The sequence below is a fragment of the Myotis nattereri genome (assembly GCF_964212035.1).
Source record: "Myotis nattereri genome assembly, chromosome: 21".
NCBI lineage: Eukaryota > Metazoa > Chordata > Mammalia > Chiroptera > Vespertilionidae > Myotis > Myotis nattereri.
The window spans coordinates 16,696,572-16,767,015 of NC_138097.1; the positions used below are offsets into that span (position 1 = coordinate 16,696,572).

Here is a 70,444-nt window from a genome sequence, read left to right on the forward strand (position 1 = left end):
GACAAATGTATTAAAATACATTTTCAAAAGGGGGCTATCAGGCGATAAAGTGTGCACGCATTTTGTACACAAATAAGCATCGAACATCAGGGTGACTCCGGCCCATACAAACTGCGACAAGCAGGAGGGGAGGTGGCGTTCTCGCCCTTGAGGTCCCAACACCCCGACCTCAACGCTCGGCCGGAGCCATATGGGTCCCTGATCAATCCCGTTGGCTTTCGGGGTAAATAGAGGAGCATTTTCGGGGCGGAAAGCCCTGGCATCGAGCGAAACGAAGGCTGGCCACAGTGGCTGTGGAGCCGAGTCTAAGCCTTCGTTCCCCGCAGGCCAGGCTCCGGGGATCCCTGCTGAACCCCCTGCCTCAGAACCGGCAGAAACCGGGCCCATCTCTCTTCACCGGAGGGGGGGTTCCGATCCAGAGATGACGGAGCCAATCCTGCAACCCAAAAGCCCCCCCCCACGCCGCCCCCAGGCAAAGGGAGCCACCTGCTGGGCTGTGCAAGGCCCAGGACACGGGGGCTGAGGCCCAAGGGGGGAGACCGCGCCTGGGACACGGTCCGGCCTGTGCGGGGACAGGGGCCCGGACACACGGCCTGAGAGGGGACAGGGGCCGGACACACGGCCTGAGAGGGGACAGGGGCCCGGACACACGGCCTGAGAGGGGACAGGGGCCGGACACACGGCCTGAGAGGGGACAGGGGCCGGACACACGGCCTGAGAGGGGACAGGGGCCGGACACACGGCCTGGGAGGGGACAGGGGCCGGACACACGGCCTGGGAGGGGACAGGGGCCGGACACACGGCCTGGGAGGGGACAGGGGCCAGACACACGGCCTGTGCGGGGACAGGGGCCGGACACACGGCCTGTGGGGGGACAGGGGCCGGACACACGGCCTGAGAGGGGACAGGGGCCGGACACACGGCCTGAGAGGGGACAGGGGCCGGACACACGGCCTGAGATGGGACAGGGGCCGGACACACGGCCTGAGATGGGACAGGGGCCGGACACACGGCCTGAGAGGGGACAGGGGCCGGACACACGGCCTGAGAGGGGACAGGGGCCGGACACACGGCCTGAGAGGGGACAGGGGCCGGACACACGGCCTGAGAGGGGACAGGGGCCGGACACACGGCCTGAGAGGGGACAGGGGCCGGACACACGGCCTGAGAGGGGACAGGGGCCCGGACACGGCTACTGAGGGGACATGACCTGTGTGGGGACAGGACTGCACCTGCGGGGAAGGCCACCCCCGAGCCGCACACACACCCGGGCCGCCTGGCCTGGCGCTGCCGGGTCCGCACCGTCCCTGCCGCCCGGTCCAGCGGGCTCTGCTGCGCAGGCGCGGCAGCGGCGCCTCTGGGCGCGGTGCATGCTGGGCCGGCGCTCGAGGCCCGCGCAGGTGGCGGCCCGCGTGCACCGGAAGGGACAGTGCCCCGGAAAGACAGCGGCTTCCTGTCCGCGGCATGTGCTTGAGCTGCGCTGCTCTGCGCTGAGCCCGCGCCTTGATGAAAAGAGAGCTAAACCCGTGGAAATCTTCATAAAGGAGGTGGGGTCGTGTAGTCTGGGGACCCCTCCCCACCCCCCCAAGCCCTGAGTTTCAGACCCTAGTAACCTTGGGCTTTTTCATGGTCTTTTATTTATTTTTATTATTATTTATTTTTATTTCAGAGAGGAAGGGAGGAGAGAGAAACATCCATGATGAGAGAGGGTCATGGATCGGCTGCCTCCTGCACACCCCACATTGGGGATGGAGCCTGCAACCCAGGCATGTGCCCCGACCGGGAATCGAACCCTGACCTCCTGATCCGGAGGTTGATGCTCAACCACTGAGCCACACCGGCCGGGCCCCATGTACTTTTCTTTAGATACCACAGTGGTTTTTTGCAACAGCTCATTTACAATAGACAGGATGGACAATATAGATGCATAAGCATCCCAGTATCACCGGTGCTATGTCAGTGTTGCAAATGGCATGCTGCTGTGTGTGTGAGCGCAGCCTCCCACGGTGGGTATGTCACGGCTGACCTGCCATGAATGGAATGACACATCTTAACAGGGGCCTTGCCATCCTCTACAACAGACTATTATTAAAGAACTAAATAAGCACCACTGTTCATTTACTTTTTAAAAAATACATATTTTTATTGAGTTCAAAGAGAGAGAGGGAGAGAAACATCAATGATGAGAGATTGTCATTAATCCGAGCCTGCAACCCAGGCGTGTGCCCTGACTGGGAATGGAACCACAGCCTTCTGGTTCATAGGTCGATGCTTAACCACTGAGCCACACCAGCTGGGCTGTTCATTGACTTTTGACAGTGCTGTTAAGAGCAATGTGTCTGGTGGGATTCCAATGGCTTTTCTCTCTTCATGCTTTCTTTTCAGTGCAAGTACAGCCCGGCCAGTGTGGCTCTGTGGTTAAGCAAGGACTTATGAACCAGGAAGTCAGGGTTTCATTCCCAGTCAAGGCACAAGCCCCGGTTGCGGGTTCGATCCCCAGCAGGGGGCGTGCAGAAGGCGGCTGATCTACGATTCTCTCTCATCATTGATGTTTCTCTTTCCCTCTCCCTTCCTCTCTGAAATCAATAATATATTGAAATTATATATGTATATAGTGAGGTTTGTAATTAGGAGGGAATACACCGTATAAAGGCTTCTGTGGCTTTGCTCAGCGCTACCTTCTTCAGCATGATCAGAAGTTAGAATGGGTTTGCTAGTCTGACCTGTGGTAACAGTCAGAAAGGCATTCATCAACCACAGTGTCCGAGAGGGCATTCAAATAAAGCATCACCATCTTACATAAAGGACGAGACCAATTAAAAGGTCAGTATTTAGGTCAAGTTTCCAAACACCTTGGCAGCTCAAGCCTGGTGACTGCAGCCCCCGTGTGCTCCCAGAAGAGGTGGGAGGAGTCGGACAGGCAGAGCCTGAGGCCCGGTGACCTGGCCGACCTGGCCGTGGCCTTCAGTGATGGTGTGGTTTTCAGCCTTTCTGTCACTCAAAAATTCCCAGTATTCAGAGAACAGACAGAAGTTGAAAACCGCTGTCTTTCTGTGCTTTCCTCCTCCCCTGTGGATCCAACTAAAATTGCTCTCCCAGCCCTGGCTGGTGTGGCTCAGTGGACAGAGCACCGGCCCATGGACTGAAGGGTTCCAGGTTTAATTCCGGTTGGGGGTACATGCCTTGGTTGCAGGCTCCATCCCCGGCCCGGGCCCTGGTCAGGCGTGTGCTGGAGGCAACCAATCCATGTATCTCTCTCACATCGATGTTTCTCTCTCTCCGCTGTGTGAAAATATCCTCGGGTGAGGAGTAAAAAAAATAAATCCTTAAAGAGGGAGCCCTTCTCATTTACTCAGCATCTGTCATGTGCTCAGAGTGGGACTGACAGGAGGCTATTCACTAGGGACAATGGAAAGAGCTTGGCAAGCAGACTGTTCACGCATGACTAAAATATAATGTCGAATGATGTGTCAAATGCTACAATACAGGAAAGAGCACACAGTGAGTATGATTTAATGGTTCAAAACAGACGGGGGAGGCCACAGTCGGTTTGGCTCAGTGGATAGAGCACTGGCCCACGGACTGAAGGATCCCGGGTTCGATTCCAGCCGAGGGCATATACCTCACTCGCAGGCTCAATCTCTGGCCTTGCTCAGTGCGAGTGCAGGAGGCAACCAGTCGATGTGTGTGTGTGTGTGTGTCTCTCTCTCTCTCTCACATCGATGTTTCTCTCTCTGTCTCTCCCCCTCTCTTCCACTCTCCCTAAAAATCAACGGAAAAATATCTTCGGGTGAGAATTAACAAAATAGATGAGGGAGGCTTCCCAGACCCAACGTGGAAGATGGGGCGTGATGGAGGAATATATATGTAAGAAAATCAAGGTGATGCTGCTCAGACATGGGTGGGGGAGAACCGCGGGTGAGAGCAGCAGGTTGGGGCCCATTGCACAAGGCCCTGCGTAACCTGTTTGAGTCTGACAAACAGCCTGTTGGTCAATGTCACCATCCCAGCACACACGGAGGGCTGGCGACAATGCGGAGGGGTTTAATCGCGGAAATGCAGCGACGTGACCATTATTTAAAAAAATAATTTAGAACACGCTTCCAAATAATGTTGACGAAGCCAGACACCAAAGAATACATATGCCTGGGTTCCATTTGTAGAAAAGGCAAAACCAGGCAATGTTTATCTGCATTCTCTCCATTTAGGATAGAGCTACCTTTATGGCCAGGTACCAGAGGGAGGGAGAGGGAGAAAGCGAGAGAAACATCAATGATGAGAGAGGATCACTGATCTGCTCACTGCCTCTTGCACGCCCCCTACTGGGAAAGGAGCCTGCAAGGTGGGCATGTGCCCCGACTGGGAATGGAACCGGGACCTCTTGGTTCATATGTCCACAGGAGCAGGCTGACCTCGCTACATCTTTGTAAGTCACCAGGCTGCCTCTAATCGGCCAAAAGAAAAGCCTTCATTTAGAAAACGCTTCGGAGGTCTTCTCTTTTACTAGCACCTCATTCAGGCAAAACAAATAGTTCCTGGAAATAAAATGCCACCGTTTCACAGAGGGTTCGTGCTTTTATTACAAATTGCCTCGATCTGTTTTAACAACCTCAAAAGGGCGGTCGGGTTATAGGGGAAAAGGTTTTTCCTCTGCAAACGGGAAATGGCACCTTGCAGCTCTTGAAAGCACTTTACTGTTCGGTAAGACGTTCCCACTTCATGGACAACGTTCCTTGGGGCTTCGTCACAATCCGCAGAGAAAGGAGCATCGGATGCTTTCGGAACCGCAGGCCCGGACTGAAGCTCTGAGCTGAGTTCTTTCTTACCCCTCCCTGTCCCCACTGTGTCCTGAATTTTCTCCGTGGCGTCTTGGTGTGCAGATGTCTGCTTACTATTTGCTGAGCACAGGTCTGGGGGTTCTACTTCAGACTCATCGGAGGTGTCGTAATCTACCAGGCTCTGAGCCGCTGGCGGGGACGCCTGACCGCCAGCCTGGGGCGTGGCGTGGCTCTCCCGGGAGATCACGGCCTGGTTCGGTGGTTCAGGGGAAGCCTCCGACACCCAGGAGACACAGGCCTGCGCGCTCCTGTGACTGCCAAGGGCAGCCAGTGGCCTGGATTCTGTGTGGTTGCTGCTTGTGTCTTGGACAAGTGAGGCGATGCGACCACAAGTATTTCTGCTATCGGTACATTCGGTTACATCAAAGTACTTGCAAATGGTGAAAAACGCATCCCAGTCTTTGGGCAGTAATTTTAAGTATCGGACAAAATATTCCAGGAAGCAGGTTTCGGATGAAATCAAAAAGTCGAGAAGAACGGTAGAATCAAACCCTATATTTTTTAAAAAGAATAAAAAAATGCAGTGCGGGTTATAGCCGTTTTCGTGCGTGTGCTGGTTCCACATTTCTTTTTCTTGGGCCAAGTTTTGAGCAGCTTCATACTCTCTGAAAATACAGATAATGGAGACCCCAGATTAATGACCTTTTACAAAAATAAGATTTGGCAGATATAATTCACATGCAATAATTCACCTACCAGATTACACTGTAATCTATGCACTATTTTAAAAGAAAAAATTCAAGCCAATCTCTTTCTCCACAAACTCTGTATTAACCCGACTCAATAAAATAAACAAAACCCACTGACTTTGGTAGTTCTAGTTTTTGTCTGCCCGACGACAAGTACCGTCTTCCAACCCTTGACATCAGACTTCTTCATTCCCACCCGTAACTCCTAATCCCACATGGTAAGGTGGGTAAGGTGGAGCTGGACCCTACCCTCCTCCCTTCCTTCTACCCTCTCCTGATCCTGGTGGACATGTGACCCAGGCTGACCAATCCGCTCTCCCCTGGGACTTGTGCTAGAGTTGTTAAAGGTTATGTATAACTGGAAGGCTGCTGTAAGTCTGACATTGCTAGTGGCCCTGCCTAAGGATGATTTCAGAGGTGTGAGACAGAGAAGAGATGGAATCAACCTGCCGGTGTGGCTCAGTGGTTGAGCATCAACCCATGTACCAAGGGGTCGCTAGTTCGATTCCCAGTCAGGGCACATGCCTGGGTTGTTGGCTCGATCCCCAGTAAGGGGTGTGCAGGAGGCAGCCAATCCATGATTCTCTCTCATCATTGGTGTTTCTCTCTCTCTCTCTCTCTCTCTCCCCCTCTCTCTTCCTCTCTGAAATGAACAAAAAATATATATTTAAAAATAAATATAGCAGAAGCAGAACTAGTGGACAAGGCCATCAGTTACTAGCTTCCTAACCAATTACAGAGATGTGCCACAAGAAGGTATTTCCTCAGCCCAGCTGTTTCAATAAAGCAGAAATAGGATCAGTATACAATGTCATCAGTAACATGACTTCATAATCCATTTCACGGCGCTGCCTCAGGATGGCATCAGCCCCAGTTCAACTGGGTATAAAAATGAAAACTTTCCCAACCAATTAATAAATACTAAAAAAAGAAAGAACATGAAAACTCAGAATAGCAGCTCCTTCGATGACTTACAAGTTTCTATTCACCTTTACAAAGGCAAGCATCACCTTATAGAAGCTCCACATAGAAAAGTTAGTCTTCGAAGAGCTCTTAACCAAATCAGTGAGATTAAGATTTAGACCCAGGCAGCACAGAGATGGAGACCAAACCAGTGCTCCGTTTGCTAAGCCCAGGCTAGTTGTGCTAACCTAGGTTGCCTCGCCAACCACATCTTCTAACGAGAACTAACATGTAATCTCGTTTTCATGCAGGGCAGACTTAAAGGAAGGAACTGGCTCTCACAAGGAAACCACAAGATTGTTAGGGATTTTTTTTTTCCCTCCTAATGATGGAAAGTAAACAATAGGGCCAGCACCGTATTAAAGATGGTCTCTGCTTTCCTGGCATGGAGCGAGTGCAATGAGTTGACAATATACCGACCTGGTGAGCTTGAGGTAGATGCCCATGGATGCTTTGGCAGCCTCCAGCATGTCATCGTCTTGCTCTATGAACACCCTAGACAGCCACTCGCACGGGTTGTGCGCCTGCACGGAGGGCTGGAGGTGAGGCTGTAGGAAGGTCAGTAGCTCAGACATGTACCTCTGCAAATCACCTTCAAAACATGAACATTTCAAAGTGTGGGCAACGGTTCACAAATACATTCATAGCTTGCCTAGGTTTACACATAATGACAGTGTCTGGAGTGCTTTAAAAAGGCATTATTATGGCCCCAGGGGCATGGCTCAGCAATCCCCAGTAGGGGGCAGGAAGGAGGCAGCCAATCCATGATTCTCTCTTATCATCGATGTTTCTCTCTCTCTCCCTCTCCATGCCTCTCTGAAATCAATAAAAAAATATTTTTTTTCAAAGAAGACATTAATATATATATATATATTTACCAATAATTTACATTAGTAGATATATCACACTCAAAATGTCTGCAAGTTAGGGAATTGAGCTTCAGAGAAGAAAAGTGACTGATCAATAGAATACCGTTAAAATGGACAGTCAGACTGTTCATGAATTCTTGCTAAAAGCACATAAATGAATGCATGGGCAGCAGACAACAGAAGTCATCGAATGTCACAGCTGTTACTAGTGGCAAGAATGCAAGGAAACAAAACGAATTTTGCTTTCAAAATAACAAACTTGTCTTTGGTTCTTTGAAGCATTAAAAGACAGTACTACTATTAAGCACAAAACTCAAACGGGTTTGGGGAATTTGAAGTGCAATTTAGAACTCTGAATTACGTAACATATGCCACCTAGTGTTATATATTATAACTGCACACAATTATAACTAATATACCAGTAGAGCTGATGTCCAAAGCAATTCAGGGAAGTCACTGCTTACAAGCCAAACCTTTCACTAACACTATACGCTGCTTGTTTAGAGATGTTTGCTCTTCATTTCTCTCAAATGAAAAGGAGGACATGTCTTCCCAACACCTACACGGAACATCATACTTTACATGGCTGTCTTAGGACTCCACATCCTGGAAATTACATGCAACAATTTCTTCATCAATATAACTTTTCACAGATTAGTTTCCATTCAATTCATAATTATCAATAATCTACATGAGTAGATATGTCAGTTTTATAAAGGAGAATATGGAAATGCTACAAATACCCATGTATCAGTTAACTTACATCACTTACTTTGCACTGACTTAACACCACCTACTTTTTAAAAAACTTAGTTAGTAATTATAACAATTAGGCTTAGCCCACAAAATGTTGATGTTCCTGAAGGTAATTCTAATTTTTTAAAGAATATCTGATAAATTATTACTAGGATTACATGTAGCTTAAATTAGTAGACTTATAGTTCTGAGATTTGATAATTTTGAATAATATTACTTCAGTAATTACCCATTACTTCACATACAAAAGGAGTTAGGTGACCAGCTGGTGTGGCTCAGTGGTTGAGAGTCGACCTATGAACCAGGAGATCACAGTTCAATTCCCCGTCGGGGGACATGCCTGGATTGTGGGCCCCATTCCCAATAGGCCGCGTGAGTGCAGGAGGCAGCCGATCCATGATTCTCTCTCATCACTGATGTTTCTCTCTCTCTTCATCTCCCTTCCTCTCTGAAATCAATATATATATATATTAAAAAAAGAGTCAGAAGAATTACCTTTCATTTCCTTGGCTGAAGCACACTTTTGAATCTTGATTTCTAAGGATTTAATAACAAGCAAGCTCGCGGCTCTAAGGATCACGTGATCTGGACCAGGGGGCCGCTCACATCCAGGCTGAACCTCACCGCCTGCAAAGCAGGAAGGTTTTCCGTGGACAGACAACGTCCTCAATAAGCCCAAATCCACAGCTTGCAAAACAGCAGCCGCTAAAGCCGCCATGTCCCCCTCCAAATGCCGATCCGACGGCGCCAGGGCGGTGACAGCCCCGCGGCAGAGGTCTTCACCCGCTTTCCAGAGAAGGCACTTTTTGAGGAATATGACGAACTTCCTTTTGACGAAAGCCTGCACGGGCCAGGTGATGACGTCCAGCACACAGGATGGTTTCAAAAATAAAATCCTCTGGCCGGTGAAATGCAGGTCCCGGTGGGTTCTGGAAGCGATGAGGAGTTCAAGCAGCTCCAGGACACCCAGCAAGGTGTTTGCTAAGTGACAGGTGCCCGGGGGGCCGTCAAGATGCTGAGAAAAGAAGGAGTTGTAAAAGACTTCAAAGGGAGCGTCCAAAGGAGTCAGGAGCTGCTGCAGAAGTTCTGCAATTCCAAAAAAGGTAGCTATGAACAACGGGAAAGACAAAGCCTCCTGAAAACACACTTTCACAATTCAATTTCTAGAAATGTTATCACTTTACACGATGAACCAATGGGTTTGCTTGACCCCTACTATGAACAAACGAAGATACACAGACTAACCTTAATAACTAAGGTCAAAGTCCACTTTACAAGTAACCATCGCACCAGACTATTTTAATTTTTTAATAACAATGAAAAAGCTTTTAATTTTTTTTTTTTAAGGTATCCTTCTCTGGCCGGTGTGGCTCAGAGGTTGAGCATCGACCTATGAACCAGGAGGTCACAGTTTGATTCCCGGTCAAGACACATGCCCAAGTTACGGGCCTGATCTCCAGTAGGGGGCGTGCAGGAGGCAGCCGATCCATGATTCTCTCTCATTGACGATTCTCTCTCTCTTCCTCTCCCTTCCTATCTGAAATCAATAAAAATATTTATATTTTTAAAAAGGTACCCTCAATCAAAAAATATGGGGCGAGATTCTTTAATTTTTCATTTGTGAAAACAGATCAGATGTTGTAAAATAAGTTTTACTCTTTGTTATAAATGTAATTTTCCTTGGGAGCAAGATAATGACAGTCATTTACGGGGGAATATAATTCGTACCTGATTTTTGTGAACATGTATCTTTAAAGATTTCTTTTATTACAGCAGTAAGAGTCCAGAGGCAGTATACTACCTTATCACTTTCAGAGTAGTCAGAAAGATTTTTTTGGCAAAAAGCAATCCAGGAATTACTTAATGTTATCTACAAGACAGAAAATTTTAAAAAGCGGTAAGTTAAAATATAAGTAGAGGCCCGGTGCACGAAAATGATGCACGGGTAGGGTCCCTAGGCCTGGCGGATGAGGTCCTTTCAGCTGCCAGCCAGGGCCTCCCTTCATTCCATGCTGCCCCCTGGTGGTTAGTACGTGTCATAGCAAGAGATCGGTCTCCCAGTTGGTCTCCTGGTTGAACTTCCGCAGGGAAAATTTGCATATTGGGCTTTTATATATATTAATATTGTCCTTACAATTACAAATCACCTATTACACACAATACGACTCTATGCAACAAAGTTTTAAGAAAGTATGATAATATTTGTTAAAAATAGGACACACACACACACACACACACACACACACACACACAAAACAGGAAACAAAAATAGAACACAAATATCCTAATATTCTTTAAGCCAAAAAATTCAGTATGTCATAGGTATAAAGGATCAAAAGGGAACATGAAAATATCAGTAGTGGTTCTCTCCAGGTGGTGAAAGGTGTACATTTTATTTTGTCCTTTGTACCTTTTCTCATTTCTCAAAATTCTCTAATACAAATAAATACCTGCCTTTTTGTATTCAGGAAAAAAAAAAAAAGTCATTTTCAGAAAGGAGCAAGCATGTACAGCTGGAAGTCAGTAGGTGCTGAGGTTTGTTTGGTAACTAATTCAGAGATAAGAGAAAAATCTGATGCGTTTATTCTTGTCTTCATTTTGCTGAGACTGCCCTTAGAATTCACTTAGAGCGGCGGTTCTCAACCTTCCTCATGCCGCGACCCTTTCATACAGTTCCTCATGTTGTGGTGACCCCCAATTTCATTGTTACAAATGGAATATAATGAAAGCATAGTGATGAATCACAAAAACAATATGTAATCATATATGTGTTTTCCGATGGTCTTAGGCGACCCCTATGAAAGGGTCGTTGGACCCCCAAAGGGGTCGCGACCCACAGGTTGAGAACCGCTTAAAGCAAACCCGTGGAGGACGGTCTTTGTTGATCTCCAGCAGAGGTTTCTCACCCCTTCCTTGGAGGGCCGGAAGGAAACCCACCTTCTCCTTTGAGAATCTGAAGTCATGGACTCACTGACTCGCACCCCCCTTCAGGTTGAGTCTAATTTGTAATGAGCTACCGCAGACCGAAGACCCGAATGCTTAATGCAAGTCGGGTTATCAGGTTAGCAATCACGTGATGGATGCAACTCCTGGAAGGGGGGAACTGGGTGCCAAAGAGCGATTTTAAAGAACCTGGGAAAGAAATCATACCATGGGCTGAGGACTTACCTTTTCCCTCAGTTGGAAATACAGAAGCCACGCGAGGCATTTTGCAGCCACGTGAGACAACAACTTATCCGAGTCCTGGAACATGCAGATCTGTGGGAAAATAAATACATTTACCTACTACTGTCGAATGCTTTTAAAACTTTTTTTTTTAAATCTAGATCTCTAAAAATAGACAACAAATGGCTTACCAATTGGGAATCAAGGTCCGAAGATTTTAAAAGAACTGCAATGATCTCTCTGTACTTCTCCTTTGCTCGGAACTCGGTCTCCACGGACAGTATCCTGCTCACCATCACCTGGATCACCGTCAACCGAAGGAGCGTTAAGTCTCGGGCACTGCTCTTCCCTGGCGCAGGCGCAACAGGAACGGTGGACGGATGGACAGGGGTCGGCTGCCTCTTGCCCTGGTCACCGAGGGTGATTGCGCGCTGGGAGGAGGCGGTCCCAGAGCCGCTGTGATCTGAAAACGCTGGGCGGAGACAGCGGATGTAATCCCGGGTGTCGTTCTCCAGTGTGGCTCCCACAAGTACCTTCTTATACAACTGGTCCAAAACCTCCAAGAAATCCTTCATTTCAGCTGCTGACATCTGTCTTCCAGGCAGGAAGTTGGCTGATTCCAGATGGTAAATAGGAACCTTGGAAATGCGACGGATCTCTAAGGTGTTTCTTCCATAGAACCTACAATAGGAAAAACAAAACACTTTAAAAGTATATTCTAGTGCTACAGCCTGGCCGGTGTGGCTCAGCGGTTGAGCTTGGACCTATGTATGAACCAGGAGGTCAGGGTTCGATTCCCAGTCAGGGCACAGGCCCGGGTGGCAGGCTTGACCCCAAGTAGGGGGGGGGACATGCAGGAGGCAGCCGATTCATGATTCTCTCTCATCATTGATGTTTCTCTCTCTCTCTTTCCCCCTTCGTCTCTGAAATCAACAAAAATATTACTTAAAAAAATAAATAAATAAAATGGGTCTGGTTAGACTCTACAGAAAGTTGAGGGAGGTGGGGGAGGCCTGGGTGTCAGGGCCAAGGTTAGGGAGGCTGGTGAGGGCGGTTAAGCACTGAGAAAGCCCAGACACCCAAAGCACAGAAGTTCCCAACATCCCTGCCGATCACCGGGGCCAATCACCAGGGCCAATCACCAGGGCCCCGTCAAAGCTGGTCAACTATGGTTTCGAGAGCACCTCCCACCCTATTGTGAAAGGGAGGGAAGGGAGGGATCGCATCCCAACAGCATGCGTGGTGCTGGGTACCTTCCCTTTGCCCTGCTGGTTATACTCATCACCTTTCTCCCCACCCCAACAGGCTCCAACAGGAGATGGGGGTGGGAGGAGGGAGAGGGAGAGGGAGGGAGAAAGGAAGGCAACCCTTTCAAGTTTCTGAACTGCTCCTTCTACTTACCTTGGGGGGCCTAGAGCAGGTGCAGGTGCCGGCTGTTCCTAGCCCCAGGGGCTCATTTTCTTAAAACAATGGAGCTCAAGTTTCATGGGCCTCAGAATCCCTAGGAAGGGGGGAGGGGGGCGGGCCTTCCCCCAGGGGTTTCAGACACAGTAGTTCCGGGACGGGGCCCAATCATTTTTATTTCTAACAAGTTTCCAGGTTCCCACTGAAGCACTGAGAATATTTAATACCCGCCGCGCTTTTGTCAATTGCCCACTTATTATAAACTCTCCTCTGTAGAACTCTGCTACGGGTCATTTTTTTTTTTTTAGCCTGATAATTAAGTCATAGATAAAAGACTTCAAATGATGTGGTTAAGGCAGATCAGATTCAGTGAGTAGGGGTGGATGGGGGCGGGGTGGCAAGAACTGGACGGGGGACTAAATTTCAATGAGCATTGACCAATCTACTTGATTTTACTGGAAAGGAATCTGACCACATTAGGCTGATATTATATCATGGCAATGCTATAGTTTTGTTTTGTGTTTTAATGGAAAACGTCCAGAAAGAAGACTTTTCTACCCTTCGTTGGTAAAATAGGGTTCTACATGTTAAGTACTGCTTCAGAATGAAAGGTTTCCTCATTCATTCCCCTTTCCTGCCTCCTCCCACCCCTGCCAGCAGCACTACCCAGATTTTACTGAACTGAATTCTAAATTCTGTGCACACAATAAGATTTGATTTTTTTTAAATATTTTTTTATTGATTTTAGAGAGGAAGGGAGCGGGAGAGAGAGATAGAAACATCAACGATGAGAGAGAATCATGCATTGGCTGCCTCCGGCACGCCCCCCACTGGGGATGGAGCCCGCAACCCGGGCATGTGCCCTTGACCAGAAATCGAACCTGGACCTCCTGGCTCACAGGTTGAAGCTCAACCGCTGAGCCACACCAGTTGGGCCAAGATTTGATTTTCAATTATTGAAAAAATAAGGTTACCTACCCCACCGCAGCCAAGTACCACACGCTCAGGGATTTGAGGAACGACAGGGCCTCTACGGTGAAAACATGTATGCAGCTCAAGTAGGAGGAAGCCCATCCTCCTTTACTGAATAGTCCACGTGAAAGATTCCCTCCTGGCTCTGGCTCTTGATAACACACTGCTCCCTCTGCCTAGAAAGCTCTCCTGCCTTCCCTTTCGTTTTAAAAGCTTGAATATACATTTCTATGCAACAAACTGGACCACCTACAAGAAAATAAAATCCTGGAAACACATAACCTACCTACCAAGACTGAATCATGAAGAAATAGAAAGTCTGAACAGATTACTACTTAGAGAAGATGGAACCGGTGATCCAAAAACCTCCCAACACTACACTCGGCCTGGCCGGTTTGGCTCAGTGGGCAGAGGGCCGGCCTTCGGACCAAAGGGTCCCGGGTTCGATTCCGGCCCAGGGCTTGCACCTGGGTTACGGGCTCTATTGGCCTGGTGGTGGGGGGACGCGCATAAGGGAGGTGACCATTTGATGTGTCTCTCTCACATCCATGTCACCCTGGGGGGGGTAGGGGGGGATATCCTTGTGTGAGAACTCACAAAAAAATTAAGTGCAAACTCCAAGGGTCAAGCGAACACAACTAGGTTGTTTCACTATTGTTTCTGTAACGCCTAGGACGGTGCCCGGCCACCTGCTAAATGAATGCATGCTTGCAAACGCGTCCATCACACGTTTTCTACTCCCTTTCCCCCTTCCTTCCTGGGGAATCCGTATCCTGCGGGGGGAAAGCCCTTGAAGCATCACCATCATTACAAAGACAGGTCCCCTCTTCCGCGCAGGGCGAGGTCTGCTCAGCCTCCAGCTACCGCGATCCAAGGGATGGAGACCAGCCCAGGACCCGGCACGGGGGCGGTGGGACAAGGTGCCCCTGGGACTCCCGCCTCCCCAACCTTCAACCTTCGGGCCAGCCTCTCGGTCGGCCGCACACACGAGCTCAGTTTACCTGTCAGGGATCCTCCGCCTCCGCCATGCCAGCGCCCGCCGGCCCCCTCCGGGCCACCGTAATGCACAGACGGTCCGAGCGGGCCCCGCCTCCCGCATGCGTAGAAGTCCTAGTCGGCGTACAGCGTCTCCTAGCAACCGCTTCGAGTCCCTCCGCTAGGGGCGGGCTTTGGAAGCCACAGCGGGGAAGCCTAGAGGGGGGTGAGTGAGTGCAGCCAATCGCAGACGAGTCCCAGCTTCGATGGCCACGCCTCCTCCAACTGTCGCGAATGCGCAGTCGGCTTTACGGCAGGCGGAGGGGTGGTACCGCTAGGGATAAGGAGGAGAGGAGGAAGCGACCAGCCAATCAAGTCGCCTCCTCCCGCCAGCCCCACCTACCCCGGACTTGGTTTACGGCTCCGGGCTCTGGCTCCAGGGCGGCCGCGGATTGGCTGCTGAAGGCTTGGTCCCATCCCAGTGACCCCAAAGTGCTGGAGGGAGGGGGCGGGGGTGGCCCAGTGCAAAGTGCATCCTGAAAGCCCCCCGCCTGGTGCCTCCGCGGCTGGTACCGAGGACCCTACCCAAGCCGAGACCTCGCTGCCCCGATAGCTCCCGTGTCCTCGCCTCGGAGCTGGGAGCCTCCGGCCCGGACCGCGGCAGCCCCTCTGCTCGGAGCCTTCAGACCGGGACCCCCCCCCCCTTCCCGCCCGTCCCCGAGCTGGGACTTCCTCCCTGCACCCCTGCCCCGAGGCTGCCCCGCGGCCGGGACCGCCGCCTAGCGTCTGTGGATGCTCGCCGGGCTGGGGCCGGGAGGCTCGGAGGAGGCTCCGGAACCCCCGTGTCCGGCCCTGCCCGAGGCATTTCTTCAATGGAGAAGTTGGTGAGTGTGGAGGAGGCTGCGAGGAGGAAGCGCCGCAGCAGCTGAGGAGACAGGTAAAGTCAGTTACCTTCCCTTGAAGCCAAGGGGGCGGCTGGGAGGGAGGGAGGGGGGAAAAAATCACTGCATCTTCCTACCTGCCCTGGACCAACCTCCCTCTCTCTCTCTCTCTCTCTCTCTCTCTGCGCCCCTTCCTCCAAGCCCCCCCCCCCCACCTCCCTGCTCCTGGCCCCGGGGGCACCGCGCCTCACCTCTCTCCCTGGTTTCTGATTTCCAGGTTTGGTGTTTGGCTCCCGAGCCTGGAGAGCAAGAGGAGGCCTGCCCACCCACCTGGGAAGTAGCCGAGAGCTTCTAGCGGTAGCATCCTCCGTGCAGGTAACCAGCCAGCCCTCCCCTGCCCTCCCCCATTGTTGATCCCCCGATCCCTGGCTCATTAGGCAATGACTCTGGTTTCAGGGTGGTTCCCTGGGGTGGGGGGAGGGGGGGTGCAACTGGTTCCTGAACCCCCCTCCCCCTTTTCACCGCAAAAAAAAAAACACACACACAAAAACACACAAAAAACAACAAACCCAGAAACGCCGCTCTTTTTGCCCTGCTCCTGGGCATTTTCATAACTTTTCCACTCCCTCATCGTTTTTCCCACCCTTCGTCTCTGGCTGGTGTTTCTGTGTGTTGCATTATCTTTTGGTGATGGTACCCTTTTCCTTGCTCTGAGGTTCAGAGAGTTTTCTGTAGCCCTCCCCTCACTCTCCTAGGAATTTTCCTCGATTGCTTGTTCATTGTGAATGGCTCTACTCTTTTTTTTTTTTTTTTTTTTAATTAAACCGCAGTTTTCTGCTTCCCCCTGATTCCTTCCTATCGCCGTCCTTCTAGCAGCTCCACCAGAATAAAAATCCTTGGCGTTCCCTAACCCACCAGGGTTTGTTCAAGGAAGGTGATGGCTGGAAATGTATGAGTTTTGGAAAATAATGTGAGTTCTTCCTTAGTAAAAAAGGGGGCCGGTGTACCTTAATGGCGTAGATTGTAGGAAAGCAAAACGCGCCCCTGAAGGTCTGATGTATCGGGAATGCTTCAGGCTTTTGTGTGTTTCTGTGGGACACGTGTGGATGGGCTCTGAAGCTGTTATAAAAAGGTAAAAATAATACTAGTTACACCTCTGGTTTTCTAGAACTCATACAACTTTCCATACTAGCTCACTATCATTTGACATTCAAGAATTTTAAAACAAAGGAATGTTTTGGCTTTCTCTTTGCCCTCTTCATAACTGAGATTTCTCCATTCAAAACCCTCACGGGTAATTTGGTAGATTGAAATGTAAGCATGTATAGCCCTAGCCGGTTTGGCTCAGTGGACAGAGTGTCGGCCTAAGGACTGAAGGGTCCCGGGTTCGATTCCAGCTAAGGGCACTTACCTGGGTTGCAGGCTCAATCCCCGGCCTTGGTCGGGGTGCCTGCGGGAGGCATCCAATGGATGCGTCTCTCTCACATCAATGTTTCTCTCTCTGTCTCTCCCCATCCCTTCCATGCTCTCTAAAAATCAATAGAAAAATATCCTCAGATATTTATCCTTGGAGGATTAACAAAACAAAACAAAAAAGAGAAGGAAAGAAATGTAAGCATCTAATTCAGGCTTCACATTTGTGCTGCTGGATTTTGTTGGTGCCTCTTAAATGTTTAGGACATTCGTGTAATTCCTAAAGAAGGAGGTATGACCCGGGAAATCATACAAGTGTCAATTCAGAAATTAGCCAAGTGAATGCCTTTCCTAACATCCAGTCACGGGAATCTAAAGTGACTTGTTAATCTCAGAGTAATTTTAATATCTCAAGACTGCTGAGGGAGATGTAGGTACCGCGGAGCACTTAAAATAGCAGAAGTCCTCAGGAAATCTTTGATTTACTCCGTTCCACTGGACTCTCTGCCTTCCCCAGAAAGAAAGGAATGTCTGTCTTGAGTCTCCCCACTGCCAAGACATAGCTAGAGACACTTTTAAGGGGCTCTGAGGGTTTCCATATGCTTTTGTTGTTGTTGTTGTTAATCCTCACCCGAGGATATTTTCCCATTGGTTTTTAGAGAGAATGGAAGGGAGGGGGAGAGAGAAACATCTATGTGAGAGAGACTCATCGATTGGTTGCCCCGACCGCAACCAAGGTTCGAGCCCCTGACCAGAATCGAACCCGGGACCCTTGAGTCCACAGGCTGACACTCTCTAGCCACTGAGCCACACCAGCCCCGGCCTGGTTTGCATGTTCTTGAGACCTAGAGGCAGACCCCGCCGGGGAGTGCTCGCTGCAGAATGGGATTTCGAGTCCGTGTCTACCGGGGGCTGTCCCGTGTGAACATTTAGGGCAGCCCTTGTAAGTGTGCATAGGGTCCGCTTTATTTCAGGGAAAGCCAGGCGGAAGCCTGTGAAGTTCAAGGCCATTTTGATGATTTCAGTGTGCGAATCACCAGAGAGATGTCTAATAATTAGGACTTCTGAAAATATTTGAAGTATGTTTTTAAGGTAAAAATGAATGATGTGTTTTCTATTCGGGTCTTCCCTGTTAAATATTTTTTTCCCCCGCTTTAGACCTAATTCTAGCCAGGCTGGTGTGGCTTCGTGGTTGAGCATCTAGACTTTCTGCCACCCACGAAAAGGAATGTCTTTCTTGATTCTTCCAATTGCCAAGACCTAGCTAGAGATCCTTTTAAGGGGCTCTGAGGGTTTGCATATTCTTTTGTTTTTGAACTAGGAACCAGGAGGTCACGGGTTCGATTCCCGGTCAGGGCACATGCCCTGGTTGTGGGCTCGATCCCCAGTAGGGGGCGTGCAGGAGGCAGCCGATCCATGATTCTCTCTCACATTGATATCTCTCTCTCTCTTTCTCTCCCCTGCTCTTCCTCTCTCCTTTTCCGTCTCTAAAAATGAATGGAAAAAAATATTCTCAGGGGAGGAATGAAAATGAATAAATGAATCTTTGTGTTGTATGGAGGCCCAGGAGTGGGGTGGAAATATGCACACACCTTGCTTGTTTGGGAACATAAACGCTATGCGATGTTGAGCGAGATACTAACACCACCCTCCTTCTACTCGATTAAGGGTTCCGGTCTTTCGATCACATCAGCAGAACTCATCCACACACATCTCGGCCATGTTGGACTGTGTAGTATTTCCGCACCCGACTCCTCTGTTAGGACTTGGGAGCCACTGGTGGCTTGGTTTGTGTGTGTGTGTTTTCTCAGAGGCCATATTCTTGGAGTTGCTGATTTTATTTCCTTAGCAGCCTGTATCTCGGTTTACTCTGCAAAGAAATGCTTACTTTTTTTTTTTTTTTTTGAGTAGCAAGCTGTTATCTTGTTTCCAGCTTGTGTGAAATCTGAAAGCGCAGCTCTGATTTGTGTCCCTGAATCAGAAAATGTGTGGACTTTTCAGTGAAAACCGCATGCAGAGAGCCATTAGTGACTAATCGTGTGTGCCGACGAAACCTGGGGACATGCGGGCCAATTGGGTGCCCGTTATGTAACTTTAGGCAGGTCTGAAATACGTTTTGTTTTTTTGATTTCCCGCACTCCATTGTATGGATATAGACTTTTTCTTAATTATATGAAGAAAGACGTTTTGATTTTAACTTTAAAGAAGTTTACTTGGCCATCCATGTGGAAATTAGATGGTAACATTTATTTCTGTATTTATTTTTTTAATATATTTTTATTGATTTCAGAGAGGAGGGGAGAGGGAGAGAGAGAGAAAAAAACATCAGTGATGAGAGAGGATCATTGTTTGGCTGCCTCCTGCACACCCCACACTGGGATGCGATCCAGCCTGCTACCCGGGCATGTGCCCTGACCGGGAATCGAACCATGGCCTCTTCGTTCATAGGTCGGACACTCAACCACTGAGCTATACCAGCCAGGCTAGATGGTAACATATAATTTCTAAATATTTAGTTTTAATAAGGTCAACAGCATAAAAGCTTGGAGGCCTATATTGTTATCTTTTGGCCCCATATAGAGTAGAAAACATGCATTCATCAAATTTACACATAGCATTAACATTGGGCAACAAAATATTATATAAAAAGATACATCAGTCCCAGCCGGTGTGGCTCAATGGTTGTGTCGACCTATAAACCAGGAGGTCACGGTTCGATTCCCGGTCAGGGCACATGCCCGGGTTACGGGCTCGATCCCCAGTAGGGGGCGTGCAGGAGGCAGCCCATCAATGATTCTCTCTCACCATTGGTGTTTCTGTCTCTCTCTCCCTCTCCTTTCCTCTCTAAAATCAATACAAGTATATTTTTAAAAATAATAAGATACATCAGGGAAGTGGCTCATTTGGTATATAATTCTGAAGTCTTCCCTGTTAGTGTGCGTTTTTTCTAACTGTAAAACCTGAAATGGAATTTCTGAAGATTGCACCTTCCGAGTTTTAGTCATTCTGAGTCATCATTGATTTAAAACAATTCGCATTGTACGTTTGCTTAGACACTTGCCTCCCGGCCCATGTTCCCTTATTCGATGGGTGATTTCCATGAGCTGTCAGATTTTCAGACCTGCGCTCCTTAGAGGAAATAGACTTTTTTTTTTTCATTCTCACCTCTGGACTTCCTCTGCGGTTTGCAATGGGCACCTTTGCCCTTTAAGTTCAATCTCTCTATGTTTTCCTCATCTGTATACACGTGCATAGCTGGGCTCTGCTAAGGGCAAGGCCCCACAAAACAGCACCCAGATCAAATGCATTGTGTGATGCTTTGGACTGTGAGGACCTTTGGTAATAAGTCGCCGTCCTTCATAATTTAAGGGCTGCAGCTGCCAGGGATCATGTGTGCATGGGATGTGTGTCCGTGTGTGCATGGTGTGTGAGTCCGTGTGTGCATGGGATGTGAGTCCGTGTGTGCATGGTGTGTGTGTGCATGGGATGTGAGTCTGTGTGTGCATGGTGTGTGTGTGCATGGGATGTGAGTCTGTGTGTGCATTGTGTGTGTCCATGTGTGCATGGGGTGTGAGTCCCTGTGTGCATGGTATATGCCTGTGTGTGCATGGTGTGTGTGTATGGTATGTGAGTCCGTGTGTGCGTGGTATGTGTGTCCGTGTGTGCATTGTGTGTGTGTCCATGGTATGTGTCAGTGTGTGCGTTGTGTGTGTGTCCATGTGTGCATGGGGTGTGAGTCCCTGTGTGCATGGTATATGCCTGTGTGTGCATGGTGTGTGTGTATGGTATGTGAGTCCGTGTGTGTGTGGTGTGTGTGTCCGTGTGTGCATTGTGTGTGTGTCCATGGTATGTGTCAGTGTGTGCATTGTGTGTGTGTCCATGTGTGCATGGGGTGTGAGTCCCTGTGTGCATGGTATATGCCTGTGTGTGCATGGTGTGTGTGTGGTATGTGTCCATGTGTGCATTGTGTGTGTGTCCATGTGTGCATGGGGTGTGAGTCCATGTGTTCATGGTATGTACCCGTGTGTGCATGGGGTGTGAGTCCATGTGTTATTCCTGGGAAGATCCCTGCATGTAAAGAGTGCTTTTGGGTTTAAACCTACGGCTGTTATTGATAGTGGTTGGTATTGTCAGAAAAGGGGAAAGTGATGTGCCATTTCCAGAATCACGTGGTTCCTGTTAAGTAGGCAGAGCTGCCTAAGCGAGTTCTAACCGGGGTCACAGGAGTGGCCGGGCCTGATAGCGGGCCCAGCTCACGGCGGGCACTCAGGAGGCCTTCCTTCTCTGATGGGAGGTGCCCATTCGGGATTACCACAAGTTGTTGTTGTTCATGCCTCTTTCTTATCGAAAGAAACCATTTAGGTACTTCATCCTTAACACAAAGCCTTTTCTTTCTTTTTTTCTTTTTTTTAAATATATTTTCATTGATTTCAGAGAGGAAGGGAGGACAGAGAGAGAGAGAAACATCCATGATGAGAATCACGGCTCGGCTGCCTCCTGCACACCCCCTACTGGGGATGGAGCCTGCAACCCGGGCACGTGCCCTGACCGGAAATGGAACTGTGACTTCCTGGTTCATAGGTCGATGCTCAACCACTGAGCCACACCCACTAGGCAAGATCCCTTTTTGAGTTGTAGAGGGAATTTTTTCAGAGTTCCTATAAGGAAGCTGGCAAGACTGTTGTTAATCTTTTACTCACTTGGGTGTGTGCATAAAGGAATGACAGCTTCACAGTGACTCACGTGGTGCCTTTTGGACGTATGAAGAACCAGCGTTTAAAGTCACGATGTCCTTTTCCTTGTCACAGATTCCATTTTGGCTCTGGCCACCTACTGCATTGAATGCACACATTTTCTCATCTTTCTTAATCCTGTTTGGGAAAAAACCAAGTGACTAACGGTGTCAGTTAAAAAGTAATTCAGGCCCTAGCCAGTTTGGCTCAGTGGTTAGAGGGTAACCCCAAGGACTGAAGGGTCCCAGGTTCTGTTCTGGTCCAGGGCACATACCTCAGTGGCAGGCTCGATCCCTGGTCCCAGTTGGGGCGAGTGTGGGAGGCAGCCAATCCATGTGTCTCTAGTGCGTCTATATTTCTCTCTCTCTTGTCTTTCCCCCTCCCTTCCACTCTCTCTGAAAATCAGTGGAGGGAAAAATACCCTCAGGTGAGGATTAACAACAACAACAACAAAAATAATTGCCCAGCCGGGTGGCTCAGCTGATTGGAGCTTTCTCTTGTGCATCGAAGGGTTACGGGTTTGATTACTGGTCACAGCACGTACCTAGGTTGTGGGTTCAATCCCCGGTCGGGACCGTATGGGAGGCAATTGAACCATGTTTCTCTCTCTCTCCCCCTTCCTCTCTCTCTCTCTCTCTCTCTAAAATTAATAAAACATATCCTTGGTTGAGGATTTTAAAAAAAAAAGTAATTCAAATAAGGCAAGTCTGAAAATGTATTCTGAATAGAGCAAATGTGTGATTTATCATTTTCTTTATTCTTTTTCCAAAAACACCCTTCCTCTTTGGGGGGAGGGGGGGAAAATAATCCTGAAAAATAAGTGATTTTGTACCTGGGGGGAGATGAATGGGGGTCTCAAGGTCAAGCTCTGTCTCTGCTCCGTAAGGTGCTGAAGTGAAGTCCATCGAATGGTAGACGCTGCGGGCCGCTGAGATCCTCTGTCATCTCTCGGAGTTTTCCCACGGTTGTTATTTGTGTTTAGGTAGAGGAAGCTGATCCGTCACCCGGACGCACTCTGAGACCCGCCCCACGATGCTGTATGTGCACAATGCTTACTAGGCGGCCCCCTCCCAGGAAAAGGGACTTTCTTCCAGAAGGTAAGCGCCTGGAGGTCCCCGGTCACCCGTACTGTTGGAGGGGGTGAGGGGAGCCCTTTCGCTTTGACTCCTCTCCCTCCAGTCAGCTCATGGAAAACTCAGCAAAGCGCTTGCTACAAGAAAACCCAGGTTTCGTTTGCTGGTGTTTGACCTTTGTTCTTGCAGAGTGGCCCTCATTCGAGGGCCAAGGTAGATCATCCCATTAAAAAAAGAATCTGTGAAAGATGGTTGCTTTGACCCGTCCGTAGCTCCCGTTCATTCTTTCTGATGGTCTTCAACATCTTCTCTTAAAACCGTAATCATAGATAGCCCTGGCCGATGTGGCTCAGTGGTGAGAGCGTCGGCCTGCGCGCCTAAAGGGTCTCAGGTTCGATTCCCGGCCCCAGTCTGTGCGCATGCGGGAGGTAACCAGTCAATGTGTCTCTCTCACATCAATGTTTCTCTCTCTCTCTCTCTCCCCTTCCTTCTTCCCTTCCACTCTCTGAAAATCAATTGGGAAAAAAAAAGATCCCAGGGTGAGGATTAACAAAACAACAACATCAACAACAAAAAACGCTAATAGTAGGCAAAAACCTATTCGAACAGGATTCCTTCTTTTACATTTTCTAAAACGAGAGAGACTTGACTTTAGTGTCAGTTGAAAAATAATTAAGTGAAGAGATGGGGAGGAAATCACGTTTATTAAGAAGACAGATCGTCTTGAAATTTCTCATTTCCTAATTTTTCTGAGGAAATAGCTCTCCGTAGAAGTAGCCCGATATTTTTGAATGATGTTACTTAGTAGTGATACTTAAGAGTTTGTTGTAACCGCCCTAGCTGATTTGGCTCAGTGGATAGAGCGTCAGCCTGCGGACAAAAGGGTCCCAGGTTCGATTCTAGTCAGGGCACATGCCCGTGTTGTGGGCTCGATCCCAAGTAGGAGTTGTGCAGGAGGCAGCCGATCAATGATTCTCTTTCATCATGGATGTTTCAATCTCTCTCTCCCTCTCTCTTCCTCTTTGAAATCAATAAAAATATATATTTAAAAAAATAGTTTGTAATACCATTTTCCATGTATAAAATAGCAGAGGATATTTGATTATGCTCTTAGGCCAGCTGTGGGCAAACTATGGCCGTGGGCCGGATCCGGCCCGTTTGAAATGAATAAAACTAAAAAAAAAAAAAAAAAAGACCGTACCCTTTTATGTAATGATGTTTACTTTGAATTTATATTAGTTCACACAAACACTCCATCCATGCTTTTGTTCCGGCCTTCCGGTCCAGTTTAAGAACCCATTGTGGCCCTCGAGTCAAAAAGTTTGCCCCCCCCTGTCTTAGGCTGTGATGATGTGGCCTAAGTTAGGCCTAAGTTTACCTTTGTACAATCTATAATGAGAAGTTGTTTTTTTTCTGGTGCCCTGACCGGGAATCCAACCTGCAACCCTTTGGTGCATGGGATGACGCTCAGCCAACTGAGCCACACCAGCCAGGGCTATAATAAGAAGTTTTACACGATAACTTATTATTGGTAACAAGATCATCCCAAGATGTCTAACCTACATAACAGACCAAAATGTCTTTAAAGAAGTTTATCCCATCATTTTTTTTATTTTTAGAAATGGAAGCCTGCTCGGAGATGTGTCTAATCTCTTCCTGAAAATTAGCCCAGATGGAGTGGCTTCCTAAAAGAATGTTAGTTTAAGTTTCTGTATGTCTTTAAATAAATTTTTTATTGATCTCAGAGAGGAAGAGAGACCGGGAGAGAGATGGAAGCATCAGTGATGAGAGGGAATCATGGATCGGCTGCCTCCTGCACGCCCCCTACTGGGGATCGAGCCCACTACTTGGGCCTGTGCCCTGACTGGGAATCGAACCGTGACCTGGTTCATAGGTCAACACTCAACCACTGAGCCATGCCGGCCGGGCGGCTTTCTTTTGCCATCTTTCATCATCCTACGGAAATCACCGAATGTCTGGGTCATAACAGATTTGGTTCATTATGAACTGGCCTCACTGAGGTGCACGCGATTTAGCCAAGGAAAATTCCGTAACATTTCATGGCCCCTCTGTCAGGAGCCCAGAATCCTAAACGCCATGTTCTCTGCCTCCCCTTAAAGGCTGACCCCTGTGACCTAATGCATCCTTTGTAAGCAGTGGACTCCGCTAGGATGTTACACCACCACTGTCGGAGGAACCCTGAGCTCCAGGAAGAGTTGCAGATCCAGGCTGCGGTGGCCGCCGGGGATGTCCACACCGTCCGGAAGATGCTAGAACAAGGCTATTCCCCGAATGGCCGGGATGCGAATGGCTGGACCCTGCTCCACTTCTCAGCAGCCAGAGGAAAGGAAAGATGCGTCCGAGTCTTTCTAGAACACGGAGGTGAGTCTGCTTAGGAGCAAATCTCTTTCTTCCCCCAAGGAGAAGTTTAAAATGAAACTATATTTAATTTGAAACATCTGTGTGCATGTGTATATAATTTTTTTTAAAGATATTTTATTGATTTCAGAGAATAAAGGAGAGGGAGAGAGAAATAGAAACATCAGTGATGAACGAGAATCATCACTTGACTGCCTCATGCACGCCCCCTACTGGGGATGGAGCCCATAGCCCGGGCCTGTGTCTGGACTGGGAATCGAACCGTGACCTCCGGGGTCATAGGTTGACGCTCAACCACTGAGCCACACCAGCCGGGCAATGCTCAACTTCTTATAACCTCTCCTATGTGAAGCTTTGTTACAGCTATGCTGAGTTTTGTTTGCAACCAGATTGTCGAAAAGATCTGTTTGATGAAAGTGCTATTTCCCTTGTAGCAGTAGTTGATATACAGCCAAGTTTGCAGGTGGCTTGAACTAAAAGCAGCCCCTTCGTCACCTCGCCCAGTTGCTCGCGTTTCAGAAGCAGAAGTGGCTGTGGTGTACCTGCAGCAGGAGAATTACACACGTTTCCCCTGCCGGCATTGCTCAAGCACACAGACCTCGCGTGGGCCCCTTTAAATATGTCCTAATAGCAGGGCCTTCGATAGCTCAGTTGATAGAGTGGAGGACTGTCAATATGTCCTAATGATTTCAGAGAGAGGGAGAGAGAGCAACATCAATGATGAGAGAGACTCATTGATCGGCCACCTCCTGGGGATCGAGCCTACAACCTGGGCATGTGCCCTGACTGGGAATTGAATCATGACCACCTGGTTCATAGGTCGACGCTCAACCACTGAGCCATGCGGCTGGGCTCATCTTTGATTTTTCTATCCTTCTCTCCCTCTCCCTTCCTCTCTGAAATCAATTAAAAAGTATGTATATATTTTTTTAAAAGGGCACTGATCAGCCCTGGTTCATAGGTTGATGCTCAACCACTGAGCCACACTGCTCGGCTAATCAGCGATCTTTGATATTGTGAGGGCAGGACCCTGCACCTTGAAGAAGAACAAATTTCAGAGCAGCTATTTATGAATGTGTTCAAAGAATTAAGGAAATGGTGGTCGAAACATAAAAGAAATATATGGCGGCACTAATGCATCAAATACAGACTATCAAAAACAGATAGAATTTATTATATGTATACTAGAGGCCCGATGCACAAAAATTTGTGCAAGAGTAGGCCTTCCTTCCCCCGGCTGCCGGCACCGGCTTCCCTCCGGCACCCGGAACCCAGGCTTCCTTCCTCCGGCCACCAGCAGGCACCCGGGACCCAGGCTGGCTTCCCTCCAGCCCTGGCTTCGTCAGGATGGACGTCCAGAATGACATCTGGAAGACATCAGATCTAATTAGCATATTGCTTTTTTATTATTATAGATATAATATACACTAGGGGCCCGGTGTACAAAATTCGTGCCAGGGGCTTGGCCCTCGCAGCCCCAGCTTCGTCCAGACGGTTATTTTGCTGTTTGGTCTAATTAGCATATTAGCTCTTTATTATATAGGAGGTTATATATCATATATGTATATGTATACATATATATCCCCAAATATGAATTTTGAGTTGAAAAGCACATTATCTATAATGAAGAATTTACTAGAGTGGTTAATAGCAGATTTGAGCTGACAGAAGATGGAATCAGTGACCTTGAAAATTGATCAGTGAACATCTAGTCTGAGGAGCCTATAGAGTTGGTGGAGTGATAGTCACAATTCCAGCAGGCTTGTTTGAAAAAATGGACAGGTTGATTTGTTGGCCCAAACGGTTTCAAAGAAGGTTGAGGACATACACTCCCTGCTGTCAGAACTTTCTAGAAAGCCACAGTGGTCAGGACAATATGGATAAACTTTCAGATCAATGGAACAGAATAGAGTTCAGAAATAGGCCCACACTTGCCCTGGCCGGCATGGCTCAGTGGTTAGAGCATTGGCCGCCCCACCTTAGGGTCACAGGCTTGATTCCCAGGCAAGGGCACCTACCTGGGTTGCAGGTTCGATCCCCACCCCTGGTTGGGGCACCTGCAGAAGTCAATCCATCAATGTGCCTCTCTCGCATAGATGTTTCTCTCTGCTCTCTTTCTGTCTCTCCCACTCCCACCTCCTTAGAAAAAATACCCTCACTCCTCAGGTGAGGGTTATCAAAGAAGAAAAGAAATAGACCCACACTTGTCTGGTAGACTGATTTTTTTTGACAAACTGATTTTGACAAAAATCACTGGGGAAAAGCTAGACTTTTCAGCAGATTTTGCTGGAACAACTGGATACCTGTGTGAGAAGTAATGAACCTTGATCTGACCTCGCACTGGACATAAAAAGCAACGAGCAATGGATCATTGCTCTAAACATAAGAGTTAACAACATAGCCGAAACCGGTTTGGCTCAGTGGATAGAGCGTCGGCCTGTGGACTGAAAGGTCCCGGGTTCGATTCCGGTCAAGGGCATGTACCTGGGTTGCGGGCACATCCCCAGTTGGAGATGTGCAGGAGGCATCTGATCGATGTTTCTCTCTCATCGATGTTTCTAACTCTCTATCTCTCTCCCTTCCTCTCTGTAAAAAATCAATAAAATATAAAAATAAAAAAAATTTAAAAAAAAAAGAGTTAACAACGTAAAACTTCTAGAGGAAGACAGAAAACCTATGTGACGTCGTGTTGGGCAAAGATTTCTTAACAAAAAGCGAAAACCGTAAGAGGAAAAATATACTTGACCTCATCAAAACTAAACATTTTTCTTCTTTAAACGACACTGTCTAGGAAATGAAAAGGCCTGACAGACGAGGAGAAATATTTACAAAACGTATCTAACAAAGGGCTCGTTTCCAGAACGTATACACAACAGAGTTGTAAACTCGGTGAGAAAAACAACCCCATAGCAATAATCAAATGATTTCAACAGACACTTCACAACACACAGCGCTTGCATAAGCTCAGTATCACCACGCCACCCGGGATGTGTACATTAAGTTCCTGTAAGTTACGACTTTACACTCTCTAGCGTGGAAGAAACTAAAATTGCTACGATGCCAAGTATTAGTGAAGACCAACTTGAACGCCTCTACAGGCTGGGGCAAAAGAAGGTTTACAGTTGTTCATATGGAAAGTAATACTTTAATAAATAGTAATACAAGAATAAATTCTGGCCCGGTGGTTTGAGCATGAACCTATGAGCCAGGAGGTCACGGTTCAATTCCCGGTCAGGGCACATGCCCGGGTTGTGGGCTCAATCCCCAGTAGGGGGCGTGCAGGAGGCAGCAGATCCATGATTCTCTCTCACCATTGGTGTTTCTGTCTCGCCCTCTCCCACCCTCTCTGAAATCAATAAAACAAAATAAGTAAATAAAATAAAACAAAGATTGCTGGCTGGCCCAGGCTGCTAGGTGTGAGAGAAAGGATAATGGAAGTCCTAGCCAAATTCTTCAAAAAATAAAAAAGGAATAAACTCTGTTTCTCATACTCACTACTCCTGTAAATCTACATCCGCCCCACCCTGTATTGCTGGTGGGAATGTAATATTGTGGAGCCACTAAAAACCAGTTTGGCAGTTTCTCAAATGTACATATAACATACAAGCCAACAGGTCTAGGTATGTACCCAAGTGAGATGGAAACATACAGCCCCGTATAGACTTGTACATGCATGTTCACGGGAGCCGTATTCATAGTAGCCTCAATACTGGAAATAGCCCACTGTTCACCTGCTGGTGAATAATCTATATATATAAAAGCCTAAGCGACCGTTACACACACTGGGCAGGCAGGCGAACGGTTAGGAGCGAGCAGGCAGGCAGGCAGGTGAGCAGTTAGGAGCGAGCAGGCAAGCAGGCAGGTGAGTGGTTAGGAGCCAGCAAGCAGGCAGGCAAGCGGTTAGGAGCGAGCGGTCCCGGATTGACAAGGGCACAGGCCGGGCTGAGGGACCCCCCTTCTCCCTCCCTTCCCCCACACGTATTTCATGCACCGGGCCTCTAGTAGATAAATAATTGAAGATCCATATTGTAGAAAACTACTCAACGATGTAAAGGAATGAACATTTGGACACACAACAACCACAACAACACGGGTGAATTTCAGAAGCATCGTGCTAAGTGAAATAAGTCAGACACAAACTCTCCATACCCTATGGTTTCATTTCTATGAAATTCGAGGAAGGCCAGAACCTCAGTGGCTGCCTGGGGCCCAGAGTCTGGGCAGAGAATTGACAGTAAAGAGGCAGGAAGGAACTTTTTGGGATGATGGGAATATTTGGATTATGGTGGTGGTTACAACGTGACTGTATACAATTTGTCCAAGTTCATCGACTTGTACACTTAAGATTGGGAAGCTTTCTTGCAACCCTGGTACAATTGTTGGGGGGGGGGGGGGGAGGAACACACCATATTGATAGGGAATGTTTATCTGCTTTTATTTATAGGTACTTACAAATTTTTCATTAGATTTCAAGGTGTCTTGAGACTAGGGGACAAAGTGAGCTCAACTTCCGTCAAAGTTGTCTTTGTACGTGCCTTGCACATTTCTTACTGAATTTATATTGAGGTGTTTTTCTTTATTTATTTTTTTGATATGTTTTTATTGATTTCAGAGAGGAAGGGAGAGGGAGAGAGAGAAACATCATTGATCAGCTGCCTCCTGCACGCCCCCCTACTGGGGATGGAGCCCGAAACACAGGCATGTGCCCTGACCGGAATCGAACCCGAGACCCTTCAGTCCGCAGGCTGATGCTTGATCCACTGAGCCACACCATCTGGGGCACTAGGTGTTTTTATCGTTTCTGTTACTATTACAAATGAGACCTCTTTCTTACTGCACTGGCTAACAGTAATCCTTAAACTCGATTTTGTTTGCATCTTCATCTGTCTAGATCTTCCTTTTGTTAATGCCCCCAGGACAGTAACTATGCAAAGTTCATGCGTTGTTACTTAAAGCTCTATATTCTGTGCTTTTTTCCGCGTGTGCACAGCCAGTATATTTTTACGGTTTTTACTGAGACTAAGCAGATCCTTGCTCTGTGTGTTAATCATGGTTTCTCCCAGCTCCGCGTAACACCAAAACGTAAGTAAAACCCGGCAAAGGCCCAGAGTGGAAAACCAAAGCCCCAAGTGCAGTCTCACATAACATGATTTTCATTTTACTGTTGAATCAGCAAGTCTAGGATGCGCGTAAGAGTGGACAAAAGGTGGGAGAAATGGAAAGTATTCGTAACGTTTCACGAACCGAGCAGGCAGCTCTTGCTTGGTCAGGTAGAGATTAGAAACTGGCGCCTTGGCCACAGTGACGGTTTCATTTGGATCGAAGGGCTTCTTTTCTCCTTCATGCCTGTCTCCACTCCGCTGCTTTAGGTAAGGGAGGCTTGCTTGGGAAGCAGGATGAGGGCTCAGCATCCTATCAGAGTGGGCAGGTCATAGCTGACGTTCCTGGCATGACCAGCAGGTGGCAGCAAGACACTTTGTTAAAAAAAAGCTCGCCCTCATTTATTTTTAAGCCCCATAATACAGAGTTGCTATCTATTTTCCTTTTAGCGAAGACCAACGCAGGCAGGATACGCTATTGCTGTTGTGCACTGTTCGTTTGTATTTAGCGGTTTTAGAAATTGAACTGGTATACTTTACTTAGTAAGAGTCTTAACTTTTTACAGGTTCTGTGAGCAACTGCTTCTTAACTGAAACTTTCATTCTCCGTAATACCATTCTTTTCCATGGAGCTTTCTGCTTCGTAGAATTTTCCCAGAGACCCAGCTGTCACGTTTTAGCAGGAAATAACATTTTGCTAGACAATACACAAATGTCTGCTCTCACAACTTTGGAGGCTTTCTGTTTCGTTGTTTGAAAAAGCACTCATGAATTTTTCTCTTTCGTGGCCAAACCAGACATTAAGGGTGATTTTTATGAGAATAAAGCCTTTGTGTGTTTTTTTTAAATCCTCACCCCCGGATATTTTTTCCATTGATTCCTAGAGGGAGGGAGAGGGAGAGAGAGAGAGAGAGAAACATCGATGTGAGAGAGAAACATCAATCGGTTGCCTCCTGCACGTGCCCTTACCGGGGCTGGAGGACCTGTGCGTGCCCTTGACCGGAATTGAACCCGAGACCCTTCGGTCCTAGGGCCGGAGCTCTAACCACTGAGAAGCACCAGCCAGGGCAAGGAGAAAGCCTTTGAATCCCAGGTAGTTAGGTCTGACCAGTTTATCTTCACGAGGAATTGCGGGCCTCCAGGAAGTGGCCTGTGTTCTCCGGGAGACGGTGCCAGGCATGCCTGTGGGATGAGAGCTACATAGAACTTCCCCTTTGGCTCAAGGAGCCGCTGGGCCAGGTGACAACGTTTGTGACTGAGGAGTGACACGGCAGATACATCACTGGCGTTTCTTTTTCTTTCTCTCTCTCTTCCACCCCTCCCGCAGAAATCATTCCTTTTAGGAGAGAGCTTGGGAACTGTCGTACAAAATAATATTTACACGGCACTAAAGTTGCTTCCCGGTTTTCACACGGCGCGCCATTTAATTCTTACAGACTCCAAAGTTCTCGTAAAACCAAGCATTCAGAGTAGACGTTTATCTTACGAGAACCTGATTTGTCCAGATCACTTAACATATATCTAACGTGCTTTGGAATTTTTACAGACCACAGGGGTTTTTTTCCCCCCACTTAATACACCCTTAAAACAACGCCGTCTGCCAGACCACAGTACATCCGTAATTTAGAGCCGCAGATGTTGCTACACATGCTTCTCTTTAAGACCAAGAAGCACAAGAGAAAATAAAACAGAAAGTTGAAGCCGAAGAGAAGCATGAAAACAAGTCAGAGATGGGGGAGCTGGAGCAGCCAAAGCAGTGGGTTCAGTTAGCAAACGGACATGGTGGTCTCAGCTCTATGTTTTTTGTATATATCTTTTTTAAAAAAAAAAATCTTTTTACTGATTTCAGAGAGAGAAATAGAAATGGACAGTGATGAGCCCTGGCCGGTTTGGCTCAGTGGATAGAGCGTCAGCCTGTGGACTGAAGGGTTCTGGATTCAATTCCGATCGAGGGCACATAACCTTTGGTTGCAGGCTCCATCCCGGAGGCAGCCAATCGATGTGTCTCAGTATCTCTCTCACATTGATGTCTGTCTCTCTCTCTCTCTCTCTCTCTCTCTCTCTCTCTCTCTCTCTCTCTCCCCGTCCCTTCCACTCTGTCTAAAAATCAATGGAAAAAATATCCTCAGGTGAGGATTAGCAAAAAAAAAAATAATAATAATAATAAAATAAATAGATAGATAAAATCTTTAAAGAAAGAAATATCAGTGATGAGAGAGAATCATGGATCGGCTGCTTCCTGCATGCCCCCTACTGGGATCAAGCCCGCAATCTGGACATGTGCCCTGACCAGGAATGAACCGTGGCCTCCTGGTTCATAGGTCAGTACTCAACCACGGAGCCACACCAGCTGGGCATATAGATATATATCTTTTAAAAACTTCTTTAACCAGGGTTGATCACTTTCTACCAAACTTCATTTTTCACCAAAACTTGACTTCAGCACGGCCAGTGCAGCTCAGTGGTTGAGCGTCAAGCTGTGACCCAGGAGGTCACGGTTCGATTCCCGGTTAGGGCACATGCCCAGATTGCGGGCTCCATCCCCAATACGGGGCGTCCAAGAGGCAGGCGACCAGTTATTCTCTCCCATCATTGATGACTCTATCTCTCCCTCTCTGAAATCAATAAAACCATATATTTTTTAAAAACCCTTGACTTCAGTTAAACCGAGGAGAGATGTGCTGCTTGGCGTCGGCTGCGATGTCTGATCCTTCCGCATCCTGTGTGAGAATTGGCGCCCGCGGGCTCTGCTGTGGGGAGGGCTCGTTGTTTTGTCCGGGCGTCTGCTGATGTGTCCCTTCTGGTTTCCACCGCAGCTGACCCCACGGTCAAGGACTTAATCGGCGGCTTCACGGCGCTGCACTACGCCGCCATGCACGGCCGGGCCCGCATCGCGCGCCTGATGCTGGAGTCCGAGTACCGGAGCGACATCATCAACGCCAAGAGCAACGACGGCTGGACTCCCCTGCACGTGGCCGCCCACTACGGCCGGGACTCGTTCGTCCGCCTCCTGCTGGAGTTCAAGGCCGAGGTGGACCCGCTCAGCGACAAGGGCACGACGCCGCTGCAGCTGGCCATCATCCGGGAGCGCTCGAGCTGCGTGAAGATCCTGCTGGACCACAGCGCCAACATCGACATCCAGAACGGCTTCCTGCTGCGCTACGCCGTCATCAAGAGCAACCACTCGTACTGCCGCATGTTCCTGCAGCGCGGGGCCGACACGAACCTGGGCCGCCTGGAGGACGGCCAGACGCCCCTGCACCTGTCTGCCCTCCGCGACGACGTGCTCTGCGCACGGATGTTGTACAGTTACGGGGCGGACACGAACACGAGGAACTACGAGGGGCAGACCCCGCTGGCGGTCTCGCTCAGCATTTCGGGCAGCGGGCGGCCGTGTCTGGATTTCTTGCAGGAAGTCACACGTACGTAACCCGCTGGTTCCTACTCTCGCGTTGGCAAAAGTGCCTGCATCTTCCGAGGAATCTCAGGCGGTGGTGGTGTCGATCCTCACTCGAGGATGTTTATCCATTGATTTATTTTTGTTTAGGGAGAGTGGAAGAGAAGGGGAGAGACAGAGAGAAACATCGATGTGAGAGACGCACATCGATGGGTTGCCTCCTGCACACGCCCCGACCAGGGCCCCGGCCGGGGAAGAGCCTGCCACCGAGGTACGTGCCCTTGACCGGAATCGAGCCCAGAACCCTTTGGTCTGCAGGCTGACGTTCTATCCACTGAGCCACACCGGCCAGGGCTGTAAGGTGTTTCTCAACAAATAATAATAACCAGACATTCATGGTGCCTTTTAGCCCTGCTCGGTAAAGTCAGACCTCATTCGTCCGCAATAGAAAGAAAGCTCGATATCCCAAGATCGCATAGAAACTCAGGTGAGCCCCGAGAAGCAATAGGAAATACAGTCAGGGGAGAGAAGTGAAGGAGAAGTGGACAGGAATCAGGGGGCTCTTCATTAATGAAGATCTTCGCTAGAACAAGGCACCCCCTCTGTGTTGGAAGCGTCGTTTCTTGGGGCTGCTGTGGGCTTTGGGGGAGGGACCAGGGGAAGTTGGGTCTTAGATTCCCGACCTTGCTCAAGGCTCCTGGCTTTCTTTGTTTATTTTTTTAATCTTACTGATTTCAGAGAGGAAGGGAGAAAGAGAGAGAGAGAGGTAGAGAGAGAGAGAGAGAGAAACATCAATGATGAGCCCTGGCCGGTTTGGCTCAGTGGATGGAGCGTCAGCCTGCGGACTGAAGGGTCCCAGGTTCGATTCCAGTCAAGGGCACATGCCCGGTTGCGGGCTCGATCCCCAGTAGGAGGCGTGCAGGAGACAGCCGATCCATGATTCTCTCTCATCGTTGATGTTTCTATCCCTCTCTCTCCCTTCCTCTCTGAAATCAATAAAAAAAAAAAAAAATAGAAAAAGGGGAGAAAAAAAGAAACATCATTGATGAGAGAGAATCGCTGATCGGCCGCCTCCTGCACGCCCCCTACTGGGGATCGAGCCCACAGCCCCGGCATGTGCCCCGACTGGGAATCGAACCGTGGCCTCCTGGTTCATAGGTCGACGCTCAGCCACGCCAGCCGAGCCGTGCCTGTACTTTTTTTTTTATTGCCAAGTCGCTGCTCACATTGGCTCCATCGCAGAGAGAGCCCACGTGACATGGGCCCGCAGTGTCACTGGCTCAGGCCGCCCGCTAAAGCGGTGAAGGCTGGTAGGAAACTGGTGAGAAGAGATTTGCCGTAGGCGGGAAATTCGGTGCCAGTTTCCATTGTACCTGACCTGTCTCTCTGTGGGTGCTTTTTTCGCTTTTCCTAAAAAGAAGCCTGGAAGTGGCTGGCCCAGCTTGCATAGCAGTGAGCGTGTCTGTTTCATCAGAATTTCGGGGTGTCTTTAGCTTTAACTCCTGCAGTGGCTGCGCTTGGGTGGCACGAGCGGGGCCGCCGGCAGGAAGGCGTGCGCCCTACAGACACGGCTCAGCCCCTTGCGTTAAGTACTTGGCTCCGGGAGCTGGGCCCCCGTGAGCTCCCGCCGCTGACTCTCCCACATGTTGGCCGTGACCTCGGGCAGGCGACCTGGCTGCTCTGTGCCTGTGTCCGCATCTGAAAATGAGGGTATTTATGTCCTTCTATAGGCTCGCTGGGAGGGTTAAATGAGTTAACGTTTATAATGCACTGGAAACAGTGTCTGGTGTGTTTGCCGTGCTGTGTGTGTGTGTGTGTGTGTGTGTGTGTGTGTGTTTTCAATAAAGCATTGCATTAGATGTGGGCGGGTGAACGACAAGGGCTTGCTACCAGGAATCCCTTCCAGACGCATCTCCCCCAGCCGCCTCTCGTCGGCTCTGTAGGCTTGTGTGGTCTGCACACGGAGACCCAGCCAGGGGCGTGGTCGGAGCTGCCCGGGTCCCAGCTCTCAGAATGATGCTGGAGGGCAAGAACGTTGAATTAAAAAGACGTTCACATAAGCCCCGGCCGGTTTGGCTCAGTGGGTAGAGCATCCCCCTACGGACTGAAGGATCCTGGGTTCGATTCCGGTCAAGGGCACGTACCTCGGTTGCAGGCTTGACTCCTGGCCCTGGTCAGGGCGCATGCGGGAGGCAACCAATTGGCGGTATCTCTCTCTCTCACATCAATGTTTCTCTCTCTCTCCCCCCACCCCCCCTTTCCACTCTCTAAAAATCAATGGGAAAATATCCTCCAATGAGGATTAAATAAATAAGGTTCGCATGGACCTTTAAATTTCGGGGCAAATAGAAAAATCAACAGGGATGTTTCTTGGCCTTGGAGTTCTCCCTTGCTCGGGAATGGAGCGCGCCCCGAGCTGGCCCAGGGTGCGTGTGGCCTGGCCGATTGGATCTCAGAATGATGGCAGCCGAGCAGACGTGTGGCCGGCTTTTCAGACATGAAGGCCCATCTGCCTTTTTTCTTTTCTTAAATACATTTTTATTCATCTCAGAGAGGAAGGGAGAGGGAGAGAGAGGGGAACATCAGTGACAAGAGAGAATCATGGGTCAGCTGCCTCCTGCACGCCCCCTACTAGGGATGGAGCCCGCATCCCAGGCGTGTGCCCTTGACCAGGAGTGGAACCGCGACCTCCTGGTTCCTAGATTGACGCTCAACCACTGAGCCACACCAGCCGGGCCAAGCTGTCACCATTTACCCCTCTAATGTGTCCCTTGGTTTTAACATGGTAATCATAGTCCTTTTAAATTGCCTGTCTGATCCTTCCAACATCTGTGTCATATCGAAGTCTGGTCTGATGCTTGTTTCGTCTCATCCGACTGTGTTTTTTCTTGCCTTTTAGCACGTCTTATAATTTTTTATTGAAGCCAGACATGAAGTATTAGGTAATAGGCACTGAGGTAACAAGGCCGTTAATGTCAGGTTTCATGTTAGCCTGGCCTGGGGCTGGTCTGTGTGTCATGGTGGCGGCAGCCAGAGGGGCCGGGGGCTTCAGGCTGGGGGCTCCCCTCACTCTTCAGTGGGTCTGTGCCCCACAGCTCACTCTCAGCTGTAATCCACTCTTTTTTAAAAAATACATGTATTTTTTAAATTGATTTCAGAGAGGAAGGAAGAGGGAGAGAGAGAGAGAGAAACATCAATGATGAGAATCATGGATCGGCTGCCTCCTGCACGCCCCCTACTGGGGATGGAGCCCGCATCCCAGGCATATGCCCTGACCGGGAATCGAACCAGCTACCTCTTGGTTCCTGGAATGATGCTCAACCAGCTGAGCCACACTGGCCAGGGCTTGATTTGTGTGTTTTTAGGATGAAATGGCTCATAGCTATAAGATGAAATAGACGGGAATGGAGCCGGGTAAGCTGTTTTGCTAGAGACTTCATCTGTCAAGCACTTAAGCTTTCTAGAACAGTGGCCCTCGAGGTCCAAAAGGTTGGCAACTGCTGTTCTAGAACATCAGTCTGTTCTAGAGCATCAGTCACAGGTGTTTACGTGTGCTTCCTGTTTTGTAAGCACTGCACGACCTGAAATACGTTTCTGTTCAAATGTCAGTCGCTGCAGAAGTTAAACTTTAGGGGGGGGAGGGGTGCGGCGGGGGGCGGGAATCAGACTTTTAAAAAGTAGAAATAGCCCTAGCTGGTTTGGTTCAGTGGATAGAGCACCGGCCTGCGGACTGGAGAGTCCCGGGTTCGATTCCAGTCAAGGGCACACACACACAAAAAGTAGGAATACAAATCATGACTCCTTTTTTTAAAAAAATATTAAGAAAATGAAATTTAGGCTGAGGCTCATCTCAGCTGAGTCCAGTCCCAATGGGTACGCGGGCAGATGATCACGTAAAACATTGCTTCCAAGGCCCGGGCCTGACTCCTGTGTTCCTTTCAAATGATTATTCATTTGTTTATTTGGTTTTGTTTTTCTTCATTAATTTTCCAATGATCCTCTAATCAGTTTCTTTGAATTTTCTTGCAGGGTGACTTGTCAAAACAGGGTTACCTAGTGTAACTCTTCGGAGCAGTGATTTGCGTAGCTCATTTTAACTGAGGTTATTTTCGATTATTTACTTTTTTTTCCTTGTTGGGGATTTTGCCAGACATCTACATGTCTGCCTCAGTGACTAAAATCACTTTTAGAAATAAACAAACAAAGAAGCAGCACACAGTGTTAAGTCAGATCACACCCCATTTTAAGGTTCTTTGGTGTAAAAGTAGTACCTTATCCTGGGCTGTTTTCATCCTATTTGTATTACTTTCTATTTTTAATGTAAGCTTCTAGAGATTTCTTGCCGTTTGCCAGGAAGCAGCGTATGGTTTGGGTTGGCTTAGTGCAAATGGAAAATACAGGTCAGCCCTGGTCGGTTTGGCTCAGTGGTTAGAGTGCCGGCCTGTGGACCGAAGGGTCCTGGTTGGATTCTGGTCAAGGGCATGCACCTCGGTTGCAGGCTCGATCCCCGGGCCCAGTCTGGGCGCATATGGGAGGCAACCAATCAGTGTGTCTCTCTCACATCGATATTTCTCTCTCTCTCTCTCTCTCTCTCTCTCTCTCTCTCTCTCTCTCTCCCCTCCCCCCTCTCCCTCTCTCTCTCCCCCCTTCTCTTCCCTCTCCTTCCTCCCATCCACTCTCCCCCCCCCAAAAAAAAATCAGTGGAAAAATATCCTGAGTTGAGGATTAAAAAGCAAAAATGCAACTATAGCCCAAAGCCATGTCCCTGTGGGAAAGAATGTCACCCGTGGACGAATGTCGTCGGGGCTGAGGTGGTGCCTTGGGAGTCTCGCCGCCGAGGGCTGCACCAGAGCTGCCTCCTAGTTGACAGCGCCATGGCTCTCTGTCCAGGCAGCCAGGCACCCACCGCCTTTGTTTTACAGCCTTAAGTCTCGTTTCACCCAGCTCGGACCCAGTCCCCGGGAAGGGAATTCGGAGGCGAGAGCAGGAGGGACGCAGTGGGGTTGGGGAGGATGTTAAAGTGGGGCCCTGAGCTGAAGCCAAGACACAAAGACCCAGGTACCGGGAGGCCGCTCCAGATGTCGGCGGGATGCAGAGGTGCCTGAAGGACCAGTCAGATTGTACTAAGCCACCCAGAGGGGCGGAGGCTTTCTCTTTGTTTATTTCTGGCTTTTTTTTTTTCGTTGTTTGCTTGTTCGTTTTCTACACTCTCCTCTCCATCTCCGCCTCTCCCCGCCTCTTCCCCAAAGAAAAGAACCCTGTTTTGCTTTTATTTCGTCCCTTTGGGTGACGTTACGTGCAACGGTTTGGCCCTCGCTGTCCGCTTCCACGGATATTTTGTCCAGATAAGTAACTTGAGGTCTATCTTGAACCCGGGAATGGCAGCGCCAAAAGGCGGGCCGGGGGAGATTTAATTTTCCAAACAACGCGGCCGCCCCGGTTTTGTAATTCATGCCAGACCAGGCCCTTCAAAAGCCGACTTCCTACTTCGCACCAGCACCAGCCCCATTACCGCTAATGACGGGCTTCCTCCCCGGGGGAGAGGCCGACAGCCCCTTTGAACTGTGGCGCAATCCCATTGTAGCTCACGAGCACGGCTACCTTGTACTTTGACGCATCCCCAAAGTGTTATAATAATTCCGTCAATTATGCTTTTGTGCGCTGTCCCCCGGGGACAGGCAGGCCGCTGTTACCGCCCCGCGTTGTTATGTAACAGGGTAGGGATCCTTTTCTAAGACACCTCGTAAAAGCGTGTGTGCGCGCGTGTGCGTGCGTGCGTGTGTGTGTGTGTGTGTGTGTGTGTGTGTGTGTGTGTGTAGTTTCTCCTTCCGTCCCTTTTCTCAGCTCTCTTTTCCTCTGCCGCTGCCTGCTCCTCGCCCCTTTCATCTTTGGGGCAGTGCGTCTTGGAGCGCATAGTAGGTGCTCCCTAAATACTTCCAAGAAAATAAGCCCTGCCCGGCTGGTGTGGCTCAATGGTTGAGCTTCGACCTATGAACCAGGAGGTCACGGTGCGATTCCCGGTCAGGGCCCATGCCTGGGTTGCGGGCTCCATCCCCCCTAGGGGGCGTGCAGGAGGCAGCTGATCCATGATTCTCTCTCATCATTGATGTTTCCCTCTCCCTTCCTCTCTGAAATCAATTTAAAAAATTTAAAAAAAAAAAATACTAAGTCTTCTTTTTTTTCAATCATTTTCTATTCCCAAATTTGTATTCAGGCGGGGCGGGGGGCAGCTCCTTAATCTTAGCAATAACAATAATTACAGTGAGTAGCCCTTATTACTATTTATTATTTCGCCTGCTTGTCGCTCAGCGCTAGTACCAGGCGAGATGAGTCAGCATCCGTGCCTGTGTGGATGGAGCAGTGGGATAACGATACGCCTCCCTTCATCGCTGCACAGCTTTTTATTTTCTGTGAATCCTCACCCGAGGATATTTTTCCATTGATTTTTTTAGGGAAAGTGGAAGGGAGGGGGAGAGGCAGAGAGAAACATCCATGTGAGAGAGACACATCGATGGGCTGCCTCCTGCACGCACCCCGACCAGGGTCCCGGGCCGGGGATCAAGCCTGCAGCCGAGGTACGTGCCCTTGACCAGAATCGAACCCGCGACTCTTCTAGTCCACTGGCTGACGCGCTATCCACTGGGCCACACCGGCCAGGGTTGCACCTCTTTGTAGACAGGGAGCGCTCTCTCCTCACTCCCTGACTCAGGCCATGCGGCGATTTCCAGAATCTGCTTTCCATCCGTCGGCCCGGGACCGGCTCCCAGCAACGGGTTATGAATCGCTCGCACCTTTACGGTCCGCACTGTCCTCTGAGCACCGGGCGGACAGGGCCTTCTGGCTCCTCCTCTCCTGGGCGGGAGAAGCAAACATGGTTTTTTACGAGCCTCTGAATAGGACTGTTTGAGCGTCTGTGTACTTAAAGGCGTGGATAGCTCTTCCTGTGTGCCCCGTGCTATTCTGAGCCCTTGACCCGGGTGAACTTGTGTCCGGCCTGTCGGGCCTGTGGTGCAGGTGGCGGTGTCCTCAGTGCCCAGGTGAGGACGCCGGGGGACGGGCTGGAGGCCTGATGCTTGGGGCACGATGGGGGGTGTGCCCCTGTCGTGAATGGTCCTTCTGCAGGCAACGGGTCCCACAGGGTCAGGAAGGCTTTAAAAACTCAGATTCTGCCCCTGGCCAGCAGTTGAGCATCGTTCCTGCACTGAATGGTTGCTGGTTTGATTCCCAGTCAGGGTGATCTGGCTTGATCCCCCAGCAGGGGGCGTGCAGGGGGCAGCCGGTCGCCGCTGTGCTCTCACATCAATGTTTCTCTCTCTCTCTCCCTCTCCCTTCCTCTCTGAAGTGTGTGTATATTTTTTTTTTTAGGAAGATTCCTTGGCTGGTGTACACGCGCGGGTCAAGTGTCGTAAGCACTTATTGAAAAATGGCAGCGATCGCTTATCCTCTTGCTAATGGCAGCCTGTGCATGGCGATGCCAAGTCACCCAGCACCGCTTAGGAAACGATTCGCTCTCGGCATGGGCGTGTCTTGCCATGAGCTGGCGGGTTTCTACGTTAGGGACCCGCCTACGGAGCACTCATCCACTCATTCACTCATCCCCTCCACCAGCGTTTGTGGAGGGCTGTGTCAGGCGCGGGGCTGACGGGCAGCCAGAGCGGTCCTGCCCTTGTGGGCATGGGGTGTAGGTCGCTCACAACCTTGTTACGCGCCAGCGGAGCTCTGAGCGCGTCTGCTGGGAACCTCACTCCTCGCCCCTGAGGGTGGGAGGCGGGGAAGGCGGGAGTTTGCTGGGAGACACGTGGGGGGGGGGGGTGTCTGTGTCTGGGTGTCTGGGTGTCTCGTAGCCACACAGATCCAGCGCAAACCTCTGTAGATGCTCCTGCTCCTAATTTATAAATCTTTCTAGGGAATCTGTCACTTCTGTGATTGGTTTTTTTAAATATGTTTTTATTCACTTCAGAGAGGGGAAAGGAGAGGGAGAGGGAGAGAGATAGAAACAGCAATGATGAGAGAGAATCATGGATCGGCTGCCTCTTGCACGCCCAACATTGGGGATCGAGCCCGCAACCTGGGCATGTGCCCTGACCGGGAATCGAACCGTGACCTCCTGGTTCGTAGGGCGACGCTCGACCACTGAGCCACGCCAGCCGGGCTGCTGTGATTCTTTTAAAAGCCCTTACACATATGTATTCAGTAACTCTTGGAAAACACGTGTTCCGTGGGCCTTCCGGAACAGAGGCCTGAATTTTAAGGAGCCCTTTGTCCTCACAAAGAATTACTTTCAAACAGTGGTGATCCCTCTAGCCCAGTGACGGCGAACCTTTGGAGCTCGGCGTGTCAGCATTTTGAAAAACCCTCACTTAACTCTGGTGCCGTGTCACATACAGAAATGTTTTGATATTTGCAACCATCGTAAAACAGAGACTTATATTTTTGCTATTTATTTTATATATTTAAATGCCATTTAACAAAGAAAAATCAACCAAAAAAATGAGTTCGGGTGTCACCTCTGACACGCGTGTCATAGGTTCGCCATCACTGAACTAGACAGACGAGTACCATTCAAGCACAGGTTCAAGTGCTAAGCAGCGCGATGGTCCTCCCCATGTGGCCCCCCATGGTCTTCCCCATGTGGCCTGGGGGCCGCTGGGCTTCCCCGTGTGGCCTGGGGACTGCTGGGGTTCCCCGAGACCCTCTCAGGGCATCTGAGGTCAGAGTGATGCTCGTCCTCACCCCGAGACGTGCGCTGCCTGGCTCACATTCCTTCTCCCCTGCGTGTGAGGGGACGTTTCCAGAGACCAGATGACGTGACCGCATCCCGGCGGGTGGGATGCAGCCGCGTCGGTGGGGATCCGGCCAGGCGCTCCCGGGTGTTGATGAGACGTGAACGCTTGCCATCCTCCTCGCTTCATCCTGCTCATTTCACAGCCGTGAGCTTTCTGTTCGCACGTCATGGGGTTTCTTGCTGTTGCTTCTAAGAGAATGAAGAAGTCTTTCTAAACGTTGTCTCTTAGCTTCAGACAGGGATGTTACCCGCTCGATACAGCCCTACCCTAAACACAGAAGTTCTTTAGGGAGCTTGAGCATCTGGGAACGTAGGAAGCGGCTTTGGGACGGAGAAGTTTGAGAACCGCTGAACCAGGGCTCCCGGCTAGACTTGGAGGGTGTTACCTAATCCCTCAGACAGTCGGAGTCTGTGAAATGGGCTGATGATCAAAGTCCTCCCCTCGTAAAAGGATTAAAGGAGTTCCTGTGTGTCGGGGGTTTGTCAGAATCCATGGCTCAGCGTAAGCATTCTACGTGTGCGAGCTCTCATCAGCGTTACCATTGACTATGAAAGCAGGCGAAGAGAACATATTTCCAGTACAGAAGATGTTTATCTAGACCAGTGGTTCTCAACCTTCCTAATGCCGCAACCCTTTAATACAGTTCTTCTTGTTGTGGTGACCCCCAATTTCATTGTTACAAATTGAACATAAGGAAAGCATAGTGGTTAATCACAAAAACAATATGTAATTATTTATGTGTTTTCCGATGGTCTTAGGCGACCCCTGTGAAAGGGGCGTTCCACCCCCCAAAGGGGTCGCAACCCACAGGTTGAGAACCTCTGATCTAGACTATAAAAAGCCCTGGCTGGTGTAGCTCAGTGGATAGAGCGCCAGCCTGCGGACTGAAGGGTCCCAAGTTCGATTCCAGTCAAGGGCACATGCCCGGGTTGGGGGCTCGATCCCCAGTAGGGGGCGTGCAGGAGGCAGCCGATCCATGATTCTCTCTCATTGATGTTTCTCTCTCTCTCTCACTCTCCCTCGCCCTTCTTCTCTGAAATCAATAAAAAATATCTGTTTAAAAAATAAAATAAAAACATATTTTTAAAAAAAAATAAAAAACAACAAACCAAAACACCCGGTGATTTTCAGAACCTAAAGAGCCCGCCTTAAATATTCTGCTTTGTAACCGCGTTTTCTTCTCCTCTGTCTTTCTAGGGCAGCCCCGAAACTTGCAGGACCTGTGCCGAATTAAAATCCGACAGTGTATAGGCCTTCAGAACCTAAAGCTACTTGACGACCTCCCCATTGCCAAGGTCATAAAAGACTACCTAAAACACAAATTCGACGGCATCTGACAGACACAGGCCCCCGGGCGCGGGGCCGGGCGCCCTGTCCCAGATACCCCTAAGGCCGTTCGCCTTGCACAAAGTATATCCTATGCAATTTCTGATCCGCCGAAAGGTCAGAAAGCAGGTGTACACTTTTAGATGTTTATCCTTTCTGTTTGTTTTTTTTATTTCTTCGTTCGTTTGTTCGGTTGGTTTTCGTTGTACGGGAGGGGTTGTTGGTTTTTTATATATATATCTATCTATAAACACACCACATGCTTGACGGTCTTAATTTGGTTTCTTGGTCCAGGTTTGAGAGGTCCAAGCTTTCTCTCCGATGCCGCACTCACAAAAGCTTGTGGGGTGGTGGTTGTTCTCACCCCCACCCCCACCCCCACCCCTACCCCCACCCCCAAACGTCGCAAGCAGGCTGGGAGCGGAGAATCCGCCCTTTGCCAATGTTATGGGTTCATGGGCTTGTGCCTGTTACCAACCAGCAGAGCACATGTTTACGTTGGGAGTCCTCGTCCCACCCAGGACGGGGTTCTGGGTTCTACAGGCAAATGCACCCCTCCTCCCCCCGAAATTTTGTAAGTACTCCTGTCCCCTCGTTCGTTTTTTTAATGAATACAGATTGGCTGTTTGAAACGGTTCCTTTCCTAGTTCCCGTCGCTTTCGGTGGTTTTGGGGGGGGGGGGAGGGACCTAACCCCAGTACCCCTCTATTCCCGGTGAGCGTGCTCTTGTTTTTAACTTATTTTTCTTAACCATCGCAGGAAGTGACACGGGGCCTCCGCGAGTCTCTGTGGGAATCGTGCTTTTAAAAAAAAAAAAACTAACGGGAGAGAAAATCACTTTCTAGAGCCCCTGTCTTCTGTTTTTCTAACGCGCCTCCGGTGCAGGACAGTACTTTCTCGGGTGTCTTTGGGCCATTATCTCGCTTGATGTCCCCCACGCCACGGCCGCCGGCTTTGCCGTGCCCGTGAGCGCGGGCACTGCCACTTCCGTGTGAATTGCGGGGCCGGAGTCCCCGGGTCGCAGTTTCCATTCAGAGCTTCGTCCTTTTCCCCACGTGGATGGAGCCGAAAATTTCATCTCCGGGTGGGAGAGCATTTTTCCCTAAAAAATATTCCCCAAACGGCATTAAACCCTGTGGCTCTCATGGTGGAATCGTTCGAGGTGGTTCCATGGCCTTTTGTTGTGTTGTGTTGGGGTGTTTTTTTTTTCCTCCCCAGTTAAGCCAGACCTCGAAAGGGTGACATTTCTAATCGGCGCGCATTGGTGAATCTGGAGAACCTCCTACTGTGCCGATGAGCCCTTACCCGCGGGGACCTTATTTCCTGGGTTGATAGGGCTGGCAGCGTGAAAACGCAGACGTGATAACACATCCGTAACCACGCAGAAGCTTCCAGAAGCCGCAGGGACCCGGGATGAGGCCCTTGGAAGTGGGTGCCGCGCCTGATGGGTCATTTCGTTTCCAAAAAGCCTCTTCCAACTTCCCAGGATGGCTCCTGGCGCTTTGGGCAACGCCCAGTCACTCATCGTAACGCGTTTCTCATCAGAGGTCGGCGCGGGGAAGGGCTGGCCTCCTTGTCTCTGCTTCTACGTCCCCAAGTGGGGAGCTGTTGCCACAGCGAATTGGGGGCCTCCTGTGGCTTGTCCTTCGGGAAAAGGGTGCCTCGGGGGTCGCCGATGGGGGAGCCGTGAGCGTGTGGCCGGTTTTGTCACCACCCCAAGCCTGTAACTGCAGCCAGGTGGCCCGAAAGGGGTGATCTGTCCCTTTCCCCGTAAAAATCGCTCCGAAAAGTTCACTTCCCTCGGGACATGGGGAGCCGAGCCGCGTGGTGGTTCTTTAACACCGAGGCCGGAGCCAAGAGCCACCCGCAGGCATCGGGGACACGGCACAGCCAGGAATGAACGGAACCTTACTTCTCCCTGTAAAATCCAGGCCGCGGGAGGCGAGGACGGGGGGAGGGCGCGCAGGCCCTCTGTCCGCCTACGTGTGTGTGAATTCAATCAGTTTAGTCTAAAATGATTCTCTTTCCCCAACCAGCCCAGAGTTTCCCCAAAGCAAGCCACTGAGTCCCAGTCAGGGGGTCCCAGGCAGAAAGACCGAGGCGAGTTCTTCGCTCCGTGTCGCTGCTTCGACTTGAGAAAAAAAAAAAATTATGCGCGCTCCTTCCGCGATTGAAATTTCTATTTAATGAAGACGTGTCTAAGCCCCACTATTTATTGTTTGAGGTTTGATTTCTCCGGACACTTAAAAAGAATGTTTTTTGTGGGGGTTTTTTGGGTTTTTTTTGGTAACAGATTCCCTATCACATCAGCGTATTTCACAGTAACTACAACTGTCTGGAGGTCAGGAACCCGTGGGATGGAGGGGTGAATGTGCAGGTCCGCATTTGAATCGGATTGTTCTAGAAGCATCCTGGGGTCCCATGGTGAGGAGAGAGAAACGAGTCATTTCAGAAAGAAAAAAGAAAAAGAAAAAATCAACCGATCGCTTTTCCCAGAATCTTGACTGAGATGTTCAGAACAGCGTAAATTTGTTAGTGATCCTTGACATTTCTTTTGAAATTTATGATTGAAGCCTCCACGTAAACCTTTATAAAAAAAACCTATCTGGCGAGTACACCAAAGAAACCAGCTCCTGAAAGATTATGATCAGCCATGAACTGCCAACCTCACCTGTTTTTGAAACCGAGTTTCCCCCCCTCCCCCACCCCCCCATGTAAATATTTGTGTTCATAAATGTACAGCAGAGCGAGAGTGGTTTTTTTGTTTTGTTTTTTTTAGATTATTTAATGCCCATCTTTCTAAACTATTGATGACAGAAATAATCTGCGCTTGTGCGTCGGGACGACGTCACCGTTTTGTTCTTTGAGTCGTTATCAGTCACACTCGGGACGTGTTTCCGCGAGAGAGTCCAGTGTCCTGTGGCCGTGGCCAGAGTCCACGTGGCACACGGGGGAGCGAGCGCCTGGTGTCAGGCTAAGCGACGAGAACGCCTGTGACCCCGGGAGATTCTAACCGCCCTGCCCAAGTGCTCAGCAGCCCAGGATATGACCGGGATGAGGCCCTCTGCCCCCAAATTGAGCTTTCATATAACTCCTAGTGTGTTCTCTCATACTGTATTTTGTTCTTCCTTTGTAATGTAAGTTTGTTTTGCTTTGGGTCAGTTTGAATTAAAAAAAAAAAAAAAAACTTCAATCTGGTTTTAACACTTCCTGGAATTGTGTGTTATTTCTAGTCGGCCTTAACGGTTTAACATTTCCCAGCTCTTTCGTGAAAGGAAACAAAAATCTAACCTTCCTTCATCAATATTTTTTCTTTAAATGTTTTTTATTGATTTCAGAGAGGGAGAGAGAAAGAGAGAAACATCAGTGATGAGAGAGAATCGTGGATCGGCTGCCTCCTGTGCGCCCCCTACTGGGGATGGGACCTGCCACCCAGGCACGTGCCCTTGACCGGAATCGAACCAGGGACCCTTCAGTCTGTAGGCCAACGCTCTATCCACTGAGCCAAATCAGCTAGGACTTACGTTTATTTTTTTAAGATTTTTTAAATTGGCCCAGTGTGCTCAGTGGTTGATGTCTACCTATGAACCAGGAGGTTATAGTTTGATTCCAGGTCAGGGCACAGGCCCGGGTTGCGGGCTCGATCCCTAGTGTGGGGCATGCAAGAGGCAGCCGATCCATGATTCTCATCACTGTTTCTCTCTCCCTCTCCTTTCCTCTCTGAAATCAATAAAAAATATTTTTTTAAAAGAAAAAGATTTTTTAATTGATTTTTAGAGAGAGAGAAACATCCACGTGAAAGTGAAACATCCATCAGCTGCCTCCTGCACACCCCCTACCAGGGACCGATCCCGCAACCCGGGCATGTGTCCTGACCGGGAATCAAACCAGCAACCCTTCCGCCCACTGAGCCACACCGGCTAGGGACCAGATAATTGGGAATGGTGTCAGAATGTGATACAGAAAATAGAGCCATTTTAGATCCGACGAGGCGGTTCTTAACCACCACCGCCGCCGCCCTTTTTTATTTTATTTTTTTTATTGCATTCTGCAAATACCAGCCAACACACGCCTATCGCATTCTTCAATGCGTTGTTCCAAACCTGAGCCTTTTGGGGACCGGGTTCCCCGCTGCCTCGTGTCTGCCACACTTTGACTGAGGACAGACATTGGACCCCGGCCTTTCTAAGCCCGCAACAGTGATGCAGCGAGAACAACGACTCTGAGATAGTTTCTCAGGCTGCCGGAGACAAAAGCAAAAAAAAACAACAAAACACTCGTGTTTCACGCTTCCTCTGGGTAACATCAGCCTGGCTCACTCAGGAGAGCCCGGGGGCTGACGTGAGTGATGGCGTGCGGGGGACAAGGGGGGACGGGACTTAGCACTTCACGGAGCCATTGGATGCTTCGCAACTGCAATCTGCTTGCAGGCTCGTCCAGGGCTTGGCCCGCGCGGAGGCCAGGAACGGGCCATCTGAAACCCGGCCTCCTGAGCCGTGGGGGAGCTCAGCTGTGAGAAATCGCTGTGTTGCTTGGAACCCCGGAGGTGGTTGCTTTCCAACATGATGTAAGTGGGGTCCTGTTTTTGCAGCTGAAAGGCGGTTTGCAAAAAAGGGCTGAGTCGCTCTTGATAAAAACAGATTATCTCCTTCATTAAAAAAAAAACACAAGACATTTCCGCATCTCACGGAGTTGGGCTCCTGAGACGAAAGGAAATGCATTTGTATCCTCTGCCTGTATTTATTTTTTTATCTTTTTTTTTTTTCCAGAGAGGAAGGGAGAGGGAGAGAGAGAGAAACATCTATGATGAGAGGAATCATCAATCAGCTGCCTCCCGCACGCCCCCCACTGGGGATCGAGTCTGCAAGCTGGGCATGTGCCCTGACTGGGAATCGGACTGTGACTGGTTCATAGGTTGACACTCAACCACTGAGCCACACCAGCTTGGCAATAACCTGTGCACTCTTAACACAGATTCTTTGAGAAAATATATTTGGATTGATTTCAGAGCGAAAGGGAGAGGGGGGGAGAGAGAGAGAGAGAGAGAGAGAGAAAGAGAGAAACATCCATGATGAGAGAGAATCACGGATCTGCTGCCTCCTGCACGCCCCACACTGGGAATTGAGCCCGCAACTCGGGCCTGTGCCCTGATAGGGAATCGAACCCGGGACCTTCTGTCCATAACACAGATATTGATGGTGAGGGTTTAGAGTACCTTTAAGTACCAAGAAAGATTTTAAATAGCCACTGCCAGGTATTGCTACGTCGGCCGGAGCTCATGTGGACTCCTGAGATAACAAAGGTGATTCATTTGTCTTATCATTATTCTGTCATTACAAGGTTTCTTTCGTCTTAGATCATCGAAAGGAAGGGCCAGCCCTAGCCGGTGTGTCTCAGTGGATAGAACGTCAGCCCAAGAATTGAAGGGTCCCAGGTTCAATTCCGGTCAAGGACACGTATACCTCCATTGCAGGCTCCTCCCAGGCCCGGGCCCTGGTCAGGTCTCGTGCAAGAGGCAGCCCATCGATGTGTTTCTCTCACATCGATGTTTCTCTGTGTTTCCCTCTGTCTCCCATTCTCCCTAAAAATCAAAGGGAAAATATCCTCGCGTGAGAATTAACCAGAAAAACAAATAATGCAGAGGGTTCCTGCCCAGGGGACGCTCACCTGCTGGGATGATCCCCACAGTGGGCGCTGCCGCGGCCCCAGCACGTCTGCGACTCACAGCCCCCAGCACGTTGCCTCATCCTCGAGCCAGGCTGGCTCCCAAGGTATGTACCTGCCCCCTCGCTGCCGCCGCCTCTGGGCCGCGCTCTGCGTGGAGATAAAAGGGCTGGAATACGGGCTCCGAGGAACATGGAAACCCTCTATTAGACTCGGATCCCCGCCATGCCTTTGAGAAGCCCGTAGAAGCACTTACTCACAAAGGCTGTGTAATTAAGGGGCTGGCTGGCTTCATGGAAATGCTTGATGTTTAGGAAATTATTAGGGAGTTGGGGGCGGGCGGGACCTGACCTGAGATTAACTGATAGCATTCCCTCTCCATTGAATGATTTTTTTAAATTAAAAAGCGCCTTAGCCCGGCCGGCCTGGCTCAGTGGCTGAGCGTCCACCTAGGAACCAGGAGGTCACGGTTCGATTCCCGGTCAGGGCACAGGCCCGGGTTGCGGGATTGATCCCCAGTAGAGGGCGTGCAGGGGGCAGCCAATCCATGATTCGCTCTCATCATTGATGTTTCTCTCTCTCCCTCTCCCTTCTCTGAAATTTAAAAAAAAAAAAGGGGTAGACTGACTCTCAGAAGCCATGTGCAAACGGCCCCCTAAGCCAGTGACGGCGAACCTTTTGAGCTCGGCGTGCCAGCATTTTGAACAACCCTAACTTAACTCTGGTGCCGTGTCACATATAGAAATTTTTTGATATTTGCAACCATCGTAAAACAAAGACTTATATTTTTGATATTTATTTTATATATTTAAATGCCATTTAACCAAAAAAATGAGTTCACGTGTCACCTCTGACACGCGTGTCATAGGTTCGCCATCACTGCCCTAAGCTCTGTGAACCAAGAATGCAAAGCTCCCGGCCACGTGACCAGCTGACCACCCATCCGGGCTTTTATGTCTCCAATTATCTTTTGCAACAACGACAAGGTACTTTCAGTTGGGCCGGGACAAAACCGGTAGCCTGTGTCCTGCTATTAAACTGTTCTCCGGCCTCATTGAACAGCTCGTCCATCATGTGTCTGTCAAACTTAACATGACCGGCCTGGCCTGCGTGGAGGTTGGGGAGAGAACGATGCTCGCTGCTCCGGCTCACATGTGCCAAGGTGCTGCCCGGGAACACAGACGGCCCGTGCCAAGTCCCGGCGATGGGAAGAGGCACCAGCAACGTTGGCCCAGGCGCTGGTGGCAGATCGGAGACACCTGGCCAGGTCGGGCCGGGCACAGCCCTCGGTACCCAGGGAACCAGCACCAACGAGTCTTCTCCCAGCCCCTGGATACAGCCTGGGCTTCTTGGGAGCTAAGCACGTGTTACCCGCTTTAAGGAAACAATAAACCAGCCGGGACATGGGTGTAGCTTTGCATCAAGGGCTGTGGCTGGTCTGGGAGTCACTCTGAGAGTCAGCAGCGTGGAGTCAGCTCTGCTTGGAATCTGCTGAAAGCAAGAGAGAGGAAGGGAGAGGGGGGGAGAGAGAGAAACATCAATGAGAGAGAGCCATCCATCGGCTGCCTCCTGCACGCCCCCTACTGGGGACCGAGCCTGCAAGCTGGGCATGTGCCCTGAAGTGGGAATCGAACCCATGACCTCCCAGTGCACAATTTTGAAACAGTTTGGTGGGGGGTTTTTGTTGTTGTTGTTAATCTTCACATGATGATACTTGTTTTTCATTGGTTTTTAGAGAGAGTGGAAGGCAGGGATGGAGGAGGCGCAAGAGAGATGTAGAAAGAAATCAATTGGTTGCTTCTCACATCCCAGCCGGCGCCGGGAATCAAACCTGCAACCCAGGTACGTGCCCTTGACCGGGAATGGAGCCTCAACCCTTCGGTGCACAGGCCTGTGCTCTAACCACCGAGCATCACCAGCCGGGGCAGAACCGGTTTGATTTAGGTATAACTGTTACATGAACACTGCACATGCAGGATGTGTATAATTTAATGGGCTTGATCGTTCCCATTGAAGAGTGGGAAAACAGATAACTTTAAGAAGAGGGAATGCCCAAAACGTTCTCTCCCTCTCCTTGCCTCTGTGCAATCAAAAATATATATATATTTTTTCAATGTCTGTCTCTACGCAAGGCCACAGTCTGGGCCTGTGCCCTGACCAGGGAATTGAACCATGACCTCCTGGTTCCTGGGTCTACGTCCAACCACTGAGCCACACCGGCCGGGCTGTGGAAATGCCTTTGTGAGACAAATGGTGTCAAGGAGCAGTCGGGGGCGGTCATGTTCAGTTCCACAGACCTACTGTGTACCCCAGTGTGGGGCGTGCAGGAGGCGGCTGGTCCATGATTCTCTGTCATCATTGACGTTTCTCTCTCTCTCTCCCTCTCCCTTCCTCTCTGCAATCAATAAAAAATATATTTAAAAATGCATTTTTTTAAAAAGCTACAGGGAAGGCGGGAGGGAAAAGAGGCCCCTGGGGCAACAGGAGAGGGGGCCCCGCTGGGCTTGTTGGTTAATAGACCCCACCCCCACCCCGCCCCAAGGAGCCCTTATTACGGAGGCTTATGATTCGAGGTGGTTTATGAAAAGCCTGGGGTCCCTGCTCCGGGGTCTGCCCTGCCCTGGCCCAGGGTTTGGCCCCCGTAAAACCCTCTTTGTCCGAGTGCAGCCGCCGTGAGAAATGGGCTTAAGCCTCCGCAATCACTTCTCCCAATTACTCAGGGCGGCCTGGCGACCAAAGTTAATACCAGGGAGGAATTTGAAAGCAGCCTCGTTTTCCTTGTCTAATGACATTAAAAACTTGAAAGGTGATTCACACGTTGGTTTCTGTCCCCCTCCCTCCCCCCCTCCCCCCCGCCCCCCATTAATCAGTTGCAAATTATAGGGTCTTTCAGGCCGTGGGGTCATGTGGTCCCCTGCTCGGCCCCTGGGGTCAGGGAGCCCACCCCTGCACGCTCTCCAACCCCATCCCACCCACCCACCCCACCTTTTGTGTGTGTGTGTGTGTGTGTGTGTGTGTGTCCATGCTAGGGTTAGAGCCAGAGCTGCCCAGAGCGTAGGGGGAGCATGCTTGCTACTGTTTTAATCCTTCCAGAAAAAAAAAATCTCTACGGGATGCCTTCGATTCCAGGAGCTTCTATTCCCAACAGGCAGGAGGTCTGTCTAGGAACAGAGAGAGAGACACAGACAGACAGACAGACAGACACATGTCCTTTCTACTTCTCTTTGTCGTAAACCGGTGACAAATTCACCAGGATTGAGAGTTCACGGGGTCGCCATCTCTATTTTATTATTTTTTTAATATATTTTATTGATTTTTTACAGAGAGGAAGGGAGAGGGATAGAGGGTTAGAAACATTGATGAGAGAGACACATCCATCAGCTGCCCCCTGCACACTCCCTACTGGGGATGTGCCACAAGCAAGGTACATGCCCTTGACCGGAATCGAACCTGGGACCCTTCAGTCCGCAGGCCGACGCTCTATCCACTGAGCCAAACTGGTTAGGGCATCTGTTTTATTATTTTTTAAAATATATTTTGATTGATTTCAGGGAGGTAGAGAGAGAGAGAGAGAGACATCGATGATGAGAGAGAATCATGGATTGGCTGCCTCCTACTGGGGATGGAGCCCGCCACCCGGGCATGTGCCCTGATGGGGAATCAAACTGTGGCCTCCTGGTTCCTAGGTTGATGCTAACCACTGAACCACACCGGCCGGGCTCTGCTATAACTATTTTAATAGGATGCTTAATCGGGATCTAATCCAGGGCTACCCATTGCCTTTGGTGAGTCTCTTTGGTTCCTTTTGGTGTAGAGCAGTAACCCTACCTCATCTATTTCTTCTTCGATTTCTTCTTCATCGAATGAGGTGGACGGAAGAGTCCAGAAGCCTCGCCGTGGAGAACGGCCCTTCCTCGGGATACGTGTGACCGTTTGTTTATTCCTGGTGTCACTTGGCTCGATCGCCTGCCTCCGGTACTTCCTGGAAGCTGGGGGTCAGCCCGGCGGTGGCGGCGCCCAGGCCAGGCCAGGCTGGGACTCGGGGTGAACGTTCTGGTAAGTGGGTCGCGTCGAGGATGCTGTGGACTCGATGTTTCATCTGGGGCAGCCATCGAAAGCAGACAGTTCCCACGCCCCGCGGAAAGACGACCCATCTACCCAAGCATTAAACAGGCCAGAGTCCTCGCTACCCGAGGAAAGGGCTTAATGAGGAAAACATCTGGCCACTTAGCTGGGGCTGGGAAACGTCATTCCGGGAACCGGCCCGTGTTCGGGTACAACCAGTCCCTGTCTATGTGTGTATGTGTTTTTAATATATTTGTATTGATTTCAGAGAGAAAGGGAGAGGGAAAGAGAGACATCAATGATGAGAGAGAATCATGGATCGGCTGCCTCCTGCACGCCCCCTACTGGGGATCGAGCCCACAACCCGGGCATGTGCCCTGACTGGGAATCGAACCTTGGCCTCCTGGTTCACAGGTCGACGCCCAACCACTGAGCCACACTGGCCGGGCCAACTTGGCATTTTCCTTACCTGTCTGTTTCCTCCAGCCGAGGTGCCACGAGGTGACAGGCCAGTGGACAGAGGGGTTGGACGCCTGGCCAGGCCTGTTTGTTTGGGTTTGAATGGGGGATTTTGTCTCTCATTTCTTTACACGACGGTGGTTTTTTTCTGCCTCCCACACCCCACTCCCCCACCCCCGATCCCATATTTGTCTTTCGGGCCAACAACTGAATAACAAAATAAATAGACAGCCCGGATCGGTTAGTCCCACAGAGTTGGAGCTGAGCAGACTCCCTTGAAAATTCCCTTCCGTGGGTTTTCAGTTCTGTGACTCACACTTGTCTCTGTTTAAACACACCCGCCCCCGTATCCCTCCAGAACACCTCCCAGAAACGTGGGTGGGAAAATGGTGTCTGAGGATCACCAGTCCCTATGTTCCCCCCAACCTAAGTGGCGGCTGCTAGATGGCACTTCCAAGTGTTTCCTGCCTGTAGTAAGAGGCTGGCATGGTCCAGCCGGCATGGCTCAGTGGTTGAGCATCAACCTAGGAACCAGGGGGTCACGGTTCGATTCCCGGTCAGGGCATATGCCCGGGATGCGGGCTCGATCCCCAGTGTGGGGCGTGCATGAGGCAGCCCATCCATGATTCTCTCTCCTCATGGATGTTTCTCTCTCTCTCCCTCTCCCTTCCTCTCTCTGAAATCAATTAAAATAAAAAATTTAATAAAAGAGGCATGTGTGTGCAGGAAAACTGTCTTTCCTGACATTGGACGTTACTGACAAAGAGGAAAGCATGAGGACATGTGTGGGGGCCTGGTTCTGTGTGAGGGCCCAGCTACCCGGGTAGGGGGTGGGGGCTGAGTGCCCTGAGCTTTCGAATCTGTGGGCGCCCTGGTGGTCTTAAAGCTGTGATCCCTGGAAACACTTGGGAAGCCCTGGCCGGTTTGGCTCAGTGGATAGAGCATCGGCCCTTGGACTGAAGGGGCACGGGTTCGATTCCTGGGTAAGGGCATGTACCTGGGTTGCAGGCTCCATCCCCGACCCAGGTCAGGGTGCACACAGGTGGCAACCCATCGATGTATCTCTCTCACGTCTCTCTCTATCCCTCTCCCTTCCTCTCTGAAATCAATGAAAAATATATATATTTTTTTAAAAAGGCAGCATCAGGGTTTCGAACACGCACCCCACCCCCACCCCAGAAGGCTCACTAAGACGCGTGTCAGCGGACACCCTGAAGTGATGCCAGCCAGCGGCCCGCGGCCAGATGCCCAGCCTGGCCTCGCTGCGGGCTTCTCTGCTTCTGCAGACGCTGTGCTGTGAAGTGTGGGTGCAAAAGGCACTCCCTGAAGTGTGAAGTGTGTGTGACTCCAATTCCTGTAACCATCCAATCCTCCTCCATTTTGGGGGTGTTTCCTTTTTAAGAGGAATGACCCAATCGAGGTTGGAATTTGTTTGTTAGTGGGTTTTTGTGCACATCTGCAAAACAGCGAGGCCAGTTGGAGACAGCAGTTTTTTTAAAAAAGGCACAAGTGCCCTATTTTTTTTTTTTGAAGGCCTGATCGGTTGGAGGCGTGGCTTTACTGAATATTCTGGAGTCAAAGACTCTGGGTTGTAAGTGATATAAGGTGCACCATAGCCCTACCTGGTTTGGCTCCGTGGCTAGAGGACTGAAGAGTGAGTCCCAGGTTCCATTCGGGTCAAGGGCACATGCCCGGGTTGCAGGTTCAATCCCCACCCAGTAGGAGGCGTGCAGGAGGCGGTCGATCCATGATTCTCTCTCAATCATTGATGTGTGTTTTTTTAAATATATTTTTATCGATTTCAGAGAGGAAGGGAGAGGGAGAGGGAGATAGAAACATCCATGATGAGAGAGAATCATGGATCGGCTGCCTCCTACAGGCAGGCCCCCTACTGAGGATCAAGGCTGCAAGCCAGACATGTGTCCTTGACTAGAATCAAACCCGGGACCCTTCAGTCCACAGGCCGGCGCTCTATCCACTGAGCCACACCAAGTAGGGCCTGTGTGTGTGTGTGTGTGTGTGTGTGTGTGTGTGTGTGAGAGAGAGAGAGAGAGAGAGAGAGAGAGAGAGAGAGAGAGAGAGAGTTTGATGAGCCTCCCTGGCCTGGGCCCAGGCCATGTGGACCCCTGCCCCGGACGCTCACCTCCCTGGGATGCTGTGAGCCTTGCTCACCGCCAACCAGGAAGGGCAAGTCCAAGTCCTGGATTTTCAGGGGGGTTCCCCTCTCTGCTCCTGCAGGTGACGCTCAGCCAGATGGCTCAGGTTTTGTGTCTGAATTTCCTCCTCAGAGGGCAGAGAGACAGAGGGCGCCGATGTTTCCTGAGCCTTCATGACGGCCCAGCCACTTCCGGGAGCTTACGCCCCGAAAGAATGACATAGATGCCGCGGGGTAGACGGCCTTGTCCCATTCTGCAGGCGCAAGACCTGAGCTAGGGACAGGCTGGGTGCCTGAGCAGTCGGGGTGCAGATTGAAACCAGGGACGTGACCCCAACAGAGCCTCACTGGGTCGCTCAGTGGTTGAGCATCAACCTAGGAACCAGGAGGTCACAGTTCGATTCCTGGTCAAGGGCACATGCCCGGGTTGCGGGCTCATCCCCAGTGTGGGGTGTGCAGGAGGCAGCCGATCCAGGATTCTCTCTCCTCATTGATGTTTCTCTCTCTCCCTCTCCCTCTCCCTGCCTCTCTGAAATCAATAAATATATTTTTTTTAAAAATGGTCCCACTCATGGGGAGATGGTCAACCCTGAGGATCCAGGCCAGCGAGAGCGTGGGCTCCGGGAGTCATGGACCAGACTAGGCCCTACATCCTGGGGAGCAGACTTGTGGGGAAAGGTGGTGAGCAAAAGAGAAAGGCAAGCACAGATGGCTATTGGAGGAGTGAGGGTGACATCAGCTGCTGTAACAAGTGACCCCCCAGTAGGCCTTCATGTCCCGCCCATGTGACACTCCAAGGCGGGCGTCCTTGGTCTGCGGGCGACTTTCTTCTCTATGTCATACCGGGGAGTAGTGATGACAGGGGAACCAAATTTGGGGGGTCCTTTAAGGCCAGGGTAGAAGGTCCCCAGCCAATAGCAGCACAGAACCTCACTGGAGACAGCTGGGCCCGTGGGCATGTGAGCCCTGGATCTGGGTGGGAATATAGGGGGCCTGGGCTCTCACTGGGGGTTCATCTATAGCTCCCCCCTCGTCCTCCTGGGCCAGTGGCTTGAACACGGCCCCCCCACAAAGGCACCGGGGAAAGGGCGGCATGTGAAGCAGGTGACGTGGATTCCGGGTTTGAATGATGGGAAGCAATGGGGTGACGAAGACGTTGGAAAGCTGGGCAAGCCATTTGGATTTTAACTCCGAATTTTTCTCGAGTGACTACAGCAGATGACTAATCTATTTTCCAGAGCCTCGACGTAATCCTTCTCCTGGCTGGCTGGCTGGCTGGCTGGCTTCTTAGAGATTCAAAAGACATCTTTTCTTCTTAATACATGTTTATTGATTCCAGAGTGGAAGGGAGAGGGAAAGAGAGAAGCATCCATGATGAGAGAGAATCATCGATCGGCTGCCCCTTGCACGCCCCACCCTGGGGATCGAGCCTGCAACCGGGCAGGTGCCTTTGACAGGATTCGAACCCGGGACCCTTCCGTCTGCAGGCCAATGCTCTATCCACTGAGCCAAACCGGCCAGGGCCAAAAGACATCATTTTAGACCCATCGTGAAACAGCAACTAAAAAGCCTCTGCTAGTATAAGACACGTACGTAGGAGGTGATCGAGGCATGACTAACACTTGAGGAAGGCAGGAACCACGAAAGGGACTTTTGGGGGAACCAGAAGAAATTTGGTTTAGAACACAGAACATCTGCTTAGCGCAACGGATTACTCTTAGGTATTTGTCCTCCGGAGATAAAGGAAAGTTCGAGTACATGGTGTGATAGTCACCAGAGCTACACTGTGTCTTAGACCCGTCCATACAGGACTCCCTTCCCCCCGGCCACGCACACTCAGCAAAAAATGTGAGTGGGAGAGAAAGTTAATAACGATAATGCGATGGATAAACACACGTTCTGCCAGAAGCCCAGCAGTGTCATCATCCACTGAGTAAGAGTTGCTCAGAGATGCCCAGCGTGGAGCAGAGAGTTTGCGATCGGAGCCACGGGAGCCAAAGACAAGGCATTTGCTGCTCTGGTTTTACTGAGAAAGCCCCGGATGGACCAAAAGGCTGGGGGAAAGGGGGAGATGGCCTGGCCGGCGAGGCTCGGGGGGGGGGGAACATTGACCTATGAACCAGGAGGTCACGGTTCCATTCCCGGTCAGGGCACAGGCCCGGGTTGCGGGCTCCATCCCCAGTGTGGGGCATGCAGGAGGCAGCCGATCCATGACTCTCTCTTCATCATTGATGTTTCTCTCTCTCTCTGTCTCTCTCTCTCTCTCCTTCCTCTCCCTTCCTCTTTGAAATCAATAACATATAAACACACACACACACATATATATATATATATATTTATTTTATTTTTTAAGGGAGGAATGGAAGGAACTGACTGGCAACTTCTGACGGACCTCGGGCCTGCCACAGAAACCCTCGCGGGAAGCCGTGGACACGAAGGCATCTGTTACATCTCCGCCCAGGATTCCAAGAGCAGGAAGAGCAAATTCCAGGAAAAGTGGGTTGCGCAGGCTCTTCATGCTGATGCAGGCGAAAAAGGTAGCCCTGTTACCCACAACCCCTCCCAGCTTCCTCTTCAGGCCAACCCAGCAGGTCAGAGCGCTCTGTGTCCACCTGTGAACCAGGAGGTCACGGCTCGATTCCCGGTCAAGGGCACAGGCCCGGGTGGCGGGCTCGATCCCCAGTGTGGGGCGTGCAGGAGGCAGCCGATCCAGGATTCTCCCTCCTCATGGATGTTTCTCTCTCTCTCCCTTCCTCTCCGAAATCAATAAAAATATATTTTTTTAAAAAAGAAGAAGGGAGGGAGGATTATATTTTAAACAAGCAGAACGACACTCTTGGCCAATGTTTGCACCCACAGCCTCTGCAAAGCCAGCTCCAGGCACGTGATGAGCGTCGTTGTTACTTTCCCTGTAATTCCTGGACCCAGAGCCTCCCTTGGTACCATTTTCCCGGCCAAATGGTGCCTTCTTCCAAATGCCTGGAGGTGCCTCTCAAATCTTGGAGGGCGGCCCGTGCCACACCACTCTGGAAACACAACCTTCCCAGGCCCCCAAGGGGCCGTGAAACTGCCGTTTATCTCAGTGTACCCTTTTCCTTGTCACGTTGTTTTTCTGGATTTAAAAAATATATGTCTCTATTGCTTTCTGAGAGAGGAAGGGAGAGGGAACGAGAGATCGAAACATAGTGATGAGAGAGCATCATGGATCGGCTGCCTCCTGCACGCTCCCTACTGGGGATCGAACCTGCAACCCGGGCATGTGCCCTGACCGGGAATGGAACTGTGACCCCCTGGTTCATAAGTTGAGGCTCAACCGCTGAGCCACACCGTCCGGTCAATCCTGGAAGCAGTTTTGATGGGGGCGGTGACTGGCACTGGGTGGGCAGAGGCCGGGCACGCACATTGCCCTCCGATGGCCAGGACAGTCCCACACACTGAACGCTGGTCCCGTCCGGATGCCAGCCAATGGCCCCTGTTGAGAAACGCTGCTTGATTCTGGTCCAACTTGTTCACGCTCCATCCAGCAAACCAGTTCTGTGTGTTTCTCCCTGCGTCCCACCCCACCTGGAATTCCCCTCTCTTCCTCTCTGCACATGGCAGTGCTACGCATTCTCAAGTCCTGGCTCGCTCAGATGCCCTCCTGACGCCCTCGGTCCCCTGGCCCCGCAAAGCCACCTCCATCTGCCACTGAGAGGTTGGCGGGATGATGCGGAGGATGTGGGCCCTGGAGTCACGCAGACCTGTGTGGGGCATGTCCTTGTAGACACCCTCCAACCCTGGGTTCCATCAGAAGCTCTGGCCCTCACACTCTTGGGGAGCCATTCAAAAGAGAAAGGGAGGCCCGGCCAGTGTGGCTCAGTGGTTGAGCACCAACCTATGAACCAGGAGGTCACGGTTCGGTTCCCAGTCAGGGCACGTGCCCGGGTTGCGGGTTCGATCCCCAGTAGGGGATGTGCAGGAGACAGCCGATCCATGATTCTCTCTCATCATGGATGTTTCTCTCTCTCTTTTTCTCCCTCCCTCTCTGAAATCAATCATTTATTTATATATATTCTTGACGAGGATTAACAGCAACAGGAAAAGACTGTAGAATAAAGAGATATACCGCCCTGATGTTATTCACATCGAGCAAAGGAGGAAGGGAGGGCGGGAACCAGCAGGATGGGAGGCTGGGAGGCTTGCTAACGACGATGGCTTCTTCTCTGTGTCCGCCCCACTGACTTCAACGACCTCCAAGCCTACATCCCTGGAGGCCCAAGAGGTCGTCAAACTCTATCTTGTAAACTTCGTCCCAGAACCCACTTATGAACAAGGAACAGGCTGGACCAGCCGTGGGTGCTTGAGCCCGATCTTGAGGATGCATGTCCAGGCGAAGAGGTTCTGTCTGGAGACAAAAACCTTAGCCCTGTCTCCAGGCTCAGACACTCACAGGCTCTGAAAGGTCGTGGAGGAAGCCGTCCGAGGTCCCGGTGTGGGGGCCTGGGGTCGGGCCAGAGCGCTTTGAGGGGATGCTGTCTCCACCCGTGTCCCGGCGGGGGCAACTCCATTGGGGACACGTGAAATGTGAAACCCAAAAGCCCAGCTTTGCTTTGGGACCACTGGGCACCTCTCTCTCTCTCTCTCTCTCTCTCTCTCTCTCTCTCTCTCTCATAAATATATATTTATTTATTTTTTGTTGTTAATCCTCACCTGGAGGATATTTTTACATTGATTTTTAGTGAGAGTGGAAGGGAGAGGGAGAGGCAGAGAGAGAGAGAGAAACATCAATGTGAGACTCAGCGATTGGGTTGCCCCCTGCACGCAGCCCTGATCAAGGCCGGGGAACCTGCAACCAAGGTCCGTGCCCTTGACCGGAATCGAACCCGGAACCCTTCAGTCCTCAGGCCAACGCTCAATCCACTGAGCCAAATTGGCCAGGGCTTTCTTTATAGGTATATTTTGATTGATTTTAAGGAGGAAGGGAAAGGGAGAGAGTGAGAGAGAGAAACATCAATAATGCTAGAGAATCATGGATCAGCTGCCTCCTGCACGTCCCCTACTGGGGATCCAGCCCGCAACCTGGGCATGTGCACTTAACCGGGAATCGAACCGTGACCTCTTGGTTCATAGGTTGACGCTCAACCACTGAGCCACACCGGCCGGGTCTCTTTTTTCATCTGGAAGAGATGCCGCAACGGCTCGCATGCCGGGTGCCAGACGGCGTCCAGAGTGATAAGTAGTTCTGTTTATGGGGACACATGCCAAATCCCAGAGAAAATTCCCAGAACAATGCCTGTAACTCATGACATGATAGAGTGTGTGGAATTCTTTTCTGGCGCCCGGGCCTCCCAGGTTGCGGACGGAGAACCCGGTGGGAGTGAATTTCATGTCCGCCCTCTGAGGAGGTCATGGCCCAAGAGGTCGTCAAACCGTGATCGCTGACTTTTCAAAATGCAGCGTCATGGCTTTGTGGGGAGAAGGCGAAGGAACCCTCATGGGAAAGCCCTGTTCATAGGCACCTTCTCTGCCCCTTTTCAGCCGGGTTGCAAAGCATCTCCCTTTCGGGGCTGATTTTGTCGTGTTATCACACTGATCCTGGTTTGTTGTTTGTTTGTGTTGTGTTGTTAAATATATTTTTATTGATTTCAAAGAGGAAGGGAGAGGGTGAGAGAGAGAAACATCCACCGATACTGGGTTTCTAATGCAGGGAATGGGATGATGCGATCTGGTTTAATGAAAGTTTAAATCTTCCCAAATCCCACTAACACGCGCAACACGATGACGACAGGGCCTGTGCTGTTAGGTGTTTATTGGGGGCACCGCCCAGGGACGCATCCCCAGCTTTCATCCGTTCTGAAAAATGTGGGCGAATACTGACTTTGCTGCACGCTTTCTCTCCTTTCCTTGGACTCTATTATTTTTTAAATATATTTTTATTGATTTCAGAGAGGAAGGGAGAGGGAGAGAGAGAGAGAAACATCCATGATGAGAATCATGGATCGGCTGCCTCCTGCACGCCCCGCACTGGGGATCGAACCGTGACCTCCTGGTTCCTAGTTCGACGCTCAATCCCTGAGCCACTCCTGTTGGGCTCTTGGGACTCTCTTGGGATTCAATGCTAACTCCATCTTTCATCTTGCTTAGCCTCTCTTTCATATTTTCCCATTTTTTTTAGGTCTCTTCTGTTTTCATTGTGGATCATTTCTGCTAGCTGAACTTCCAATTCCCGAATTCCTTCTTTCGCATTTTCTAACCTTCTGTTAAAATCTCAGAGTCTTACAACTTCCAGGGGAGGACTTGCCGGTTAATTTTGGTTAATTTCAGCTCCGCGCCCCAACCCCAGCCCCCAGCCAGCGGTGGGCAGCTGTGCCTGTGCCCCTCAAACAGCTGTGCACACAGCGTGCGGGAGCCAGGCTGTGCAGAAGGGGCTCTGTCCCTCTGTCCTCCAAATATCACGGATCTGGGCACTGCCAGGGCTTGCCGATCATGGCTTCTGATCACTGAGATGCCGTCGGAGAGGTGGGCAGCCGCTATGGTTGCGCCACCCCCATGGCTGGAAGCGACCTCCCCTCTGGCTAGAGTGACTTCCAGGAATTTAAAGAGCTGCCACCGTTTTTAACCCCATGTTTGTTTATGTCTTTATTTTTAACTAGAGGCCTGGTGCATGAATTTGTGCACCAGTGGCGTCCCTCGGCCTGGCCTGCAGGATCGGACCAAAACCAGCTCTCCGACATTCCCCAAGGGGTCCCAGACTGAGAGAGGGTGCAGGCCAGGCTGAGGGACCCCACCAGTGCATGATTGGGGCCAGGGGAGGTTGGCCAGCCTAGGAGGGACCGCGGGAGGGCTCCAGGGCACGTCCACCCGTATCACTCAGTCCCGATCGGCTGGACCCCAGCAGCAAGCTAACCTATCAGCTGGAGTGCCTGCCCCCTGGTGGTCAGTGTACGTCATAGCAAGCGGTTGAGCAGCCTTAGCATATCATTAGCATAATATGCTTTGATTGGACGACTGGATGACCGGACACTTAGCATATTGGGCTTTTATTATATAGGATATTTTTTAACTCTCACCTGAGGATATTTTTTCATTGATTTTTTTACAGAGAGTGTGGAAGGGAGCGGGAGAGAGAAACATTGATCAGTTGCCTCCTGCACGTGCCCCAACCGGGGATCAAACCAGCAACCTGGGTATGTGCCCTGACCAGGACTCAATCCTGCAACCTTTTCAGTAGATGGGGAGGACGCTCCAACCCACTGAGCCACACTGGCCAGGGCATCCTGTTCATGCTTTGCTGTTAGGTTGAAACAGACGAGGTTATCATCAGTTGACCTTTTCTGTCAAAATCTAATATTTAGGCAGACTGTAAACATGTGGTGTTGTTTTTTAATGTTCCTTCTATTTTATCCAACACCTTTCATCGTGTTCAGCAGGATTGGCCCGAATGACGGAGCCTGCCCGGTCCCCAGACATGGAGTCTGTCTCTCGTCTCTCCGCGCTGATGGCCGTGGGAAGACCTTTCCCTCTCCAAAGCCAGCTCCGCCATGTGCGAGCCCCACGACCTTTCTCCCACATCCTACCCGCTCATCTCGGTGGCCACCACCGCTCTTCCCCCGAGCTCTTCCTCTTGTGCATTTTTTGGTTGACAGTTCATGTTTCTCTCATCGCTGGAAAGCGATGCCAACAAATGCGCGTGACCTCTCCTCTCCCTTCCGTCCTCCGCGGGGAGCAAAGCGGGAAAGAGAGAGACAATGAGACACGGGAAGCAAACGAACAGGAAACACCGCGGAGCGACAAGAGGGGAATGTGAATGGAATCCCAGGCTGACAGGCAGGTCGTGGCTGCTCAGAGCAGTCCGTCCCGGTCTGAGCGGTAAGAGGGAAAACCATGGGGGAGAGATCGCCCCCAAAGAAACAAAATTGATAGAACAGGGGATGCCTTTCAATGTATTGAGAGGAGCCGGGTCGGTGTGGCTCAGTGGTTGAGCATCGACCCGTGAACCAGGAGGTCATAGGTTCGATTCCCGGTCAGGGCACATGTCCAGGTTGCGGGCTCCATCCCCAGTAGGGGGCGTGCAGGAGGCAGCCGATCCATGATTCTCTCTCATCATTAAAGAAATCAAACAATGTTAGGAAGACATATGTGCCTAGGTATGAACACAAACTTGTACCAATACACAATAAAATGCAGTTCTGAATAGAATTCCTACGATATGCCTTGGAACTGAGCAAACGTATTTCACAGGTGATATAAAGGAATAAAATCTGAGAACACCCCAGGACATTTTATAAAGCAATGGTTTGCCTTACCGGGTGTTACAACTCCCTTGAAAACTGCGTTCACGCTTGGCATGAAAAGAACCACAGAAATCAGAAACAAATGCAAAAAAAAAAAAAATGGTAACATTTTCTTTATCATCCTTGGCTGGTTCCACTTAGCATGGGCACGTCTTACTTCATCGTTTTGAAAAATCTAATAAAGATGATTCAATAACAATCGAATGAAATCGTTTTTATGTAGATGTGTTTTTCATCTCTCTTTGGAAAAACAAAATGGTTTTAGTGCTTTGGTTTATAATACATTTTAGGGGGGTGGTACTTGCACAAACGCGTCAGGGTAAAGGTACTGTTTTGAGGCTGCCTTTGTTAGGTTTTAGGATGGAGCTTTGGTATTTTTCCACATCTGAATAGCAGGCGCCACCTCAGCCTTGCAAAGGACCACCTGCTATTGCAGACTAGGAATCCACCATTGTCTGTTTTGCCAGGCCCATCCTGACCGGCATCAAAATGTCTCCAGTGTCAGCCAACTCCAGCAATGCTGCCAGGCATGGTCTTGAATGTGTAGCCTAATGCATGGTGTGAGGAATTGGTCAGTTACATACATTTTTTTAAATATATCTGTTTATTGATTTCAGAAAGGAAAGGAGCGGGAAAGGGAGAAACATCCATGATGGGAGAGAATCATGCATCGGCTGCCTCCTGCACACCCCACACTGGGGATCGAGCCCACAACCCAGGCATGTGCCCCGACCGGGAATCAGACTGTGACCTCCTGGTTCATAGGTCGACGCTCAACCACTGAGCCACACCGGCCAGGTCAAAAGTGGTTTATTTTGCTAATATTGTATCTTATTTCCCTCAATAGTGTTCATAATTTTCTCAGCAGATCCTGCCTTTTTCCTGGTAAGTTTGTTCTTATGGGTATATATGTTTATTATTTTTGGTAGTGTGGTAAAGAAATCTTATTTTCTAATCTTTTTTCTACAAAGGAAAGCTGTTAATCTCTGTGATTTTTTTTTTCAGCTGGCCTTTGGATCCATTTGAAAATGTCCAAACAGAACTGCCTCCTTCATGGAATAGGTGAATATCCAATGAAAGCAACAAAACACCCTTTTAGCAGAAGCCGGTGTGGCTCAGTGAATAGAGCATCGGCCTGAGGACTAAAGGGTCCCAGGTTTGATTCCGGTCAAGGGCACATGCCCGGGTTGCGGGCTCAATCCCCAGTAGGGGACGTGCAGGGGGCAGCCGATCCATGATTCTCGCTCATCATGGATGTTTCTATTTCTCTCTCTCCCTTTTCCTTCCTCTCTGAAATCAATAAAAATATCCTAAAAAAAAAAAAGGGACAGAGGAGGCTAGATGCCATGTGGTGGCAATAAATGAACCCTGTCATAAACACAGGATTACTTCCTGCTCACATAAATTCCAGTTCGAGCTGGGAGCCATCCTTTGCCTTCTGCAGATCCACCCGGTGACTCAGGGATCCAGGCTCCCTCCATGTTGTCCCGGGTCCCTGTAGCGGAGGCCGAGAGGGACAGAGGACACACTCTCCTTTTGCCAGATCTGGGAGGAAAACACATTAGTGCTCACAGCCCACCGGCCCGAGTAGGCCACAGGCCCTGCAACCTGACTTCGCAGCAAGGGAGCCTGGGAACCATGGGTGCGTTCACGGGCCATAGTAGGGTGAGCATCATCGACTCTTTTTTTTTCTTTTTCTTTTTCCACGACGTCAGCACCGTCGTGTGTGGTCAACAGGCTGACGTGTGTGGTCCGGCGCCTTCACGGAGAAGTTTCAGCCGCAGGAGACGGGCCGTGCAGCTGCTGGCGGGGTGTGGGAGAGCGGGGTGACCCCGAAGCAGCACCTGGTCCCCGTCTGTTTCCTGGATTTCTCGTTCACACTCTTTGTTCTCTCTGACTCTCCCCTTCGGTGTATAAACGGGGCCTCGCTCCCTCAATCCCCTGGCTTAGTCACCACCTCTCGTTCCTGCCGGGGCCGTGGGCGGTTTCTGAGGAAGTGTCTAGCCGGGCCTGGGGGAGCAAAGAGAGGGCCGGAGTCTCGGGGGTGGCAGGGTCCTGATCTCAGGCTCACAGCTCATCTGCCCCCCCAACCCTCCCCTCTACTGTCAGGCTCGGAGCGCAGGATCTTTAGAAAACAAGAGATGAGCTGTATTTATTTTTTAATATATTTTTATTGATTTCAGAGAGGAAGGGAGAGGGAGAGAGAGAGAAGCATCCATGATGAGAGAGAATCATGGATCGGCTGCCTCCTGCACGCCCCCTACTGGGGATCGAGCCCGCAACCCGGGCATGTGCCCTGACCGGGAATCGAACCCTGACCTCCTGGTTGCATAGGTTGATGCTCAGCCCCTGAGCCAGGCTGGACGGGCTGGCCTCTTTACACTTTGATGAGGTGCCCACATCTCATTGTAGCCTTGGGTTTCGCTCTAAGGAGAGAAGACGGGGGGGGGGGGGATCCTTGCTTGTGGGTTTGCATTGTTCGTGAGGCATCATGGAAAACAAGCCCCCAGGTATGCAGACGTGACACGGGTATTTCACCGAAACAGCAGTTGAAATAGAGCCATGTCGCCCGGGTAGAGAATGTCTTCGGCTTGTGAATCCGTCTCTAAATCGGGGAAACGCAGCCCTGGCTGGTGTGGCTCAGTGGATAGAGCACCGGCCTGCAGACTGCAGGGTCCCGGGTTTGATTCCCATCAAGGGCACGTACCTCGGTTGTAGACTCGATCCCTGATCCTGGCCAGGGCGCGTGCGGGATGCAACCCATCGATGTGTCTCTCTCACATCGATATTTCTCTCTCTGTGTGTCTCTCCCTCTCCCTCCCACTCTCTAAAAAATCAATGGAAACATATTCCCGGCTGAGGATGAACAATGATAAACATAAAATAAAGTGGGGATACCTGTGTGCCCCTTTCTGCAGGTGGGTGTCTGATTCAGTAAATGCCGTCCTATAGGTGCAGCCGGCCACACTCCTGGGCACCCCGTGCCTGGCCAGGGGGGCATCGGGAGCTGTTTGGACACTGGAATGCTCTCAAGGGCCTTACTCACGGTTTAGCAACAACCTATCGGGTTTATTCACGGTTTAGCAAGAACGTATCAGGCAGGACAATGGGCCTCTATTGTCTTCCTTCCAGAGCTCTTGCCAGCCAAGCCTATATATAACCCAGAAGATTCCCCACAAGTGACTCACCCGCCACAGGCTCTCCCGGGCAGGCCTCCTCACACGCTACCTGCCTCACCTGCTGGCGTCTGGCCTGAGCTGCCCTGGCCTCACCTCACTGGCCCGGCCCAGAGGTGCCCGCGGGTGCCCTCAGCCCAGGCCTGGCAGCTCGAGAGGCAGACAGACGCCAGGGCCCAGAGACAGAAGGTGAGGGGAAACCAAGGCCCCATGTGAGGCCCAGGACAGGAACTGGGTCAGCAATTTGTTTTTTAATTTTTTAAATATATGCTTAAGGATGTCAGAGAGGAAGGGAGAGGGGGAGAGAGACACACACATCCATGACGAGAGAGAATCATGGACCGGCTGCCTCCTGCACGCCCACTACTGGGGATCCAGCCCGCAACCCGGGCGTGTGCCCTGACCGGGAATGGAACCGGGACCTCCTGGTTCCTAGGTCGACGCTCAACCACTGAGCCACACCGGCCGGGCTAAACATGTATTTTTCAACTCTTCCTCTCAACATCTGCACGTGTAGCCTTACAGACAGGAGTCAACAGCTGGGCCAGGCCCTGGGTAGCTCGTCCAGCCACCTGGGTTCTAGCTCATCTTACATCGGCGGCCACATCTGATCTTGGCGTCCAAATGGATGGAGACATGAGCTTGAACGTGGAACGGAGCGTGGAATCTCGGAGGGAAGGCGGAGGAGGGCGGGTGTGTGGGTGGGAGCTAACCAATCAAAGACCTTGTATGCATCTATGCAGAGTCCACGGACACAGACAGTGGGGTGGGGAGGGCCTGGGGCGAGGGGTTGGGGCGGGGGGGCTGGAAGGGGTCGATGGGGGGCGGGGGAAAGGGGCATATGTAATAGCTTCAACAATAAAGATTTTAAAAAGAGAGAGAGAGAGAAATGAGCTTGCAAGCAGGGAGCCGGTCAGAGGAGACACCAGACCGACGGGCAGCCTGGCAGGGGGGCTGTGGAGACAGCGGGTGGGAGAGCCATGCCCAGATGCTTGGCGTCCTGTGTCTAGAGCCGGTGGCCGCCGGCCAGGCCGACGCTGTCCCTGCCCAGGGAGAAACCGCAGAGTCAGCATCCCGGGCCCCGGGGTCTCCTCCGAAGGACGCATCCGGCCACGCTAAGACAGAGGTCAGACCGATGGGCCGCGACCCAGCGGTTAAGGGCCTCTGCCCAGTACATGCCTCGCGTTTCGTTCATTCTCTCAACAACTGTGGATGGGTGGCCAGGGGGCCCTGCTCCAGGAGGCGGGGGGGAGCCAGGCTGTGTCTCCGGCCGGTCGGGAGACAGGCGCCTAGACAAGAGCCCCCGTGGACGGCGGAGGGTGGGGGGCCAGGGAAGGAGAGGGAGACAAGCGCCGGGTGCCCTGTGTCCCATGGCCTGTGGTGGGAAGATAAGGGCAGCTGTCTTTGCCCCTGCCTGGCCTGGATCCTTCCTTCCTTCCTTCCTTCCTTCCTTCCTTCCTTCCTTCCTTCCTTCCTTCCTTTTCTTTCTTTCTTTCTTTCTTGCTTTCTTTCTTTTGTATATTTTTATTGATTTCAGAAAAAAAGGGACAAAAAAAGGGAGGAGAGAGAGATAGAAACATCAATGAGGAGAGAGAATCATGGATCGGCTGCCTCCTGCACGCCCCGCACTGGGGATCGAGCCCACAACCCAGACATGTGCCCTGACCGGGAACCAAACTGAGACCTCCTGGTTCCTAGGTCGACGCTCAACCACTGAGCCACACCGGCCGGGCAAGGAGGCTCCTTCTTGATCGGAGTAGCCTGGTTTCAGGATCGAGAAGGAGTCTGCGGCCTCAGCCCCCAGAAGGACCTGGGTTCAAATCCCAGCCTGGCGACTTGGTAAGGACAGCCTGATGTGGTGAGAGCTTAGACTCGGAGCCTGAGGCCTGAGGCCAGATTGCGGCATCCGCTTGGGTCGGCTGACGTGTCTGTGCCTCACTTTCCTCCTCCATGAAGTGGGGGTCCCTGCAGTCCCCGCCACGCGGCCGTCAAGCCGCCGGAGCCGGTGGATTCCCGGAAAGTGCTTCCCACAGAGCGAAGCGACCAGCCAGCGCCTGGCTGCTGTCAGCTCGGTGCGTGAGGGCGCGTTTGTTATGGTTAGCCGTGGCGACGGGACAGGGACTGCGCGGAATGAAGCAAGCAAATCGCTGAAAAAATGCTGAGTAGGCGCCTGACAAATATTAGTGTTTTCTCTTCCACATTTTTCTGATAAGATAAAAAAAATTGCGTGGAGGGCAAAACTCTGCCGGCCTCATCATCGTCCCAGCGGGCACAGGCCTGCCACAGAGGGGACCGTGCCAGGGGGCGGCTCCTGCTGTCCTCAGGTTGTGAAATTCTGGAGAAAACACCCATGGACGTTCGCCTTAATGTTTAGACGCCATCTTTGGAAAGGTAGCTTTAAAAGATAGATGCAGGGCCCGGCTGGCGTGGCTCCGTGGTTGAGCATCGACCGATGAACCAGGAGGTCACGGTTCGATTCCCGGTCAGGGCACATCCCCAGTAGGGGGCACGCAGGAGGCAGCCCATCCATGACTCTCTCTCATCATTGATGTTTCTCTCCCTCTCCCTCCCCGTCTGACATCAATAAAAATATATTTAAAAAGAAAAGGTGTACCAGCGGTTCTCAACCTGTGGGTCGCGACCATCGGAAAACACATATAGCATATCAGATATTTACATGACGATTCATAACAGTAGCAACATTACAGTTATGAAGCAGCAACGAAAATAATGTGATGGTTGGGGGTCACCACAACATGAGGAGCTGTATGAAAGGGTCGCGGCATTAGGAAGGTTGAGAACCACTGAGCAGAGGCAGGGCTTGGGGTGGGGAGGAGATGGATTAGTCAGGTCAGGTCGGGGAATGAATGAATGAAGAAAGAATGAAGGATGAATTCATGAATGAATGAATGAATCTCCGATGAATGAAGCTGT

The 70,444-nt window shown here is 50.5% G+C and overlaps 2 protein-coding genes across 4 annotated transcripts; one reads left to right on the forward strand and one right to left on the reverse strand.

Annotated features, from left to right (window-relative positions):
* Positions 1-4,543: 4,543 nt before the first annotated feature.
* LINS1 (lines homolog 1) lies at positions 4,544-14,722 on the reverse strand (the record flags this gene model as incomplete). 2 transcript variants are annotated; one of them, XM_081114703.1, is made up of 7 exons in its annotated part: positions 14,658-14,716; positions 11,472-11,961; positions 11,284-11,373; positions 9,844-9,985; positions 8,611-9,201; positions 6,911-7,082; positions 4,558-5,443 (listed from the first exon to the last, which is right to left on the reverse strand). In XM_081114703.1, the coding sequence occupies exons 2-7, from the start codon at positions 11,868-11,870 to the stop codon at positions 4,558-4,560; spliced, it is 2,280 nt and encodes a 759-aa protein (XP_080970829.1). In that variant the 5' UTR covers positions 11,871-11,961; positions 14,658-14,716. The 2 variants fall into 2 exon arrangements, with proteins under 2 accessions (XP_080970830.1, XP_080970829.1); XM_081114704.1 differs by lacking the exon at positions 9,844-9,985 and having other exon boundaries at positions 4,544-5,443; positions 14,658-14,722.
* Positions 14,723-15,048: 326 nt separating this feature from the next.
* On the forward strand, positions 15,049-46,164 carry ASB7 (ankyrin repeat and SOCS box containing 7). 2 transcript variants are annotated; one of them, XM_081114965.1, is made up of 6 exons: positions 15,049-15,568; positions 15,790-15,887; positions 22,641-22,755; positions 24,852-25,113; positions 33,026-33,631; positions 43,590-46,164. In XM_081114965.1, the coding sequence occupies exons 4-6, from the start codon at positions 24,903-24,905 to the stop codon at positions 43,727-43,729; spliced, it is 957 nt and encodes a 318-aa protein (XP_080971091.1). In that variant the 5' UTR covers positions 15,049-15,568; positions 15,790-15,887; positions 22,641-22,755; positions 24,852-24,902; the 3' UTR covers positions 43,730-46,164. The 2 variants fall into 2 exon arrangements, with proteins under 2 accessions (XP_080971091.1, XP_080971090.1); XM_081114964.1 differs by having other exon boundaries at positions 24,889-25,113.
* The last annotated feature ends 24,280 nt before the right edge of the window (positions 46,165-70,444 follow it).

Excerpts from the sequence above, each read along its gene's own strand:
- ASB7 (XM_081114964.1), top strand. The coding sequence starts at position 22,698 with ATGTGCACAATGCTTACTAGGCGGCCCCCTCCCAGGAAAAGGGACTTT. Across the intron at positions 22,756-24,888 it reads AAGGGACTTTCTTCCAGAAG|TGGACTCCGCTAGGATGTTA; the intron begins GTAAGCGCCTGG and ends CTTTGTAAGCAG. Across the intron at positions 33,632-43,589 it reads TTTCTTGCAGGAAGTCACAC|GGCAGCCCCGAAACTTGCAG; the intron begins GTACGTAACCCG and ends CTGTCTTTCTAG.